This window comes from Styela clava, chromosome 12 (genome assembly GCF_964204865.1).
Source record: "Styela clava chromosome 12, kaStyClav1.hap1.2, whole genome shotgun sequence".
In the NCBI taxonomy this organism is placed as follows: domain Eukaryota; kingdom Metazoa; phylum Chordata; class Ascidiacea; order Stolidobranchia; family Styelidae; genus Styela; species Styela clava.
Genome location: NC_135261.1, coordinates 14971467 through 15043555, shown reverse-complemented (window position 1 = coordinate 15043555; position 72089 = coordinate 14971467). Strand labels below are relative to the sequence as shown.

Sequence of the window (72089 nt, the reverse complement as noted above, 5' to 3'; positions counted from 1 at the left end):
CAACTTCAAATATGATAATCACAGCGTAGAAATTCCAGATTCACAGAGCGAGATCGCCGATTTATTTAATCTGACTTGATCGGAACGTTTTGGGGATGCTTTGACCCAAGGTATTTTATGGTCGGAATTGAATAATAAGCCGACCCCCAAAAAACGAAAATTAATATACCTGCCCAATAAGACGCCCCCCTCCCCCCCAATCAGGTCAAAAATTTAGGTCTAGAAAAGCGAGTTATTCTACGGGAAATACGGTAATTCATTCAAGATATTATTTTATTATGTCCAAGTGCACTATTAAACACCCCCCTATTTTTAAAATCTAAAATTTCTAAAATCCCACTCCGCTTTACAGTCAAATTGGGAAACTCCACAATATGTCATAATATTTAGTGCAGAAACGTTTAAATGATATTTGCACTATGTGTATCATTTATTATTCTTTTTATACGCAACGTTTAGTTTTGAAGATCGGATTTATGCGGAGATGTCGAGCCTTTTCCAAGTATACTTTGAGATATCAGACCATGTACTAAAGAAAAATTATGATGCTGCATTTCGCATGGTAAGATTGATGTATTAGAAGTTGGGCGAGTGCATTTTCAGCAGTGTCATATTTACTAGAATTTTAAATGTTAAAAGACTCTTGAAGAAACAGTTCAATAATTACCCAACTTTCACGTGGCGTAATGCAAAAAGTCGCCATCTTGATTAATTTAACAATGAATTACCCATAAGGTAAAAAACGCTATAAAATGGAATTAACATTAGTGAGATGCTTTATTTTTTTTTCCTATGCAGGCACTTTCGAAAAAAAAACTTGAATTGTTGATTCATGTTTGCAAATTGGTAGATCCGTCAAAAATATTCTGCAACCCATCGCCATATCTACAGCAGTCAGTTATTTTATCGTTAATCCGTCAGCTGTCGTGCGATCTACATCACGATACACTATTAAAGTTCAGGTAAGTTCTTAAAATTCAACAGAATCACGCATCAGGCAATAGGACACTTTTAAATAATAGACTTTTTTGTCGGCATGCAGAAGTTATATGTTTACTACAAAATGCGCATGAATGCCTTAACATTGCCAGTTGCCTGTAACCTACGATAATTTATCCCTTTATCAGATACCTTATCAAAGCTGTTGCGAAGCTAGACTTTTCAAGGGAAGTCACAAAAGAAAGGGGTAAAGTGGTTCTCAAAGAGGTTGCTGAGACATTGAAAATACATATTGCAACCCTGGATATTCGAGCCGATGCCCAAATTTTTATCGAGGCAAGCAAGTTAGCCTCTGCTGTAAAGACAGTCATTTTAGTAACCTCGTTATAATTCTTCACGTTTTCTGTAAATAAACAATTTCTGTTACGTCATGTGATATTTTTTTGTAAATAAACAATTTCTGGTTACATTGTGAGATACTTTATTGTCTGCATCATTATGTTCAAAAATAAAACCAAAAGGTGCGGACAAAGCTAAACCAAAAAGTACATCGAACATAACACTATCACTAATAAGGACGTGTGCACGAATTTCTAGACCCAAATTATTATGGCAAAATTATTTCAAACTGAGGATATGGACTTGAAATGCGCTATGATTCTGTGACCTCATTTTTTCCTCATCAGATAACCATAATTCATCTTCTGCTAAAATTTTGTAAATCGCAACTCTTTGGATGAAGATAAAAACATGATTTGTAAAAGAAGTGTGTTGTAGATAGAAGAAGTGTGTTGCGATCACATGCCTAGATGGAAATTGTGCGTACTTCATAGTCGTAGATAACAGTATTATGGATATTGATACCAATCAGCCATTTGTGTGATTAATCTATCCAAAATCAATAGGCAATGAATGAATGCACATGCAAAATTTGGAGCAGATTCAACCTCGCTTTCGTGAGATATCGCGTGCATCTAACAGAAAGACAAATACCTATCAACTTACTTACCGATCTTAAGATCGATAAGTAATAATTGGGAGATAATGCGAAAATCTCAACAATTTGTTGTTACACCACACTACAACTGCTACGGCAAATAAACTTTTAAATATATTCGTTCAAAAATGTGCCAGGTATTCGAATGTGATCACTTTTTCACGGCCGATTCGCTGTAACTAGTATGAGCCATACGTCACAATAAACGGCGTGGTTCAAATTTATGATTTTGTAATTTAGAGAAAAAGTGAGTATCAAGCGCACTGTTCATTTGAAAATAGCAAAGTCTTTTTAAATTTGGCGCCGAGGAGTCAGATGTGCATAACCGTTTAAAAAGCTCGTTCATACAAATCATCTATATCTAGTTTTGAATCTGCTAATACCCACAGCCTTTTTAAAGGCTAATTCAACCGGCAGCTTTTTTCAAAGCTGAACAAACTTTGTTCTCAAGGGAACTCAATTTACTGTCAAGAAAGAAGTAATGGACTACGAAGCTCATGACAATGAAGTTGGGACGCATGCCAGCGAATGTAGCGGACCACAATGTGTCTACCGGGATGAACAAGGTGAGAATACCGCAAATTTAGAACTTTTTTGCCTATTTTAACAAATGCTATATCCATCAAATTGTTTCAAATTTATTTGTGCTGCTTGCTGTGGGCTCGATTGTATAAAGCTATTGAGTATTTGATTCGAAATCGCCCATGCTTAGTAGTGATTTGCCGCTTTTATGTTAACCATCATCCATAATTTATACTCTGAAAGACGTTTGGAAGACAGTAATTCAACGATGTTTGGTTGTACAAGGTTAATTAAGTAAGCGCGATTTTACTTTTAAACTCGAGGGCGTTTGACGTCGCCGCGAATTGCAAAATCGCGCTGCTTCGGTAGTCTACAGGGGTGTTTAAATACATGTTTACATTTTGAGAGCCTCTTCATAGGTTGTTCCTTTATTACCTATGCGCCGTGACTATGGATAGCAAATTTAGAATAATTCACTATTCTAGAATGGTTAAATCAAATCCAGAATACCGAATCCTATTTTATTTCCTTCTTTTTCAAATAGTGGAAATATTCCACATTGCTGGATTAAGATGTTAAAAAATTGTAAATGTATTACTATAAATGCATTATTTATTTGGAAATATCCTTAACATTGTATTTCATTTGATACTAAACAAGCATTTCCCAGGACAATAAAATCTAAGAATATTACAAGTACAACATTTTTTGCCTTCAATTGTTCCAAATGTATGTAATCTCTAAATACTGATATTCTACATTGAGACGCGCTTTGCACACTTTGACCACATGTGGCCTGCCGCTTCATTATTTATGGCCCGCATCACATTCGGAGAGTAATCAAAATATCGCATTTCGTGTTGTTTCGTCATAAAATTAATCAGAAAAATCTTTTGACGTATTGTCATCACTATTGTCACTGAATTAAGTAGTGTTATGGATAGCTGGGGAAACTAGCAAAGTTGAATGATGTGCTTGGCGGTCTAAATTATATGCAAACAATATAGGCATCATAGAAAACTAAAAATCGAATGCAGATTCTATTAGCCTAGAATGGCTATGCCTGATAACTATGTGTTTGCACAATAAAGGTGTTTGTTTTGTATTGCACTGTTTACCTATTCTTGGCACTATTGGGGCCCGCGAACAATGCAAAAATAATTTTGGGGCTCGCGGAGCCGACAACTTTGGACCACTCAGGTCTAGTGTACTAAAACACACCCGCTGAGAATTAGGAATATGCAGCCGACAGGGATGGCCATTTCCGAATACTAAACTACTCGAATACATTCTAAAATAATGTTTTCGAATCTGGAATTCCAATACATTCTAAAATGGAAAATAACACATATTTGTTTTAGTTTATTAAAACCCAGTAAAATAGGGAATAAACTTCAATAGAAATATCAGAATAAAGCCACAAACCAACAGTATATGTACACAAAGTAATTGATAGTTTATAGCTATCAATAAAAATAATAGCAACTTGTGACACAATCAGTTTATTAAAATTGTACACTTAGTACAAATGATCATATGAAAAGATAGCCAAGGAGTTGTCTGACGCTTTCTATCATTGGTACCATGATATTACGATAATAGTCAAGTCTATTGACAAACATACTACTTGTATTCAGATAATTGTGTATATTTTCTGAGAGTAATAAAATGCATTGGCAATACATGCAACTGAATCAAGCAACAACAATCGAATATCCATTATGCCGTTACAAATTCTAATATTTAAGCCTATAGTATTCTACTACCTACTAGTATATTTGTATAATATTTAATGTGAACCATATTGGTATTATGTATATAGCATATCGTTATGTCTGAAATTAGCAATAAGTTAAGAGGATAGATGACCACCACTGCCAGGCGCGCAGCCAGGATTTTCAAAATCGGAAATTCCCATTGCCGCCTGTAACAGCCAAAACCGTTCGAAAAATCCATAAATCTGCTGTAAAATCTCAGAGTAAAATTTATTTCAGCACAATAAAAATTGATTGGATATTTTTTAGATTAATTATATTATATACATTCTCACAATCCGGTAAAAGTCGCGTTTCAACCCTTGTATAATGTAAACACAAATATTTTCTAAGTGATTCAAGAGTCTTGCTGCACACTAACACAAATATATTTCTGTAACGTTTCGTCAGACTTCTTCAGACCTTGGTCAGACGAAACGTTACAGAAATATATTTGTGTTAGTGTGCAGCAAGACTCTTGAATCACTTAGGATAGTTATCTTTACTCTTGCTACAGCATCCTTACATTATATGCCTACGAATCCGCCGACACAAAAGAATAGAAGAAGGATAAGTAGTTAGTCTCGCAGAAACCAAATCATTAGCACAAATATTTTCGACGGCAATTTAATTAAAGTAATGGATAATCAGGCAAATCACGCTCTCATTTAGTGACGATATGTTTCGCGGACCAAACGTAATGTGTAAATTTTGCGATTTTCACTGCCTAGAAAAGCGTTTTCAAACTGTCGCGGGCTTCAATAAAACATATTTTGTTTACAGTTTTATTTTCAGTATTTTAAATTGCCGCTTTTCAATCAAAAAATTTGCGTTTTCGTTAGAAACTCGCTGCCGATATTTCGTGCGAGTACAAAAATAAAATAATTGTCATCGTTATCGTGGAAAAATTTGTGGAAAATTTGCGTTTTAGAGAAAATAACACAAACGTAAAGGTGTTTACGGCCTAAATAATATCTCCGCTGATAAAGCAATCGCGCGCAAGTTTCTATCGAGAATGTTTTCATTCAACGGAAACGTCTTGAAAGTGGCGTCGAAAATGTGTGACGTCACACGAATATCCGATATTCTTATAAACGCTAATTCCGATATTCGAATGACGAGATATTCAAATACTTTATTTGAATTGTCCATCCCTGTATGCAGGACCAGCGTGTGGCCACTGCAACCTATGCGGCCGGTGTAAAATATTAAATTTAACCATTATCAATTTAAATTTAACATTTTATTCTGTGCGAGCAAGACTTGCAAAGCAAGGTTTCCGTGAACGCGATTTCGTAGTTAGTTATTAGGTAATAACATCTAATCACGAATTCATTTTCTATTTTTATCGTTACATATCATTATCTACCCAGACTTGGCCCTACTTAAACTCAATACGTAACTATATTTTTATGAAGCCGATAGTTAATTATACTTTATATTTCTAACGCGTCTGTGTTATTTTTGCATTGGATAAAATATTCCATCGCCATTGCACGAATCCAAATACTATTCTGGGTTGAAATGCTGATTACACGAATGACAATAATGGCGATTCTACCGGCAAAAATGAAATTTCCCTCCTAAAATTCATCGAAAATTTTATAGAATATCTTATTATCTTGTTTGACTGAAATTTCACTGAAAAACTTGAAGCAGCTATAATAATTTGAAAGTGAAAATTTCTTGATCTTTGTAAAATTGTTTTTAAGTATGTCTTCTCATAAATTAGCTTGAATTTTCTCCCAAAATTGATGACCAATAATACTCAAAATGTTAATAAGACCTTAAATAAATAATTATTTTTCAAATGAGCGGTTGTTCATGCAATTCTAAAGTATTTCATAATCGTCCGCACCGAAATTAAATCAATGGTAATACTCAAAATGTTTGATTTCAACCATGATCTAAGCTTTTTCGCAACTAGTCGTAGTGTAGCAATGTGTTTTTGCGTCGCTATGGGGGCCGAGATTGTGAAACGCATTTGGATTTGTAAAAGATTAAAAATATACAACGAATTTATGCTTGTTTGACAAGGAAAGTAAACGACAAGCTCTGATATATGCATTAATATATCAGGTCTGGCTTGGCATTTGACTCCAGCTATAATCAGCTTGGCGAATTATTTTTTTTTCTATATTAATGACTTCCACTAATTAAAGCTAGTGATGCAAAAGTTTTTTCGTACAAGTAAGTGAATATTCGGATAACAGTTTGATTGCTCGATTACTTCGCGATGCTTGGCGTTGCTAAATTGGCACCGAGGTCTGAATGCTGCTGTGCATCACCTGGAGAAGATCTCAACGACGCATGCTTTTGTTGTGCGTCTTGTGGCCGCCTACAGGGTCGCAACAAGTTCATATCACGGTGGATGTCAAGACGAAGCTCTTGAATATAATACTGTTCTTGACTGTTTTCTGGTTTAGATTTACTGGTTTAGGTTTTCTGGTTTAGATTTCCAGATTTCTGAAACTTGCGAGATTTGACGGAGCGCTTTCGCGATGAAACGGAACCGAATCAGCAAGAAGTGTGATTACTCGGCTCCAAGACGTCGCCGGTCGACTAAACTCCACTTATCAAAAAGTAATATGACGGTGGAAGAGTAATTGCGTAATAAACCAACTTAACATTGTCTTTTCGGCTTCGATAAAGCGATTGAGATGGCAACAAAATGAAATTTCTGGCGCACCGGCAAAAAGCTTCGCGGACCGACAGCGGTTCGTGGACCGGCGGTTGGAAGCCACTGCTCTCACTCTGTTGTGCTCTCTTGGAAAGTATGTGCACCAAGATGTCGCACAACCTGAATCCTAACCGATACACACATACTATGTTCAGGTTGTGCGGCTTGTGCCCCATCTTGGTGCACATACGTCTTTCAATGTCCCTAGATCACCTGTTCATATTTTCAGAATGTTTTGTTTCTTGGCGGAATATATCTGGTGGAAGAAAAAGTCATCATCAAAAGACCAGAAGTGCAACAGGTAAAATAATTTTGACGTTTGTTTTTCATAGTAATAATCTACCTTGAAGTGCTTTGTAGGGCCTCAAAACTCTTAAATCCGCTCGCTTGTACATTCTAACCTTGAAATGCTATACGAAAATATTTTATTCCGCTAACACACCATGACCGAATCACAAGACTTTTCTGAAAAGACAAATATCATTTAAAGGTCCCTAAAAATAGTATTTTTCAGAGATGCAGTTGAGAGAAGTTCATATTGTTCACGATAGACACCCGCTAGCTCAGCGTTTCCCAACCTTTTTTGGTCGCGGACTATGTTCTCACTGGCGAAAAACTTTGCTGACTCAACGTGAGTTTTTTGCAACCGTACTCTGTGTGAAGAAGTAATAAAACCAAACCCAATAGAGTTTTTCCGAATTTCAAAATCGGAAATGCTACGCAATTACGCCTTCATTAAAAGGGCCGACTCCTTTAGTGTATAAATGGTCTTTTCTGTCGTACAATATTCAATCCTTGACAACGACAAGAATTTAAAATGTTTAACTATTTTAATTTAATAGTGTTCATGGTCACTTGCGGTTGGGTTGACTTATGACAAGATGAAAGCATTACTTCTTTTAAATGCCACGGCAATCTGCGAACATAATAATGTGAGAATATATTGCCCGGTTATATTTAGTTTTGATTTAAATTATTTGCGAACTTGCGAGTTTGTTATCGCCGTTAGAAAAATCCTACTATCTGCTATAAATTTCTAGAAAGTACAACTTGATTTAATACCTATTAAAAATATAATTAGTATATTATTGAATAAAAATAAAGAATATTCATCGCCCTGATTTAATATTAACTTTATTGTGATCATTTTACTCTGCGATTCGTATTTTTGTGAATTCGACAAATATGGGCTGTTCGTACAACAGTAAAGCCAGGAGTCGGCAACATTTTGTCGCTCACAGGCCAAAATTAAAGGTTGCAAGTCATGAGTGGGCCGCGTATATTTTTAGAAAGTTTAAAGCCGGGCGTATGGCCAATGAATCACATTTTTTCATACAGATCAGAAATTAAATTTTAAGCAGCGCCCGAAGACTGACCATTTGAAGATTGAATCAATTGCACTTAGCGTTCAACTTTTCTGCGTTTTGTTGCCATTGAATGTCTAATTATAATTGAATTATAGGCTCATTCAACGTGTAATTGTGAATTATATATATACTTGTTAGGTTATGATATAATTTAGTATAAAAGTGCCACAAAATAAATTCTGTCACGTAAAGAATATAATCGCAAGGAACAGCTGTTTTGTCACCACAATTCAGAGAAACGTCGCGGGCCTGATTATATTGCTCCGCTGGCCGTAGGATGCAGAGTGCAGACCCTGCAGTAAAGCAAAGAATTCCGAGAGAAATGCCCCGATACAAATACTACATTAGCACCCGAAATTTTGCAATTTGCAACATGTCTAAAAAAGCGTTTTTAAAAAACTTATGGTGTTTTCAGTTTTATTTTCAGTATTTTGTATTGCCGCTTTTCAATTTAGAAAATTTAGGTTGCCACCATTGATACCTACCAGAAAAATTATTCCTCGAACAACAGAATCCAGAAATTATTGGCTCGATTAATGTTATATGAATAAACTTGCTTTTTAGGTTTTATGTAAATTCTGACGTAAATCGTGGCTGATGGTTAAGTTTCGCAAAAACGTTTGCGACCCGCAGTGAATTTTCGGCTCGTTGCGGACTCATTCAAACGCTCCGTGGACTCATTTGAAACCGCGGACTCGGGTTGGGAAACACTGCGCTAGCTAGATTATATTTGCTCTGTGCACTGGGGTTCGGCAACAATAAAATTTTTAATAGATTGATAATTTATATGATTGTTTTTTGTGTATATATATCACATGGAGAATATTGAACAAGTCAATCAAACATATATCTTATTTAAACAGAGAAGTCTACAGAACTTATGAACTGTAAAGAGAAAACTGGAGACGCATCAATGAAAAATAAAGCTAAGTGTTCTTTATATGTTCCCAGTTGTGAGGAAAACCAGACGTTGGAAAAAAAAACGGGCAATTCAAAGTTCATTTTAAAAATTTCCAAAGCAATAGCTCGATATCTGATTCTACATAGATTAAATGATTTGAATGTCATTTCTGATCAAACTAATTTTTTAACTTCTGCCACATTTTGGTGTAAACTTCAGCTAAACGATAGACTATCCTGCTTATCAAATTTCTTGGACAAAAATCAATCTTGTATTCACGATGAATTACTGCGCTTTTCCGAAAGAAAGCACGAGTGCCCTGTACAGCGGGGGATAGTATTAGAAAAACTTGAGCATTTGCATATGGCTCGTAGTAAAAAAAACATTATTAAGGAGATAAGAAAAATTCAAAATCTCGTGACTAAAAAGCCCGCTACTGATCTTTGCTTTGCTAATCAAGATGAACAGGCCCACAGTGATATATCATTATTAGATAAAACAGAGTCATATAATGTGTCTGAATATAGAGGCCAAAAATTTTGCGAATGCTTGAAAGAATGGACAGGCGATGATATGATGGTTGAGTGTGAAAAATGTAACGAGTGGTTTCATCCTGAATGTGTCATTCAAAAAAATTATTTGGAATATGTAGGCGAAAAAGACTGGCGTGATATATTACTTGTTTGCGCAGAAACAAAGGTTGCATTCCATGATAAAAACTCGCGTGGTTATATTACTGAGGGAAAATGGATAACTAAAACTGGAGATAGAATTTCAAATATTTCCCAATCTTTTCAAAATAAAAACACACAGACAGAAGTTTGTGAAATGCAGAATAAAATCCCTTCAGTAGGTACTTCTGAAAAAATCATTGATTTTGAAATTTTGCCCAACAATGTTTGTTTTGAAAATGTTCAAACAAATAGTTCATCAAGTTCACTAAATTGTGATTTTTCAAGTACTTGTATTGAGAAACCGAAAATACATTCTCAATCCGAACTTATACCTGGAAAACCAGCAAGTCCTTTTAGCACGTATTCAGATGTAAACTTGCACAGTGTTTTTCGTATTCCTTCAGAAATTTGGCATCAAGCCGTGAATGAACGAACGGAGCATCGCTTCAGTTCTAAAGGGTGTTTTCAAATGCGGGCTTTCATCCTTGATAAATTTCAAAGCATTTATAAAAGCTGCGTCCCTTCAGCTCGTTACCATTACCTATATAGCACCGAAATCAGTAGCAAACCAATAGAAGTTGCTCCATTACATTTGGGATATATAAAATTTCAGTGCGCTCATCACGCGTGTTGCGAATGCTTCGTTAATTATTTAGTTGATTTTCATGAAACATTACGCGGGATTGAAGCGTCTATCAAAATTTTTGGGCAGCGAAAACATCTTGTTGGCTGCAAACGCAGCCTTTATATCCGCGGAGATGCTAGAAAAAACTTTAGGGATAAAATGCGTTTCATCCCACCTTCTGTCCAATTCAATGAGTCCTATAATAAACTATCGCGGGAAGAAAGAGATTACGGTTCCCACACAAATGCCCCTTCAGCTGACGTTTTGCGAAAAATTAAAAGCGAAAAAAAAGATTTTAGAGCAACAAGGTATTCATCAATTAATTTGAAAAAAATGATGGAAAATGAGGGTAAAAATAAATATATCAGGTTTATTGGAACAGAGCCACCCAGTGTAACAATTGTCAGTAGAACTCAATTGAAGTATTATACAATGCGATCACAGGAAGACATTGTTTATTTTGATGCAACTGGTAGCATCGTCAAGCGTGATAGCGAAGGCAGAGACTTTCAAATTTATACACTTCTAATTAGGAATCCGTACCGAGGCAACATTTCCCTGCCAGTTGCTACCTATGTAACATCACGCCATAGAGCTATAGATATTAGTTCTTTCCTTGATCAAGTACAAGCTCTCCAAGTCTCTGAATTAGGTCAGTGTAAAAAACCCCGCCAAATAATGATAGATGGCTCTATGGCGATGTGGAATGCTGTTTTAAAGTCATATTGTGGAGAGACGAGAGTAGATTATTATAACAGATGCTTTCGTATTGTGTCTGGCAATCCAATTCTACATGATTTCAAACTGCCTATTATTCAGAATTGCTATAGCCACGCCATGCGCGCTGCACAAATAATGTGTTTAAAGCACTTCCCTGTCAACGTCACAATTGCAATGGCCTGGATGTCAAAATTTTTCAATTGTAAAACACTGGGTGAGCTGGATATGTTAGTTGAAAATTTTTATGTTGTAACCAATCTCCGTAGAAACACCGAATATGTTAGAAATGCGCTTTCAAATTTGCTTGTTGGGGGAAAATGCACTATTGAACACAATGGAATTTTAGACAATGTGGCTACTGAATCTTGTGATGAATTTTTTATTGCAACAAAAGATGTTGACATGAAACAAGAGGAACGATCACCGTTTTATGTCAGATATTTTGCCATGTTGAATGCTTTTCATTCTTCATCAACGTATCTGACTCATAAAAATTGTGACGATATCAGTAAAATAAATCCTTTTTATAACGAAAATTTTTGCCAAGTTGTCATTAAATATGTTTTGAGCCGAGTTCCAGCTACCTCTGCTCTCATGATTGGTGACCTTTCCCGACATAAGAAAAATTCCTCCACTGATACTCAAAATGCTAATTTTATTGAATTTTCAAATACTTACACAGAGCTGAAGAAGCGGCATGTGCAAAACATTACTTTGGACAACCGAACACAAGGCCCTATTGAACAACATTTCGGTTACATGAAAAAAACGTTTTTCAATAACTCTAGAGCTTCTGGCCTTGATGATTTTGTTCATAGATATGTTGACCAGTTAAAAATAATCGAAAAACAGTTTGAAGATTTGGTAAAACACATGGGTTTTAATCATAGAAAACGAAAACAAATTTCAAAAACTACAAGTCCAATGGTTGAATCAAAATATAAAAATCGAGTTAAACGTCGTGGAAAGGGAGCCTATAATGATAATCTTCTGGCAAAAATTTTCAAACGCTATAGTTCCTCAGACAAGTATATATCGAATGAATTGAAAGATAAGCCAGAAACCGAAAAAGAAATCCAATTAGACAACTTTTCAAGTCGACCCTATAATTTAAAGAACTTTACCAAAATAGTGTCCTGTGATGTTGGCGGAATTACTGTTTCAAACCAAAGTCACGAAATTACTTATAAAACTGATGAATACGTCTGGAATTTAAGTTGTTCCAATATGAAAAACGTCATAACATTCTCCGATAATGTGTGGAAAAAAATAATAAATTTGGATATCATGTCAGAGTTAGCTTTTAGCACAAAATTTGGACCACTTTCTTGGACCGATATATGTTCAACTTGCCCACCTAATAACGAAATTATAATATCAGCTCTCAAAAAACAGGCAGTGCATTTGAATTATGAGCCTGGACAGTTAACTGAAAATGTTGTTAGTGCTTATATTTCCTGCACTGTAGCCTACCACAACAATTTGTTTGGAAGTACATTGATCGGATGCACAGACACTATTTTTGTAAGACAAGTTCTCAATGGTCAGCAGTTTAAAAATCCCCAAAAATCTATAAATTCTATTGGGAATATGAATTCAATTGAGATTATACTTTTTCCTTTGCGCTGGGGTACTCATTTCGTTCTTGCTATTTTGGAACTGAAGCAAAAGCGTCTCACTATCATTGATTCTTTGGGTGTCGTGAACAAGGATTTGAAAAAATGTATACATAATCGCTTTATACCATTTTTAGAAAAAAATGTTTGTAATGACGAAAAACTCGAATGCACTGAAAAATGTATGATTCGTCAAAAAGATAGCAGTAGCTGTGGAGTATGTGCTTGTATTGCTGCTGATATATTGTGCTCATTTCAAATTCCACCCACTTTTGATTCGACAGTAGTGTATCAATATAGGCATTGGCTAACATACCGATTGCTTAATACTGTTGGCAGTGAAAATTGCAATATATCACTAACATCACCTGGTATTTCGAATCAGAATGAATACACTGAAATGGTAAATAATTGGAACAATTGTTGGTTTAACTCCGTGCTGCAGGCATTCGCATCAATTGTAGGCAAACTAAATTTAGACGTTGAAGGAAATTCTAGCAAGAACTGGTTCGAAAAACATATCTGTGGTATTTTGGAAATTTTAATTGGACGTGAAAAATTGGAAAAAGATTTCCTGTATTTGGCCTTAGATATTGTGTGCACAGAATTTCAGTTGAAATTAGCAGAACATCAAGATGCAGCGGAGTTTGCTATTTTACTTATACAGCGAGGTATTTTGGAAATGTTTGGAATAACAACAAACTGTATTTATTCATCAGCTTCTAGGTGTGGAGTTTGTGACCATTCTGAGAAATCTGTCAATGACACATTTTTTTTCAAAATTTCAGTTCAGCAGGGAAGTACAATTTCTCTGCAAGAGAGCGTCAATAATCAAATAAAACCCGATAACCATACATGCAAAACATGCAGTAGCACAATACAGTATCAGAGCGATCTTGTATTTACTCCACTACTGCTGACTTTCAATATTATTAGAAATACAGGGTCAAGTAAATCAATGCAACCTATTGTTGTGAATGAACATATTACCCTGTACGATAGTTCATTGGATATCACCTATAAATATGAATTAACTAGTTGCGTTGTTCATCTAGGTCCTAGATTCGATAGTGGTCATTTTGTGACCTACACGTTCACTTCAAAATCTTCTGCTATGTTATTTGATGATTCTAAAATTGATATCATTGCGCGAGATAAGTGCGGCAAATTAATTGAAGACAACTGTGTTCTTTTATTTTACGCCAGGGTTTCATATAGTACCAAGGAACAAACACATTCCCATACACCTGTTCAAATGAAAATTGTCAAACGAAAACGCAATTTAGGAACCCCTTTTTTGGCAAGTTCACCAAAATATAAAGTTGGTAGTAAAGATGAAAGAAAAGAAATCATTCCCAAATATGAGATTGATGAAATTTGGCAGTCTATAGAAAATTCTACATTAGAGTCAATATGTACAAGTTTAAAAAAAATGATGAACCGTTCATTCGCAGAATCAAAACACCTGCACTCTGGATTTCGGCACTCTTTATTTTTAAATAGTTTCAATAGACTATTAGCTTCAATTAATTCGAAAATCAAGATGGAGGTCAATGAGGCAATATTTTTAATAAATTTTGATAAATATTTGCAATCCAAGTTTTGTGAAATGAAAATTACCGCATGGCCGAGTGCAATGAGAACACAGCCTTGTCCCCCCAAAAAATTGGTGTACAAATCAGACTGTTTTGAACCTGGATCAGAAATTCTGCGGCTTTTAGAATCTGGTGAACAACACATACATAATTATATAAAGCAAGTTCTTGTTCACGAAGCACTCATTTATTACCGTAACCTAAAAAACAATGATGGGTATTTGGCAACAAGTAAAAATCTGAACGTTTGTTACACGTTTGATAGTTATTTTAATCATCTTTAATGAAAGCACATTTTCCTTCAAATATTATTCTTGTTCTATCTGTCTCTTCTCTACAATTGCTCTGTCTTTTAATATAGCCACATTTTATTACTGAGCTTTCCTGTCGTCGTTCTCCTGTTGGTCTTTCTTATTTCTAATTAATTTTTTAAGAAGTTACTAGTTTGGGTTGGATATTTCCATCCACTGGGAGTAGAAAAGCATAAATGGGCAAACCTAGAATTACGTTCTCGGTTTAACAGTTCAGGTATCTCACCACGAAGTTGTGGTCAAAGTTGTTTTTCAGCTGCAGCTACAATTGTCCCGCAATTACGAATATAGTTGAAGTAATATATATCAAAGTTCCGGATGCGTAGAAGTGGTTCTGGAGGAGCAACCGTTCACGCTTGACCACCTCTGAGAAATCTTCACAACGATTTCGCAAAAAATTCCCATCGAAAGTAGCCTACATATATATATTTCTACTTTAACAATCACTTGCTCAAAAGTTGACATGTGGTGATGTGATCTGCACTTAGTAGTTTTCTTTTTTAATATTGTTCTTTCCCTAATTCCATATTCTTTCATGTAATTGAACTTACTTCCATCTCTACTCTGTTATTCATACCTGATGTTGTTTGTTTTCAGCGAGGCTAGATTTTTTTGTAAAATTTGGCTATGACATCATTCAATCTTCCTATACTAACACAAAATAGGAATTATATATCCTGTGTAGGGGTGGGCAAAATCGAATATTTTTTCGAATCGAATAATTCGAATATTTTTAACGAATACCGAATAGTCGAATAACGAATATTTTTATACACAACAGGAGGTCCAGGACGTCGGTCGATACCCCCTTTGGCATTGAAAATCGGCTACAAAGCGTTCTTTTACTGGGTTATCCATCGTCATAATCGCAGATTGTTTTTGTCACCGCCACCGTTTTTGCGGCGATATATAATCTATATCCACGCCCTTTCTGTTTTTTGCAAGTATTATCAAATCTTTCGGGTCGGTGGACATCGAAGTTTATATTCCGGGTTTACCCGTTCGTTCACATTGGCAACAGCTGTTAAAACCATTAAGGTTTGATTTCAAAACCCAAATTAATATTATTCTAATCATTTTCATTTGCGTTGGCTTTGATATTACTTATCAACGTTTGTAAATTTACCGTCACAATATTAAGCGAACGGATAATATTATTATCGATACCGGGATGCAGATATTTATTAAAGACAATACCGTAATTAACTTTGCTATACTTTTCTATGGTGTCTATGTTACGTTACAGATAAACCTCGCAAAGCTGCGATTGCGTCAATTCCGAATGTTGATTTAAAATAGTGACTAAATAATTCGGCAATAAAGGCATTTCTGCGTGGCCATATGACGAGATGACGTTGATAAACGGCGCTTCTTGAATAATAATTTACATATGCGACCTAATGCTGGAAAAATTTGCGCTTTTGTACTTTTGTGCCTAATAGATGGCCAGGCGCTAATTATAACTTTCAAGTTCCGGCGTTTTCTTTCAACAAACTCCGCGATCATTAAAGCTAATATCGTTATCGAGTAATTCACAATTTTATTTACGGAATTTGCGAATCCACTTTTACTTCTCTTGACGATTTTGATAATGTCACGCCCTATTTATTAGTACAGAAATGCTCAAATTAGAACGAATGTAATCATTTCCGATGATACAACAATTCGTAAAGGAGACAGTGCGCGTTGTTACATCGAAATTCACGATTGATTTTACGTTATACTCCTGTTCAGGATTTCTACACTCCACCAGCCATGCATGCCCGAGTAAAATGTTTACATTTTCGAAACATTATGTCGAAGGGATCACTAACGATATATTTGAAAGTACATTGTAAGAACTAGGTCATGTCATTTCTTTTCTGGTCAGGGCTTGTTCGTGTTATATTATGTATGGTTTCATGCGAAAATTATTTCAACTTTCAATTTTCGCTAAACAAATTTATGTTTCGTTCATGCATGAAACGACTAATCACGTACTAAGTTTACGTCAATCATACTAAGTTTAAAATCTGGGATATTTATTTTAAATACCTCATCTGATTTGACGTTTCTAAATTTAGGGAACGGTGTCGGTACCTTTTTTCTTGTAAAATAGGGAATTGAAATGAGCGATTGAAACGCAAAGAAAACAAATAACACCACAACGCAAAGACGATTTTTAAATTTGTCGCTTTTGTCTGTTAGCGAGCGTTGTAGGTGAATTCTCGGGCAATTCACGATCGGTTCAGTGACGTTCTGTGTCCAAGTGAAGCGGCGCAGATCACGTGGTACCCGATATTCGAATAGTGAAATGCTATTCGAATAATTTAATATTCGATTCGCTATTCGTTATTCGAATATTTTGCCCAGCCCTAATCCTGTGTAATTGAACAGATAAATAGGTTCAATATTTTGGTGAAAAATTTCATCTCATCCTTTTACCAGTTCAAGTTGATGTATTGAATGCCATAACTAGCATTTTGTAATCTTCAGCACAATGAGACAAATCAGCGTGACTTCTATAGTTAAATATTTTTTTTTATTTTCAAAAAGTCAGCTGGAGATTTGTCTGGAGTTGGATGCACTGTGCAAGCCTATTTACAAATTTTGATGCAATATAAAAAACAATAATCATTGTTTGAGAAAATTTTCTAAAGATTCTGAATGATTGAATTATTCTGACGACTCAAAATTGGACTCAGCTCATTGTCAGCTCAGTTTTTGTATTAGTAGGAAAATACGATAAATACCGATTGGGCACGGCATTTTTTATTTATCCGGAGAGAGGGAAGCCAATAACACGACTTGGTTATATAACGAAATAGCCCATAATATTGGATATGTCGTGTGGGAAAATAGTTTACAGCTTATCCATTTCAGATGCATAGGGGTGATAGCGGAGAACGCCGCTCTCCGAGCACCGGTTTCGTGCTATAATGGCGAGGAGTCCAGCATTCGTTTTATACGGGAATACGCGCTATATAGTACGAATGTCATATTCTTAACTTTTAGCTCGTTTCGTCAACTGTTGAACTGCAATTTAAACGCTAATTTAAATTTATTTAAATTACAAAAATAACTTGCAAAATGATAGCTACGGATCTAATTTTACTTATTTCTGTCGCTGATATTTACGAAGGTTACAAAATTTCTATAGAAAGAACACACATGATCTTAAATCAAGGTTTTTCAAACTCTTTCGAAATATTGAAATTGATACAAAAGGAAGTTGCGAGGCATGCGGTCTCATTATTACCAGCGTATATTTGTTTGTAGAAAAATGATACGTGATTTCTTTTTAAGGGATGAATAATTTTTGATGAAGATGTTGGTCATTTTAATGCAACAGTGATGAAATATCGTCGAATTATATCACCAGTCGCATTATACTAATGTAAGTTGAAGAATTTATTTTTCTAATTTTCTAGTATACATGCGCCACCAATCTTTCGCCAGAATTATAAAAGAGAATTGATGATTATGTAATTAATAAATAAAGTGCAATCACCACTCCATACTGTTTGCCCATTATTTAACGAAAAGCTAGCGGGAAAATAGGCTGTAAACGTGTTCACATGCATACTGTGTACATTATATTGCTCCTGAGTCTAATAAAAATATCAATAAGTTGACAAACCAACCGAGTAATTTTTTTTTCTTTTCAGAAATTATGTGGAGATGAAAGATGAAAGGGGCGTGGCTTTACTGTTGACTATCGGCATCAGTAAAGAATGGAGTCTTAAGGCAGCTCCATCCCTCCACAAGCCTGGGGGCTCACCTTGGGTAAGTGACAGCACCCCCTAAACCTCCCTAACTGGGGTAACAAGTGAAATTTGTCAACAATGTTTCTGCCAAACAACTTTTTGAATTTTTTTCTCATCGCATATTTTTTTTGTCAGTATGTAGCATTACATGAATATACCATTAAATTTGCTGAAAAAACTTGGTCAAATAAAATATTTTTAGATAAATGTAATTGTTTGTTCTATCTAATCATATAATAAGAAGTATATCGCATGGTCATATTAATATATATAGAGTATTTTTTCCTTCAGGAGCTCAGGTATTAATATGATGCGAGTTTTTATGATTTTGTCCACACAAATTTTGATCAAATATAGTATATTAGAAAATAGGTTGAATCTAAATGCAAAATTTCGTATTCTTATGGAGAATAGCGTGTACACTATTTACGCTTACATACAATAAAAGAAAAACTGTGAAAGAAATTTGTGTGTGTATCGGTCGGCTGGCATTATCAGCAATGTACACAAAGCAACAGCTTGTATGATTTGAGTTTATATAAACCTTATTGGAATAAATAATAATTAATACCAGCTTTGAAAGATAAGGTTATGATGAGTATGTATGTATTATAATGATAACTGCAACTCCGCCTTTATATTGGAAATATCTGCAACTTCGTTTTTAAAGAAATAAATTTCAAACTTTCAGAAAATTTTAAAGGGTTTTATCGTTTTGGGGGAATAGGGCATTTTCAGTAACGGATTACACAGGAAAGCAAAATTTTGTTCCCAAAAATTCAACTTGTGGGATGAAGAGTGTATATCTTAATATATTTTTCAATAATAAAATCTCGCCCCTCTTAATCGGAAAGACTTGCTGTTGTAATTTGAAGAACGTGAAATTTTACGTTATTTTGCCTATGCAAATTTCGACGAAATAGGGCATTTTCAGTAACGGAATGCTAATAATTGCAAAATTTTGTTCCCAACAACTCAGTTTGTGGGATGAAGAGTATATATACTAAAATAATTATCAATAATAAAATCTCGCCCCTCTTAATCGGAAAGACTTGCTGTTGTACTTTGAAAAATGTGAAATTTTACGTTATTTCGCCTATGCAAATTTCGACGGAATAGGGAATTTTCAGTAACGGAATGCACATAATTGCAAAATTTTGTTCCCAACAACTCAACTTGTGAGATAAAGAGTGTATACCTTATTATATTTTTCAATAATAAAATCTCGCCCCTCTTAATCGGAAAGACTTGCTGTTGTACTTTGAAAAATGTGAAATCTTACGTTATTTCTCCTATGCAAATTTCGACGGAATAGGGCATTTTCAGTAACGGAATGCACATGATTACAAGATTTTGTTCCCAACAACTCAACTTGTGAGATAAAGAGTGTATACCTTATTATATTTTTCAATAATAAAATCTCGCCCCTCTTAATCGGAAAGACTTGCTGTTGTAATTTGAAAAATGTGAAATTTTACGTTATTTCGCCTATGCAAATTTCGACGGAATAGGGCATATTCAGTAACGGAATGCACATGATTACAAGATTTTGTTCCCAACAACTCAACTTGTGGGATGAAGAGTGTATATCTTAATATATTTTTCAATAATAAAATCTCGCCCCTCTTAATCGGAAAGACTTGCTGTTGTAATTTGAAAAATGTGAAATTTTACGTTATTTCGCCTATTCAAATTTCGACGGAATAGGGCATTTTCAGTAACGGAATGCACATGATTACAAAATTTTGTTCCCAACAACTCAACTTGTGGGATGAAGAGTATATATACTAAAATATTTATCAATAATAAAATCTCGCCCCTCTTAATCGGAAAGACATGCTGTTGTAATTTGAAAAATGTGAAATTTTACGTTATTTCGCCTATACAAATTTCGACGGAATAGGGCATTTTCAGTAACGGAATGCACATAATTGCAAAATTTTGTTCCCAACAACTCAACTTGTGAGATAAAGTGTGTATATCTTATTATATTTTTCAATAATAAAATCTCGCCCCCCTTAATCGGAAAGACATGCTGTTGTAATTTGAAAAATGTGAAATTTTACGTTATTTCGCCTATGCAAATTTCGACGGAATAAGGCATTTTCAGTAACGGAATGCACATGATTACAAATTTTTGTTCCCAACAACTCAACTTGTGGGATGAAGAGTATATATACTAAAATAATTATCAATAATAAAATCTCGCCCCTCTTAATCGGAAAGACTTGCTGTTGTAATTTGAAAAATGTGAAATTTTACGTTATTTCGCCTATGCAAATTTCGACGGAATAGGGCATTTTCAGTAACGGAATGCACATGATTACAAGATTTTGTTCCCAACAACTCAACTTGTGGGATGAAGAGTGTATATCTTAATATATTTTTCAATAATAAAATCTCGCCCCTCTTAATCGGAAAGACTTGCTGTTGTAATTTGAAAAATGTGAAATTTTACGTTATTTCGCCTATGCAAATTTCGACGGAATAGGGCATTTTCAGTAACGGAATGCACATGATTACAAAATTTTGTTCCCAACAACTCAACTTGTGGGATGAAGAGTATATATACTAAAATATTTATCAATAATAAAATCTCGCCCCTCTTAATCGGAAAGACATGCTGTTGTAATTTGAAAAATGTGAAATTTTACGTTATTTCGCCTATACAAATTTCGACGGAATAGGGCATTTTCAGTAACGGAATGCACATAATTGCAAAATTTTGTTCCCAACAACTCAACTTGTGAGATAAAGTGTGTATATCTTATTATATTTTTCAATAATAAAATCTCGCCACTCTTAATCGGAAAGACTTGCTGTTGTAATTTGAAGAACGTGAAATTTTACGTTATTTTGCCTATGCAAATTTCGACGAAATAGGGCATTTTCAGTAACGGAATGCTAATAATTGCAAAATTTTGTTCCCAACAACTCAGTTTGTGGGATGAAGAGTATATATACTAAAATAATTATCAATAATAAAATCTCGCCCCTCTTAATCGGAAAGACTTGCTGTTGTACTTTGAAAAATGTGAAATTTTACGTTATTTCGCCTATGCAAATTTCGACGGAATAGGGAATTTTCAGTAACGGAATGCACATAATTGCAAAATTTTGTTCCCAACAACTCAACTTGTGAGATAAAGAGTGTATACCTTATTATATTTTTCAATAATAAAATCTCGCCCCTCTTAATCGGAAAGACTTGCTGTTGTACTTTGAAAAATGTGAAATCTTACGTTATTTCTCCTATGCAAATTTCGACGGAATAGGGCATTTTCAGTAACGGAATGCACATGATTACAAGATTTTGTTCCCAACAACTCAACTTGTGAGATAAAGAGTGTATACCTTATTATATTTTTCAATAATAAAATCTCGCCCCTCTTAATCGGAAAGACTTGCTGTTGTAATTTGAAAAATGTGAAATTTTACGTTATTTCGCCTATGCAAATTTCGACGGAATAGGGCATATTCAGTAACGGAATGCACATGATTACAAGATTTTGTTCCCAACAACTCAACTTGTGGGATGAAGAGTGTATATCTTAATATATTTTTCAATAATAAAATCTCGCCCCTCTTAATCGGAAAGACTTGCTGTTGTAATTTGAAAAATGTGAAATTTTACGTTATTTCGCCTATTCAAATTTCGACGGAATAGGGCATTTTCAGTAACGGAATGCACATGATTACAAAATTTTGTTCCCAACAACTCAACTTGTGGGATGAAGAGTATATATACTAAAATATTTATCAATAATAAAATCTCGCCCCTCTTAATCGGAAAGACATGCTGTTGTAATTTGAAAAATGTGAAATTTTACGTTATTTCGCCTATACAAATTTCGACGGAATAGGGCATTTTCAGTAACGGAATGCACATAATTGCAAAATTTTGTTCCCAACAACTCAACTTGTGAGATAAAGTGTGTATATCTTATTATATTTTTCAATAATAAAATCTCGCCCCCCTTAATCGGAAAGACAAGCTGTTGTAATTTGAAAAATGTGAAATTTTACGTTATTTCGCCTATGCAAATTTCGACGGAATAAGGCATTTTCAGTAACGGAATGCACATGATTACAAATTTTTGTTCCCAACAACTCAACTTGTGGGATGAAGAGTATATATACTAAAATAATTATCAATAATAAAATCTCGCCCCTCTTAATCGGAAAGACTTGCTGTTGTAATTTGAAAAATGTGAAATTTTACGTTATTTCGCCTATGCAAATTTCGACGGAATAGGGCATTTTCAGTAACGGAATGCACATGATTACAAGATTTTGTTCCCAACAACTCAACTTGTGGGATGAAGAGTGTATATCTTAATATATTTTTCAATAATAAAATCTCGCCCCTCTTAATCGGAAAGACTTGCTGTTGTAATTTGAAAAATGTGAAATTTTACGTTATTTCGCCTATGCAAATTTCGACGGAATAGGGCATTTTCAGTAACGGAATGCACATGATTACAAAATTTTGTTCCCAACAACTCAACTTGTGGGATGAAGAGAATATATACTAAAATATTTATCAATAATAAAATCTCGCCCCTCTTAATCGGAAAGACATGCTGTTGTAATTTGAAAAATGTGAAATTTTACGTTATTTCGCCTATACAAATTTCGACGGAATAGGGCATTTTCAGTAACGGAATGCACATAATTGCAAAATTTTGTTCCCAACAACTCAACTTGTGAGATAAAGTGTGTATATCTTATTATATTTTTCAATAATAAAATCTCGCCCCTCTTCATCGGAAAGACATGCTGTTGTAATTTGAAAAATGTGAAATTTTACGTTATTTCGCCTATGCAAATTTCGACGGAATAGGGCATTTTCAGTAACGGAATGCACATGATTACAAATTTTTGTTCCCAACAATTCAACTTGTGGGATGAAGAGTATATATACTAAAATAATTATCAATAATAAAATCTCGCCCTTCTTAATCGGAAAGACTTGCTGTTGTAATTTGAAAAATGTGAAATTTTACGTTATTTCGCCTATGCAAATTTCGACGGAATAGGGCATTTTCAGTAACGGAATGCACATGATTACAAAATTTTGTTCCCAACAACTCAACTTGTGGGATGAAGAGTATATATACTAAAATATTTATCAATAATAAAATCTCGCCCCTCTTAATCGGAAAGACATGCTGTTGTAATTTGAAAAATGTGAAATTTTACGTTATTTCGCCTATGCAAATTTCGACGGAATAGGGCATTTTCAGTAACGGAATGCACATGATTACAAAATTTTGTTCCCAACAACTCAACTTGTGGGATGAAGAGTATATATACTAAAATAATTATCAAGAATAAAATCTCGCCCCTCTTAATCGGAAAGACTTGCTGTTGTACTTTGAAAAATGTGAAATTTTACGTTATTTCGCCTATGCAAATTTCGACGAAATAGGGCATTTTCAGTAACGGAATGCACATAATTGCAAAATTTTGTTCCCAACAACTCAACTTGTGGGATGAAGAGTGTATATTTTATTATATTTTTCAATAATAAAATCTCGCCCCTCTTTATCGGAAAGACTTGCTGTTGTAATTTGAAGAACGTGAAATTTTACGTTATTTCGCCTATGCAAATTTCGACGGAATAGGGCATGTTCAGTAACGGAATGCACATAATTGCAAAATTTTGTTCCCAACAACTCAACTTGTGAGATAAAGAGTGTATACCTTATTATATTTTTCAATAATAAAATCTCGCCCCTCTTAATCGGAAAGACTTGCTGTTGTAATTTGAAAAATGTGAAATTTTACGTTATTTCGCCTATGAAAATTTCGACGGAATAGGGCATTTTCAGTAACGGAATGCACATGATTACAAGATTTTGTTCTCAACAACTCAACTTGTGGGATGAAGAGTGTATATCTTAATACATTTTTCAATAATAAAATCTCGCCCCTCTTAATCGGAAAGACTTGCTGTTGTACTTTGAAAAATGTGAAATTTTACGTTATTTCGCCTATGCAAATTTCGACGGAATAGGGCATTTTCAGTAACAGAATGCACATAATTGCAAAATTTTGTTCCCAACAACTCAACTTGTGGGATGAAGAGTGTATATCTTATTATATTTTTCAATAATAAAATTTCGCCCCTCTTAATCGGAAAGACTTGCTGTTGTACTTCGAAAAATGTGAAATTTTACGTTATTTCGCCTATGCAAATTTCGACGGAATAGGGCATTTTCAGTAACGGAATGCACATGATTACAAATTTTTGTTCCCAACAACTCAACTTGTGGGATGAAGAGTATATATACTAAAATAATTATCAATAATAAAATCTCGCCCCTCTTAATCGGAAAGACTTGCTGTTGTACTTTGAAAAATGTGAAATTTTACGTTATTTCGCCTATGCAAATTTCGACGAAATAGGGCATTTTCAGTAACGGAATGCACATAATTGCAAAATTTTGTTCCCAACAACTCAACTTGTGGGATGAAGAGTGTATATTTTATTATATTTTTCAATAATAAAATCTCGCCCCTCTTTATCGGAAAGACTTGCTGTTGTAATTTGAAGAACGTGAAATTTTACGTTATTTCGCCTATGCAAATTTCGACGGAATAGGGCATGTTCAGTAACGGAATGCACATAATTGCAAAATTTTGTTCCCAACAACTCAACTTGTGAGATAAAGAGTGTATACCTTATTATATTTTTCAATAATAAAATCTCGCCCCTCTTAATCGGAAAGACTTGCTGTTGTAATTTGAAAAATGTGAAATTTTACGTTATTTCGCCTATGAAAATTTCGACGGAATAGGGCATTTTCAGTAACGGAATGCACATGATTACAAGATTTTGTTCTCAACAACTCAACTTGTGGGATGAAGAGTGTATATCTTAATATATTTTTCAATAATAAAATCTCGCCCCTCTTAATCGGAAAGACTTGCTGTTGTACTTTGAAAAATGTGAAATTTTACGTTATTTCGCCTATGCAAATTTCGACGGAATAGGGCATTTTCAGTAACAGAATGCACATAATTGCAAAATTTTGTTCCCAACAACTCAACTTGTGGGATGAAGAGTGTATATCTTATTATATTTTTCAATAATAAAATTTCGCCCCTCTTAATCGGAAAGACTTGCTGTTGTACTTCGAAAAATGTGAAATTTTACGTTATTTCGCCTATGCAAATTTCGACGGAATAGGGCATTTTCAGTAACGGAATGCACATGATTACAAATTTTTGTTCCCAACAACTCAACTTGTGGGATGAAGAGTATATATACTAAAATAATTATCAATAATAAAATCTCGCCCCTCTTAATCGGAAAGACTTGCTGTTGTAATTTGAAAAATGTGAAATTTTACGTTATTTCGCCTATGCAAATTTCGACGGAATAGGGCATTTTCAGTAACGGAATGCACATGATTACAAAATTTTGTTCCCAACAACTCAACTTGTGGGATGAAGAGTATATATACTAAAATATTTATCAATAATAAAATCTCGCCCCTCTTAATCGGAAAGACATGCTGTTGTAATTTGAAAAATGTGAAATTTTACGTTATTTCGCCTATGCAAATTTCGACGGAATAGGGCATTTTCAGTAACGGAATGCACATGATTACAAAATTTTGTTCCCAACAACTCAACTTGTGGGATGAAGAGTATATATACTAAAATAATTATCAAGAATAAAATCTCGCCCCTCTTAATCGGAAAGACATGCTGTTGTAATTTGAAAAATGTGAAATTTTACGTTATTTCGCCTATGCAAATTTCGACGGAATAGGGCATTTTCAGTAACGGAATGCACATGATTACAAGATTTTGTTCCCAACAACTCAACTTGTGGGATGAAGAGTGTATATCTTAATATATTTTTCAATAATAAAATCTCGCCCCTCTTAATCGGAAAGACTTGCTGTTGTACTTTGAAAAATGTGAAATTTTACGTTATTTCGCCTATGCAAATTTCGACGGAATAGGGCATTTTCAGTAACAGAATGCACATAATTGCAAAATTTTGTTCCCAACAACTCAACTTGTGGGATGAAGAGTGTATATCTTATTATATTTTTCAATAATAAAATCTCGCCCCTCTTAATCGGAAAGACTTGCTGTTGTAATTTGAAAAATGTGAAATTTTACGTTATTTCGCCTATGCAAATTTCGACGGAATAGGGCATTTTCAGTAACGGAATGCACATGATTACAAAATTTTGTTCCCAACAACTCAACTTGTGGGATGAAGAGTATATATACTAAAATAATTATCAATAATAAAATCTCGCCCCTCTTAATCGGAAAGACTTGCTGTTGTAATTTGAAAAATGTGAAATTTTACGCTATTTCGCCTATGCAAATTTCGACGGAATAGGGCATTTTCAGTAACGGAATGCACATAATTGCAAAATTTTGTTCCCAACAACTCAACTTGTGAGATAAAGAGTGTATACCTTATTATATTTTTCAATAATAAAATCTCGCCCCTCTTAATCGGAAAGACTTGCTGTTGTAATTTGAAAAATGTGAAATTTTACGTTATTTCGCCTATGCAAATTTCGACGAAATAGGGCATTTTCAGTACCGGAATGCACATAATTGCAAAATTTTGTTCCCAACAACTCAACTTGTGGGATGAAGAGTGTATATCTTATTATATTTTTCAATAATAAAATCTTGCCCCTCTTAATCGGAAAGACTTGCTGTTGTAATTTGAAAAATGTGAAATTTTACGTTATTTCGCCTATGAAAATTTCGACGAAATAGGGCATTTTCAGTACCGGAATGCACATAATTGCAAAATTTGGTTCCTAACAACTCAACTTGTGGGATGAAGAGTGTATATCTTAATATATTTTTCAATAATAAAAGCTCGCCCCTTTTAATCGGAAAGACTTGCTGTTGTACTATGAAAAATGTGAAATTTCACGTTTATTCCCTTATGTCGATTTTGACGAATTAGTTTTCAGTAACTCTGGCTGGCGAGATGCAGACTGAATATAATAAAATTATTATTAATAATGAAATTCCCAGTTTTTGCTTACAACAACTCTCAAATACCCATGTAATGTTGTTGTTAATTCCATTTGCGTATTTGTTTGGTGTAGCGAATTTGGCTCCGCCCATAATTCTGCCTCCATATTTGAACTTTTCGCCTGGTCGCATACAAAGGTCACCGTGCTACTAGCTTCACAGTGGTGTACGGTACCTACGAAACTACACGAGGCCCGAGACCCGTTTAAAGCAATGTCTTACGGTATTGAACCTTCACAATGAAGTATAATAAGTATATTTCGACTCCATAATCAGCAAAAGACGATAAAAAAATAGATAAAAACAAAAGTAACTGATTATAGAATCGGGAAAGCGAACAAAACCTAGAGTAAGGTTTGAAACGTACCGGTACAGATTTTAGATGGAAAGGTATTGATAAAAGAAGTAGTACGTGTTCGCTCACCCAAGACGAAATTATTGGAAAAGTTGTATTTCCCATTCCCCCTGATTCAGTGATTCGAACAGATTACAAGATATTTAGTCGACTAAGGAGTACAATATTTATCATCTTAAGTTTGAAATCTCTTTTTCTGCCAACTTATCAAATAAGTTTTCAACTATTGCTAATAATATTTTGAATAGAATCATTTTATATGACATAACGTCATGGTCATCTTGGGGGCAGGAGGCTTTCATTTTTAAAAGAACTGAAAAAGTAAATTATATTATTATTCTGTCTTAGATGTGAATCAAAGGTACCGTAAAAGCGCCTAACTTCGGACAAAATTACTATATTTTCGTCTATAACTCGGCCATTTATTGTCCAAACGGTGCCAAAATTGCTCGGTAAAACATTCGTGCGGTAATTTACATTCCCTGCAAATTTCGGTTCAATTGGACTATTTTTACTATTGAAATAATCGATATTTCTTGCCATCTGACCGTTATCCTTCACTGCCCTAACTTCGGACAGTCATTTTCTTCACTGCGTAACCGCGACGCACAGAGAGAAAGAGGCTTCCGATGCGGATGACGTAATCACGTCGTTGCGTGAAGATAAGACGCTCGATCGTCGTCGTAACGTAACATTGACGTCACGACGAAAATGCATTATTTGAAACTTCCGTCGTCCTATGTTTACATCTTTCGTTCGTTATTTTCAATACTTCAGATGAGTATAATAACACGTTAGTCATTTTAATCAGGAAATGCATACGTAAATATATCTGATGCAAACCGTTTCAATCCACAATGAAGTATTTTAACGGGCTTCTATCGAAGTCTTTGAAGTATTAATATTCTCGGCGGATAGCTTTTTTTTATTCTGTGCAGTTATCTTTATAAATGATAATTTATATCAAACACACGGTAAATCCGATTGTAAAGTTTAATTTAAAATTCAACTTAATCTTGTAAACATGTAGGTCCCGTTTATTTGTTGGAGATTAAATTTATTTTTAATTTCGAGTGAATAAAATCCACCCAGGCCGTATTCAATAACTGTCATTTCGACTACTAATCATAAAATAATGGTTAAGTCAGTGCACTGTGCCATATGGACGTTGGAATTATCATAGTTTTATATATTCGATTTTTAACGTCATCGATTAAGTGTGACATGTATTTTCATTAATGTAATTTTGGCATATATTCATACATGACCGAACAAAATACAAAAATATTACATTGGAACGCCGTCTTTATCTTAACGGAAATTGTCATATTGGCTCCGTTGTGTCTGGCGTCAAAATTCATTTCCGCGACGCAGTGTGACGTCGTGTCGGAAGTGAGCGAAAAATAATCTACGTGAGGTTGACGTATTTTTGACGCTGCGTGAAATCTTAATATTCTTACGAAATTTATAATTCAGAATTTTAGGTTTTATTTAAATCTCGTACGACATCTTGCGATCACTCAAATAAATTATATACATTGTTGTCGCCCTCTACCGAATGATGGTATTTTGACGATGATAGCTTCAGTAGGAGCGACGCTCTGCGCCGTTGAATGCCGGGCAGTCAATTTTCGGCAAAATTTCTGTTTTTTTACCAAAAAAATAATTATGCAACATTAAAAAAGATGAGAATAGATGTAGATATAACAGCGCATCCTATAATAATTAAAATTAGCAATATACGGCGCGTTTTAGCCAAGATATGGCCGTTCAAAAATTTTGTCCGAAGTTAGGAACTGTCCGAAGTTAGGCGCTTTTACGGTACGGTAAATGAAAACCATATAAAAATTTGTAACACATTATAAAATTATGTCATTTCAATGTAATTGTGACAAAGCAGTTGCTCTGAGCACACTTCGATCTGAAATATTGGATTTAAGAAAGGAGAATGCAATTTTGAAACAAAAACTAAGTTTGTTTGAATGTAATATGCCAGAAACTATTTATCATCCCGAATTTGTTGACGCAAGCTGTCAAACTGAATGTGATTATGAGGAACTCAAAAATCACTTGTACGAAAATACATCCAATGTTGCAGAGACACTCACAGCTGAAAGCATTGCCCAAACTGCTCGTTCATATATGAACACGGCTGGGTGGGTTTATGATGAACAAAGGGGTATCTACTTTGATTACAACACTAGTCTATATTACTATCCCAACACAAAGCTATATTACAATTATAAAAATGGGTGCTATTATAAATATAATCAGGACTCACAAGAATACGAGTTTCAGCATCAACTTATGAGCTTCAATGACACGTCAAATACGAATATTGATAGAGATGATATTATTGGAAAGCAAATAGGTGATAAAATTTTTTTTTCGTCTCTGAAAAAAGCGGTATTTAAATATGGAAAATCTCAGAAGAGTCATCTCAAAGCAATCCAGGTGAACGAACTTTGCTCCCACTTTACGAATAGCCAATCTGAAGTTGAAGGGATGGCAGAAAACAATAAAAATTGTATATCAATATGCAAAACTGAAATCGGGCGATCACCATATCATGATTACAGTTTGTCTGATTCAGAGATTGAATGCATTAAATCAACAAGGAAAAATTATCTTGTATGTAGGAAATGTTCTAACATAACGGAAACCTGTTGTTGCCAGAATGAAAAATGCTTAAATATGAATATCAATGGCAAATCAGTATGTAACAGAATGACAAGAAAAGATGAAAAAATATCAGAATTAGACAGTTGCTCTGATACTGAACTAGAGACATTGTCAACACATCCTTTTAAATTTTTGAAATGTCCAAAATGTTTGTCTTTTGTTAATTCTGTTTGTTGTGAAGGTATAACAGAGTCGAGAAAACGACGGAAAGCTTCGGATTTAGCTGAAGATTCAAATAAACGCCATTGCTTAGAAAACTTTAAGTTAGTGTGTGATGATTCTTCCAAATTTTCAAAAGAAAAAGTCATTTATTCAATGGATTGTTTGGATGAAAATGATACAGACTTGGATTTAGAAACTAATGTGATTCCATGCATTCGAGCTATGGTCACTTCATCTAAAAGTCTAACATCTGGTACGTTATTTTTAATTACTCGTTATGGTGCAATTTTTGGTTCAAGTGAAAACTGTGAAATTCAAATACAAGAAGCTGATGTAAGTCCAAAACATGCAGCAGTGTTTTATAACCAACAACAAAGAAATTACTTTGTCACTGATTATGGGAGTGAGAATGGAACAACTCTAAATTCTATCACCGAACATAATCCTGGTATAACAACTGTGCTAGCCAGCCCTATTACACATAAAAGTGTGCTAATAATAGGAAACACTGTGTTTGTGTTACATCTGCATATTGGTTATGATACATGCGATGACTGTGAACCTGGTCAAATCCAAGCCATGATTGATACAAATAAGACCAATAATTCAGTTGAAATTTTGACAAAAAATGAAAAGGAAAAACAAAGGCGATCTGAGTTGAAGAATATTAGGAGAAAATATAATTTACATAATGATAAATATAAGCAATCGGAATTCGGTATTGAACCGCAGTATGTGGATAGAGCTTCTGAAAGAAGGCGATTGTTAGGCAGTGATAATCCATATGAAAAAGATGAGATGCCAACTTCAATGCAAACAGAGTTGGCCGATCACAACAAAGGCCACCAAATGCTAAAGAAAATGGGTTGGAATAAGGGACAGAGTCTAGGAAAATATCAAACAGGGATTACAGAACCTATTGCACCTGAAGGAAGTGGAAAAGGGAAATTCGGACTTGGTTACGGGAAAAATAGATAACGTTTGCTATAATTTACCTTTGCTATTGATGTTCTTGTATTGAACTATCTGGTGTCATAAATGCAAATTGTACAAACATTTTTCACGATACTCATTTTAATATTTTTCAAACATGAATTGGTGTCAAACACAGTTGTATAAACACATTGTATGGATAACAAATTTGAAAACATAATTCAAGACCTAAGTGGTCTGTCTAATTAATCTTGCTACCCAACTTCTGCCTCAACATCGTCTATGACAGAACACAGAACCATTCTTGAACTTATTTTTTGATGCAAAATTGTGTACGTACGTACCACTTGAAAATATGCTTCTGCTGTATAAAAAACAAATTCTGGAGTTATTAATGAAGAGAAATTTGTCACTATCACACCTTGTCCGTACTTTGTTACCCACAAAAACTATTCGCCAGAGTGCATGGATGCTGAAAATACCACGGTAAATCCTTTACTGAATTTAATTATTTGTTTGTGCAATATTTTCTTTTGTTTTTACAGGAGTTACGGTATCTTATAATAAGTTATATTTAGTGACAGAAACAATATGTCTCGTAAAAGCTCATCTGTGCAGCGTGCACCAACGACGGCTACACAAAGACTTAAACAGGACTATCTTAGGTTAAAGAAAGATCCAATTCCATATGTCACTGCAGAACCCCTGCCATCTAATATTCTTGAATGGCATTACTTGGTGTTAGGACCCAATGACACACCCTATTTTGGTGGTATATATCATGGAAAATTAGTCTTTCCGAGGGAATTCCCATTCCGCCCACCTTCTATATACATGATCACCCCATCAGGAAGATTCAAATGCAACACAAGATTGTGCTTATCGATAAGTGATTTTCATCCAGATACTTGGAATCCTGCCTGGTCTGTAGGAACTATTTTAACTGGGTTGTTAAGTTTCATGGTCGAAGATTCTGCCACATTAGGTTCTATTGAAACATCACACTATACAAAACGTCAACTCGCACTTCAGAGTGGACCATTCAACTTGAAAGATTCAGTTTTCTGTGAACTATTTCCAGGAGTTGCCAAGGAAATTAGAGCAAGTATGAATGCTCAAACAACATCTCAGACAACAAATGCTAATGTAAAAAATGAACAACAATCAAACGCTGCAAATGAAAGGGAGAGAGACAACCAATCTAATCTTGTAAATTTAGTTATTGTTGCCGGAGTTGCTCTATTTGCTCTTGCAGTTAATAGCGTTATTCAAAGTTTATGAATATTATATTTGTGAAAAGTTTATATCGCAAATTTAACTTGATAGAAACGATATAGATCTTACGAAGTATCGTACTTATTACAGCCGTAAGCCCGTAATAAGCCAACTCGTGCTAAAAAAAATTTTGCTTAGATGGCCTAAATCACTGCACCTCTGTGCTTGTTTATGTGAATTAATTTGCAATGCTCATTTACTTGTCAAAGGATACTTCTGTAATGCCTGCTTACATTATTGCTGAATATTAGATGTATATTAATTACGCTCCATCGATAAGGTACAATGTGAAACTGGAATACAGATAACAAATAATTACTATGGTATGATGAATCGTTAATATCGTTTTTAATTTATATGGTATTCTGAAATTTTGAACCTTAAAATAGTCAACCCAATACTTATATTGTCAACACCAATTGGATAGGACTCCTCTGTTTCATATGACTAACACTATTTGGAGGAAACTTAGAAATGTCACTCAATAAATTCCATCAGGAATACAAAAAATCATCAATGTTGCATATTGGAATTGTTTATCTTTGAAGGAGTAATTTCAAATCATTTATTGTTCAATTGTAAGTTTATTTTTTCGATGTCCTGATGAAATCATGGCAATTTGTATAATTCGGTCATTATTCAACTGAGTATTCAACACTCATATTTTTTGCTTTGCGACAATATTTATCGAGTGTATTGTATTTTTCATTGGCAATCCATAAAAGGAGTATAAATATTATGTTGTGGAAAGTTGAGATTATAACCCTGTTACTTGAGATAACATGTAGGTATTTTAATGGCCATACCCATGGGTTAATTCATTACATACGACAACAAGGCTCACAATTATTAGTCAGCATTGGTGATATTCTAGTCAATTCAGAAAAAATTAAGGATTCGATATATTTAATAATGAATCATATGTATTTCACTGGTCAACTTTATCTAACTTCCGTTTACCGTTTGACAATGTCGTTAAATTATTTAGATTACTTAACATACATTGAATTTCCATACATGCTAACTTTTTTGTACACCTGAATCGAGTGTTTTTTCTATTGACTTCTATGTTATGTTTTAAATAAATTAGCAGTTCTAGGAGTGTGTAAGAGTAGCATATGTAATGTAATAGTAACAGTCTGTTTTGCTCCACTGTGAATCAGTTTGCTATGTTGTATATAGAATATACGTGTAAATATCGTTTTACTTTGTTGAAATGAGTTCCAATTGGGCACCGTGAGTGAATACATTATATAGAGGAAATATTTTTTTGATTGGAAAATATTTTTGTCGTCACCTTAATGGCAATGTTGGTTATGCCTCTTATGTGTATTTATTTCTACATATTTTGATGTTTTTGATTTTCAATTCGGACAATGTATCTGAAAACCGAACTAAAAATTGCTTTGGGATTTTGGGATGTGGTACTTTTGTAGGTATACTTTTGAATCTGAAAGGGAGGGAACGTTTTTTGCCAGTTTATTATAAGAGTTTGTTTCTGTGTTTGTGAAGTGCAAAAAACAAAAAGGGAAAATTTTGTTGAATTTTCAATCTAGTGACCATTGATTGCAGGTTTTGTGATTTTCTTGTATGTCCACACCACATGATTTGTCTTGTATGTCCACATTTGTTTTTTTCAAACCTTCAAATTCTGTGCGAATCTTTTATTTCATTATCTTATATTTTGCGTTTGTATCATATTATGTCATTATGTAAAACATTAGTCTTCAAATTTTGTCATCTATTCAAATCCATGGACTGAGCTCTTCAACTTGAATATTAACATCCAAAGATTCACTATGAATGAGAATCTTGGATTCTGTGAGTATGACATTGTTACCTTTTGACTAGTACACATATCGCTATTTCAAAATAAAATATTTTCTCGATACAATGAATTATCCTAATGATGCATATTTCATATTTAGTACATGGCATGGAGGAGCTGATTTAAATTAAATTGCAATGGCTCCAACCCCAGCTCAAGCTTTATTCTTTACCTTGGAGCTAGGCTCAGGCTCTGCAGTCATTGAGGTTTTTAACATCACCACTAACATAAGCCCAAATGCAGTTTCGAAAGGTTTACTCAAAACTATGATATACGACTTACCGTACATATTTTTTCACTAAACTTTAAAATTCATCTGGAAATTTTCAAATTAATATTAGAAATTAACGGTGATTTGTTCGAAATATTAAAAAAATTATTAATGGTAAAAAATTAAATAGAATTAAAATCGCAACTTCCGATGAAGCGAGTAATATCAAAAGCAATCTCTATTTATTAAATACATGAATTTTTCAGCCTCATCATTATTAACAATAATCTTTTGTTTTTACAGATAAACGCACAATATCGAAATGTCTTCTCGTGATGTATTTTACAACATATGTTGCTGTCAACACATTACTTCATGAATATAAAAATTTCTTTGTTTACGATATATCAAAGATTTTAAATAAATTTGAGGTATGCATGAATGTGATGATTATAAATAAAGCGCCCTCTTTGTATCTAACATACCTTTTGTATTAATGTGTTCACAAATTTTTTTTTTAGCTTTGGAGGCTTCTGACAGGAAAATTTATATTTTTAACTCCTCATGAGTTCTTTTTTGGAAGTATTTTATTGTACGGGTTTTCAGATTTTGAAAGAAGATTCGGTTCATATAAGTTCATGGTAGGTGAATTTTTTTGTACTATTTTTAGCGAAATATCTCTACAGAGGAAAAAGTTGAGTGCCTTTGAACTGAATAAAGGCATTAAAGAAGTAGCTAATAGTATGTAAGGAATTAACTAATCTTAAAAAGTCATTACCTAATGACTTTTTAGTATTCCCTCCCATGAATGGGAGTTGAATCTGAAATTTTTAACTTGTGATGTTACGAAGTCCCAAGGCTCTCGCCACTCAGGGCAGGGATAGGATTTACATATTTATCCTTGAGGGAGAGGGAAGCCGATAAGACGACTTAATCATATGGCAAACCACAGCTTTTCGTCCGGTTACCAGTTCATGTTGGGTATGGAATTAGTTGGCCAGTTATTTGTTGGAAGCATGAACTTGATGGTGGAGAAAGTTGTAGCTGACCAGCGGTTATGTGAACCACCCTACAGCGTCGATGAGTCCAGCAATCTTCTCGCACATAACTAACCCCGCATGGGATTCGCACCTGCAAACCAATGCAGTGTAATCAGAGGTGCGGTGGTGAGCGTATTCCTAACATGTTGCACCATTTTTTAGCTTATACTGGATTTTTCTTTTTTCAGTCTTTCATTCTATGCAATTGGCTGTTGACATCATTACTTGAAGTTGCATTTACCACTTATTTCAAAGAGATCAAGATATTGCCATCAGGAATGCAAGTTTGTTATCTGTATACTTATTATTTATACAGTTCAATGTCGTAGTTAAATAAGCATTTGACAGCTAGGCGTCTCTATTACTGACTGATATTCAAGATAAGTTGAAGAGTTTGTGTAGGAGAATAAAACCCAGTATGGTTATTTGAAATTATGTCCGGTTGTATTTGTAAAGATGACTAAATTCGTGAACCTATTCTTTGATCATGTTTTAGGTACTGGCTCATCTATGCTCTCTTGGTGTTTTATTATCATGATATACCTGGAATTGAACAGGCTCGATTTGGCCCAATTAGGATTACTCAAAAAATACTTCATTATGGTCTGGTGGTCCAGATTATTGCTACTGATGAAACAAGATATCCTGTTTGTGGACTCGGTTTGGTAAGTATATAGTGAACTGTAATGGGTTAATGCATAATACTGTACGAATCAACCAAATGTATGATATAAATAGAGTGATTATTACTCTTGCAGATGAAATTGTTTCCGAGTGGGGTGGGATAAAATAAATTTTGTATATTTTCACTGGAGTCTGAACCTGAATTGTATTTTTAAACTCCTTGATGTCGTGTCGAGAGTTTAGGTAAAATTCTGAATTATCTGGAGACTGAGCCAGATTGCAGGCTTATAATGTCCAAACTTCCTACTAAAACTAATAGTTTAACTAAGCGCTCTTACCAGACAATTAAAAAAGGCTTGCATATGCTGAAGTTTTTGTTATCAAAATTTGATTTTCTCTAAGAGTTTTTTACAACCTGGAGTAGATTGTAAATTTTCTCCTGCTTCACAGCCCTGGAGGGAAGGTGCAGGACCATTTCTATCCTATTTGTTGCTATGTAAATTCGTCTTCAACCAAATTTCCTTTCAAGCACAGCTTGTTTATGAACCATGCCTTGTTTTGCTGTTGATTATCAGATCTAACCTTGACTTGCACTGCTGTTTGCGTGCTTCCAAAATCCTTAATTAAATAATTTTTTATTTTGTCATAAATTTATAAAAAAGTATATAAATGTATATAGTGAAAGTTTGTTTTACATTCAGATTTCTGGACTCATTTACTATTATAATATTTTGTATGTTGGAAGTTTTTTATCATTACCAGATACATTTCGAAAAACCACAGAAAACTATTTAGAAATGTTGGTAAGTAGAATCAGGGTTTATTAAAATCTAGATGCACATAGCCCAAGATTGTATCAAATCTATCTACCTTGTAGACAAGCACCTTGATCCACCATATATATTATAATGATCTGTAAAATTTGTTCAATCATATTAGTTTTTGCCGGAGAGTCTGTAGATAGAAATGTTTGGTATGACACATAACTGGCTTATAGAATGACTACGCTATCCTAGGTTGAAAATATTTTAATTCCGATTCTGTCTCTAAGACAGCGAGATTTTTTTGACCAAATTTCCACTTTTTAGAGTTATGAAATACAGCCTCCTAATCCGCAGAGCTCGAACTTTTCAATCCGCTGAATATATGATCCTGTTGTTAAATATCTTTCCCATATTTTAGTTGGGTTCTACAAAGCCAACATACGGATTAATTGGTGCGACTTTGTCTGTACAAAGACAAATGCGACTTGATGAAATTGAACGTACAATTATACAAAATCGAATGCAAGCAAGACATCGCCAAGTATGTATTTCTGCTGATAACAAACTAAACCTGACGTAGATCTGTTAATGTTGATCGTGTCTATAAATTGTTGCTGAAGCAAAAACTTCAGTTTTCCCTTTAATTGCTGAACTAACATGGAATAAAATTGTGGCCCAACACTAACCTGGTAGCTGGTACACATTACGTTCCAGTGTCTGCATCTTGGTTCACATACTATGGGAGTACTGGTACCGTTTTTTACGGTATATATATTTGTGTGTTATAAATATCTGAATATAATTGTCAGGTGGGAACAAATATTCCTGCTTTGTTCCGTCGAATTGGTATTGCAAATCAACCAAATCACAATGTTCAACCCCAAGCAGTACTTAGCGAAGAATCTATTGGGCAACTTATCGACATGGGATTTCATAGAGAAGAGGCTGTAAATGCGTTGAGAATGTCGGGCAATGATGTGGGTAATGCGGCAGCCATGTTGTTACGATAATGTTGGGTAGAATTTGGCCAATTTGCATTGTTTGTGTTGTCAAATTCATTGTGAGTTTGCCTGGTGACACAGCCATTGATTCATATATTTTGGTGTCAATGTGGGCTGTAGCTTTGTTTAGTTATAAAGAACCAATCGCTTTTTCATGAATAATTGGATATTCTTTATATGAATCATGTTATGAAGGACTTGGTGTTATATTTTACTTCAAACACGCCGTTTACTTTGATGTTAAATGAAATCCCGATGTGGTATTATTCTTATTTGTCGAAATAGCATATTAATGTATTTTTAGTTCGTTTCTCTCATATTGTCATTTGTTTATTAAAAATTAAATATTTATTTTATGCTGACAGCATTGTGTTTTTCTTTTTTGAATATAAGTCGTTGCAAAATGTCATTTTCGGTTCTGAGGAATTATCTGGAGTTCATTTTATCGTACTTTGGGGGGTCTGGGTATCTCTAATACTATTGCGACATGCTAGAATGTGTTTTATATACTATGGTGTTCTGATGATAATGAGTTTTTCCACATTTTGCTCCAAGTTGGCTATAAATCACATCGACCTAGTCTACAAACATTTGACGCTCTAGGTGCCTCGAAATTTTTTACAAGATAAGATACGGTATTTGCTTTCATACAGCAACTGGCAAATTTACCGGTATCTATGTTTCCGTTTCGCAACTTGTAAGAAAAGCAAAACGAGGTGTAAAGATGTGAAAACTAGAAAGCAATGCTCAAACACATCCCCCCAAAGTAGTACGGGCACCGCCGTACCTGTACCGATCCAATCGTTTACAGTAGACAACTGACGTGGGGGAGATGAGTTTTCCTTACCCCAGTTATATTAAACATGCTTTAACGGAGTATAACCCCAATCTGAAATCCTTTCAGAGGTTGCTAAGATTATGTTTTGCAAATCCTAAATAAAACATGAGGCGACCAAAACGTCGCTTTGCAGTTTGAATATATATGTGCTGATGTCTGGATCATGAAGAATTTAAGAACATTTTCTCTTCGGATCTTCTGTACAAAACCCCTGCTACTAATGCAATGCAAAAATGTGAGATTCGGTAAAACAAAAACGCCACGTCCTAAAATAAAGAATTAAAAACTATCCTTAGGGTTCGCGTTAGAAATGATTTAAAAAATTGACTTTCCAGCGCAATCTGCATTCCTAACCCTCACCCAAATCCTAATTAGCTGATTACTATTTTTCTTATTTTGAGAGTTGGCGAAGGCTTCGTATAAAAGATTCTCCTCTTCTGACAATATTCTTTTTCGCTTTAGAGACATGGAGCAATGTTTTCATCAATGTTCAACAACTTTCATACGGTTTATGGTACCGGTAGTCATTTTCCATTCGCAATTAAAAGTAAGAAGAGTTGGTAGCATAAAAGTCATATTAGAGAGGCAAAATACACTCGATGCATGTCATTATCAGCGAAAATCAGTACCCTTGAAGCTGTCTTGTTAGATATCAACAAGATTTTGCCATATGCCCAGTCTATTGCCAAGCTCAACACGGGCGACAAAAATGCTGACAACTAGGCTACAATAGATCCGTACAATATATATACTACAAATCCGGCTTGTTCCGATATTCAGTATTCATCTACTGATTGCGCTGCGCAATATGCTCATTTAAAAGTGATATCATGTAGCCTACACTATGAATAAAATGAATTTTGTTTTCGGAGCTTCGAGATGAAAATGTTATCTTAACTCAATGTGCATATACAGCAACTTATTAAGTGATGTATAGATAAGAATCAATGTCATATGCATATACAGCCAACTCAATACACCTATGCAGCCATGCAAATAATGTACACACACAGCCAATACCTTATATATATATATACCGCCAACACTATAGATATACAGCCGTTCGAATAATGCACATACAAAAATCTATGACGCCGTGTGTATATACAAACAACTAATTATACTGTCATTTAGTTATACAGTCATTTAACTGATGTACATACAAAATTATATTACATATGCGTATACAGCCAACTAAATATACATATACAGCTAATCAGGTGATAGCAGTGGCGTATCTAGGGTGTGGCAGCCATGACTCGTACTATGGGCGGCGTTTGAACAGGGGCGTAAAAACAGCAAAAAGTAATAATTATAAAAAGTTTCCATAAAATAATTTGAAATTGGGAATGACTGAAACTCGTATTTTCACTCACATAATAACGTGCAAGTACTTCAATTCAATAATAGTCATTATAAATTGTCAAACAACTATCAAGGGGGACATTTTTAGACTTTGCCATGGCCGCCATTTTACGTAGATACACCACTGGGTGATACACATGCAATATTCAATGTCCTATGCATATAGAGTCTATAAACAACTCAATATACCAGACTGGATTCCATGGCAGGTGCACGCCCGAGGGCGCTAGCGCTCCGCAAAAATGCACGCGAGCGAAATCAATTTTGCACGCCGAAAATTTGCAATTGCTCACCAATGTAAATCGGTTTAAATGGTTTTAAAATCAATAATCCAGTAATATAAAGATGCCAAAATATTATAACTCCACAATTGTCGACAAATACCAGCCTGCAAGATTTGGTCTGATCGAAATATTGCGAAGCAAAAAGACCATGGACCTTTCCCCAACCTTTGACCCGCGAAAAATTCCTCTCATTGTTACGTCTTTTTTGCATCTTGCTGATTGGCCAATGTCACGAAGTAAACAAGGAAGTCGATGCTCGGGGAAAGGTCCATATCGTGTTGAATGATAGGAAATAGGAATCCCGTGAGAATAGTTATGGACGAAAAGATCGCCTCCGCACCAATGGTAAAGTACGGCTCTGATTCAGCGTATTTTTCATACAATAATTTTACACGAATGTACTGAACAGTACCGGTATCTAAAGTTGCTCAAACACTCCCAAAATTAGTGACAAAGTATGAAAATAATGTTTGGGGTCAAAGGTCAAACGTCCATTTTTTCTCTGATTCAACGTATTTTTTATCCGATACCGGTAATTTTACGCGGATGTATTGAGAGGTATCTGATGTCAAAGTCAGTTGCACGCGAGTGCAGTTGTTTTGCACGTCGTGAGCTATAATTGCACGCCAGGAATTCTTATTTGCACGCGGGAATTTCTGATTGCACGCCCGATTTCTCGTTCAAAAAGGCCATGAAATCCAGACTGGTCAATATACATTTACAGTCATTCAAGTAATGCACATCCAATCTGAGACCAAGCCACAGGCCGACTCTTTTGGTAATGCTACATGGCGGCGATGCAGCAGCAGAATTGATTGAGATGTTAATGGTGGTGCCCAATGCAGAGTATCCAGTAGTGGGATTCAGCCAGTTCGCACCGGTTCTATATAATCGTTTCACGGAATTTTATGAGATCAGCGAATCGGTTAGCATTACACGACTTTTTGTAACAGAACCGCCTGAAAATTCGACATTTGTATGATGGAACCGGCTGACAAAAAAATTGAATCACATTAACTGAATAACAGTTAAGCCGAGTTTCTTTTGTCATCAGTAAAAAAATCAATCATATACAATATTGGAGAAAAATAAGAGAGCAATGCTCAAATATATATACACAAACGCCAAAACAATTTTTTTTTATAAATATTTTTCCGAAAATCAAATCCTGAACGAAGCCGGCTCTGTGGAGCAGCTACGGTAACTTACCAGTACATGTACCAGAACCACGGTATCGGTACCGTACCCGGACTATCTTTGCTTATCCAGGTGATGATGATTCATGCTTCCAGTCTTAACGTGAAAACCAAATGATCTGAGTCACGTCATCACGATGTCACCACGCATGACGTCGAAGTGAAAAACGAATCCCACAGAGCCCACAATTTTTTTTAAATAAATAAAAGTTACAGCCCGCTAGCGACAACGACAATCTTTACCCACCGAAAATTTGGTTCTGTAGTTTAAAAGGGAAGTGATTTTTGACAACAACAACATGAAGAATACTAATAACAACAAAGCGATCCATAGGTTCATTTCGTGTCCAAAAAATAGAATAGAATCACAGTTTTAATGAGGAACGGAAGCCGCGGGGAGCCGATGATGGTTATGGAGCAGCGACACCTAAGGTTCAAATATCTGATTGAAAAAATTATTTACTGTTGCCGTAGGGCGTGGGTCCGTGGTTCTCAACCTTTTACAGACCGCGTACCACTTTACTGTTTTTTACTACATCCTTTGTGACCTAATTCGTAAGACGGACAAAAACATGCCCATCTTGGTTCGTTCGTGGACAATAGCAGGCGAGGACGATAAATGGCCTACTGTACTGGTCCATATGACGTTTCTCCGACCCTTGGCCCCAGAAAAATTCTTTCTATACTTTACTATTGCAAAAAAATTCGTAAGACTAATTCGTAAGACGGACGAAAACATGCCCATCTTGGTTCGTTCGTGGACAATAGCAGGCGAGGACGATAAATAGCCTACTGTACTGGTCCATATGACGTTTCTCCGACCCTTGGCCCCAGAAAAATTCTTTCTATACTTTACTATTGCAAAAAAATGTGGTTGAGAGTGTTTTAATGGGTTTGCGCTTATAAGGTGGTTTAGGTGTTTGACACCCTCATTTGTATTAAAATTAATCAACCATGTGCCACTTAAAGGCACTGATGGCTTAGTTTAGACTAGTCTATTGCAGCATTTGCGAGGCTCATTCTTGATTGCCGCAACTAAATTAATGCTGCTTTGAAGACATAATGACCATTGAGATATTTAATTTACAACTATTTTTTTCGAAACACAGCTGAAAACTGACAAATAACCCGCAAAACTGCATAACTACAAAAACGAGGCAATGTTTACTTTACAACCATACTTGAATATCTGTCTGAGCCACAGAATTGTCTGAGCTAGGCTTACCATACGTCCCGGTTTAGCCGGGACAGTCCCGGTTTTAGCATGTTTTTTCTGCTGTCCCGGCGATAGACTTAAATATCCCGGTTTTGCAGTATGGCGGTCATAAACAATTTTTCTATTTGATACCATTACAAAATTGTTTTTATTTTTGACGGAGGCAGCCGATTTACCACTGATTTGCATTTCACTTCACTAGTTCAGATAGAGAGAAAAATTGTTATGTCATAGTTATGATATGAAGTATGAACCATGCTTTAATTTAACACCACCTGTACTGTCGTTGAATCACCAAAATGCTGGAAACAAAGTGCAAGTTCTGAAAGTTCTAATGAGTTGATCAATTTCCATTATTTGAAGCAAAAACCAATAGAGAATATTTTATTGGGATTTAGAGCTAGTTTTGATGCCCGTAATCACCCATAATAGTATGGAAAATGTTTAAACTATTATTACCCCTGGAATCGAACCAAGGTTGGCCTGTCCAATCCGCGCCGTCCCGGTTTTCTGCTTCAGAAATATGGCAAGCCTAGTCTGAGCGGCTGCAGAAATTGCAATTGTTACAGCTTTGTTGACTTTTTGCTGATTGGTTATGGTTACGGAAATAAATAAGGAAATTGATGTCAGGGAAACATTCATAAATATGTTCAGCGAATACAAACAGTATGTAAGATAAATCGTTGTCGGCATATTTTAGCCAACTCAAAAGTTAATTGTTGCAAAAATTCAATGCTGCTCGCTTACCACTTGAACATCTTCCACGCGTACGACTAGTGGAAATATGTTAGGGGAATTTTGAAGGTGACCTGGCCCTTGGAGTTCACAGTACACGAAATAAGGACTCTGTGAATGTTTCGTGTAAATATTGAACTTGGTACTCTTATCAATTTCGATAGTGCATACCGTTACAGTGTTGCTTAACTGTCTTCCGCTGCCGTTCCCATGGCTACTCGCTTAACGGTGCTGGGAGTCATTATTCATTTTTTCTTTGCATCGGGGGGTCTTCTGGATGTCCAGGTCGCTTCCACGTACTTTAACTTTTTTTTAATAATCGTTCTTTGATTTTTTATGCTGTTATCTATTACTGTTAGGCTTAATCATGGGTGTCGTTGCTCGATAACCAGTATTCACTCTGAAATGCCACTTTTACTTCTTTTTGCGGTGTATTTTATATATGCTGAAAAAATAAACTAATGTACATATTATCACTGATTACTGGCCACAAGCGTGGTTACAATGTGAAGTGGTAACGATGTACAGTGATAGAGAAAAATCATATATATACAATAAATCAAGTAGAATTAGGTTGACACAGTACATCATTTACAGTATATATGTATACTAAAAATAGGGACATTTGATCGGTATTTGTACAGATGGAGGTTATATCAAATATTGTTACATATAAAAGCGATGTAGCAGGTGTGAATTGAGAATAAATTCACATTAAGCTGATTGGCGCCTAAGCAGGCGCACAGCATATATGTCATCATTCAAGAAATAATTGACGTTTCAAGTGCGCACATAGGCAGAAGATAAATATGTATAATTATAGTAGCAAATATGAATGACAATTGTGGCGGAGTAGTATAAAGTTGAAATACAGTAATGTAAGAGGACCAGCAAGAAATACGAATTCTGAATGAGTCCAATGCAACTGTACAATGCTATAACCCGGTTGTCGGCAGGCAACCTTTTGTGATGGACCGGTAAAGCCTTACCAAAATGTTGGACCAATTTTATACAAACAAACTAAGGTGATGCTATTTAATCTATTAAAGATCTATTAATACAGATCTGCATTTGTTTTCTGACCCATAACTGTTCCTGGTTTGGAGCTATGGTCAAACGTGACGTGTTTCTTAGGTTCATCCTACAGTCAGTCAGTAGTTTATTTTTACACATGTCGAGAATACACATTGTACAAATAGGATAAAGTAAAAAAAGAAAAAAATGAATTTTAGTGTGAAGGTAGACGCGATAAACCAGTAATGGTATTTCGTCATTGACAAAACAATCTCATCGTTCGAAGAAGTTTCGAAGGGCTTCATTGCCTTCTTTAGAAGCTTAGTATGACAAAGGACGCAAACTGGGCAAATTTTGTTGCTGTCACTTACGGCTACAAATTCATTTTGCAAATACAATTCTTGCTTTTGAATTTTTTTTCTTCTCGCGGATGATGTCGCCCGGTATATATTACACTCACAGTGAGATATTGAGGCGCAGTCGTTCAAGAATTGCATTATTGATGTTAGTTCAGCCATAAATAATTTTATTACAAGATGTGTGCTAGCTTTATGATTATCATAATAGAGTATGGGCTAAACACAGTCTAAATAGCTGACTAGGTACGGAACTGTAGCTGCGAGCCAGCAGTCACATTGTTAGCAAGAATCATTTTGTTTGCGAGATCTTATTCGGACTTATGTGAAATTTTCTCACACAGACTCAGAGGAGGCAATTGACGCGGCATTATTGCAACATATTGTCGTGAAAATTGTTTGTGAAATCAGACATGCTGCTCGGATGTGTTGTATTTGTTTAGTTTGCTATTGGGTGCTGTTTTTTAGTCGGCGGGTTTGTGATTTTTAGATTGTAGAGGTGTTATTTGGGCCTTGTTCGTTTTTGTGTCACCCTTCTGCGGACCGACAGTGACCTTTCCGCGGACCGGCATGGGGCCGCGGCGCGGTGGTTGCCGACCACTGCGTATAACCCGTAAATTAGTACCAATGTTAACACAAAAGTTAATAATTTGCCCCAATAATGAAATTTGAAAAGGTAATTAGAGCCGGTAGGTGATTACAAAAATCTCATTCGAAGACATATATTTTGAGAAAAGACTTTTTTTCCTAACTCTGCTTCGAATAGCTGACGAGGCATGCTTTTCAACTCACTTGGTATATTGTTCCACATTTTCACTCGCTATATCTTAAGCAATTTAGAGTTTTGAAATGGGACAAACAAGATAGCCTAAATAGAAAGAGTGCATGCTGGCTGATTTTGTGTTGTGTAAGTGGATATTATGTATACTTTGTTTGATAAAATAACCATCAAATGCAATGGGTAAACAATTATTGTGCCACATTTAACGGCGAATTTACTGAATTTTCAAAAGTGTACGTTCGTGTTCGATTTTTGAATTATGATTATCTTCTTATCACGTATGTAGCCAGAGAATTTGCAAATATCATTGGGATTTGTTTGTATTATATATCGGGGCACGAAACGTCTTCAGGTCAATTGACACTGATTTGTTCTGAATCAAGCATGTACATAGATACAGATGGGATTGGTTATGTCTGAGTAGTGCAGTAGATCGGAGAGGTTTTGGGACAGTGCAAAATTGTTTATTTTAGAACTCGATAAGTGACAGATTATACGCATAGTTTAATGATTAAAATGTTAGTACTTAACAACGGAAGTAAAAGCACACAGCCGAATTTGTTAATTGCATTTTGGAGTAGTTATTCACAAAGCAAAGTTTAGACAGTGGAGATATTTTATTCTCTGACTTTGTTTTTTCAATGCATTTATTAAAACGATAAAGTCGGTCTTTGAAGTACTGAATTGGAAACTAACTTACATCAATTCTCAAAAGGCTCAGCGGTTGAAATAGACGAACATAAAGATAGCTATCGCTCAACAATCTCAACATATTCTTCGAAAAAGTATTTTAAGTTAAAAATAGAATGATTTTATATTTACGAAGACTGTTTTATTTAGGGCGTAGCGCATTCGAATAAAATTTATTATATTAAAGTCGTCGACTAAGCACTGACAAGTTGCTATTTGATTTTCTAATTATTACAAAAAGTAAGTATCATTGTTTTCATGGCAACAAAAGAAAATTAATCAAAAGGTTTTGTTGAAAGAAAATATTTCCTGTGCAAATACTATCCACAAATCCAATAAAAACAATCATCATTGCTTTCAAATATCATGTAAGGTAAATATAAAATGCATGCCAGTAAATATAGTATATAACCGGACAAGTGATTTCGAATTACAATGAACTGCGATTCATTTGAATGACAAGCCAAAGTAATATCGCTGGGTAAGGTTGGACAGGCAGTGTGGTCCGCATCGCATTCGCTGCGACCCTAAATTTCACGCCGTATTGCAATGGTAAAGACCTGTTATGTAACGACTCTAAAACTTGGTATGAAATTGTCCTCGGATTGAAAGAGTCTATCAAGTAACTTGTCGCTCTGCTCGGCCAATATTTTACAAAAAAATGCGAACTACTTTGAATGTTTGAAAGTATTTTTAATTAGCAATTTGGCATTGCATGTAACCCATGTAAAAAAAACTTCCAATTTTGTATTCAGGGCGGTGGTAAACACTGTAAATGTGTTCGGTACCACATTGCTAAAATATGGATTTACTTATGTTCTGTCGACAGAATTCTCATTTGTTAATTTTCAATTCAATGGCCGTTCATAAAAACACTGCCATGTAATTTTGATCGAATCATTGGCACTGTTATTTGATCGGTAACTTACTCTGAACTTTGTATTGACATATTTTTATTACTGGTAGTCACAGTTTATGGGTTTGTTGCATAACTTGGCTCAAGTCATTGGTGATAATATGAATTAGGAGATTTATTGTACATTGAAAAATTCAGTGCTACCTTGGATGTGAGTTAACGGTCTAAATGGGTAACCATCTGAAAGCGGTCAACCAATTAACCGATTTAATAATTTTTCCCCGAGTCCCATCGTTTTTTATTAAGCATTTTTAAATGGATATTTGTAGATGATCGATAACATATGAAAATAAACATTCTTCCAAGTGTGGCAAATCAAAGCTTTTTCAAAATAGAAATCAAACTATTTTTCTGAAGTTTGATGAGACTAACATCCATTGGGGATTTGCAAACCCAAATTTGGCGGCAATACTAACAAGTCGCTGTCGGAAACTATAATACCCGATTTTATCGGTACATGCATACCTACATGTGTGCATAAGATTAACCATGAGTATGAAATCTTTCCAAATATAATGTAGATAAAATAAAAGTGTTTGCTAATTGTAGACGAGGAGTTGCGTAAATGTTTGCACATTTCACTAATGAATTCATTCACGTTAGAAGTTTTCTCTTCAATAAAAGCATCGAAATAACTAGAGCAGTGTTTCTAGCGTGTGGGTAGCGACGCAAAGTTGAGTCGCCTGAAGATTTCCTTGAGTTGCTTGTTTTTTTAATAAAAACATAAAAGTTATTGATTTTATTTTTGGTAAATTTTAGTCTTCATTTTGTATTTAATATCGAACTGTTACTTGATACTTCTATACGCGAGAAGCATCACAGCGTAAAAACTTCTAGCTTCTATTTTTTGCTGTGTTTATGACGTTGCAGTTACTCATTTAATCTCCGTTTTTATGAAAAGTTTTTATAAAATTAAAAACCAATCTTGCTTAATTTTAAAGAGAAAGAAAACAGCTCCTAAATCTGCTATAAAACTGGCATATATATATGATACAGCTTTTCTGAAACTCGATCTTATGGCATTGCATTAATTGTTATGTAAAACTGTTTAGTTTATTTATCAGTAATTTAACTTTTATCAGTAATTTAAGCTGACATCCCCAACAGCACTACATGCCGTGTGCATTTGAGAATATTTTTCGATCGCGATATTTGAACCGATTAATTAATGGAAGGTTTGCAATAACTGAGTTCGACGAAGTACGAGGAAAATAGGCTGAACACAAACCTATGAAGTCATGAACCAGGCCAAAATAATTACATAGGCGTGAAATTGAAGTCTACAAATATATATAAAATAATGGATGAATCATTTGATATTACTTTCATCACTGATAAAATTTTTCTTCCACGCGGAGAGATTTTTTTCCGCTGAACAAAAGATAAACGTATTGGTTGCATATTGGAGGCATGATTTAGATGAGATTGACAATTAATTAAATTAAACTTAAGATATTGTTATGTATATTCTAATGAACAATTTAGACATTGTAGTAAATATTTCACCAAAATGGATTTGGATCAACTCATTGAGGAAAAACTCGGTGGAATCAGTATGTATCAAGTGGGGCTTGTTCTAGTCGTCAGCTTGTTGCCATTCGGTACAGGATTTATGTCTCAGACATCTGTATTTTTCAGCGCTGTTCCAGAATACAGGTAAAATTTATATATATATACCAGTGTGAGCTACTCTATTGAGCAGTAATCTTCAAGTATTGGTTTCATAATATATTAAAATCGTTGCTAAATAAAATACCAGAATTTGATAATTGAGAATATAACGTATTCATATCACAAGTTACAGCACTAAAGTTCGTGTAGAAATTTGCTTCTGATAAAGTTATTGATATTCAGGTGTACTGTACCCCCGCTTGACGATCCAAATATCTATCCAGATATGTCAGAAGAAAATATTACGGAATTGTTGATCCCGGTGAGTTACAATTGTATCATTAAAAATCTCTAATTTATTTGATGTAGGAAGATAGCATAAAACGTTACAGTTTGCTCGATAAATTGGATAGGCATAATAATTTTGCCAGATATATAGCTAGATTTAGTAGATATTAGGAAGGATTTATTTTTATTCTGAGCCATATTTTTTAATCTAGCCTGGAGAACCGTGTTACAGATATGATTACAATTTATCAAGATGCAATGGTGATGGGGATTTGTCATGTTTAGATAATCCTGAACCTGGAACAATGGAATGCGATCAGGGATACACATACGACAACACATATTACAAAGAAACTACTGTTTCTGAGGTTCTTTTTTAGGCTGTCATTGTTTTGATAAACGAAGTTTTATCGCAAAATTTTGTTCCTCACAACGCAAGTTTTATCTGTAGTCCATAGTCCCACCAAGTATATATTATAGCCTCATTTGTTGCCAAAATTCTTGCTTCATCGTTCTTATTATGCAATGGAAGGTAATAACTGAAGTTACATAACATGCAGTTCCGGAGTTGCTTTTAACACGAGTATAGGAAAGTGAATAATTATCTCATTGTACATCGACTAAATCCACAGTTAAGTTGATTTTGACACTTAAACGCAGTATTAGTGCAGAGCAATGCTGTTACCTGTCATAATATTGGAAACGTATCGTGTATCACGCGGTAATGTAAACAGGATATTTTTGTTATGTATATAGTGGGATCTTATATGTGGTAGAACAACACTCGATTCCCTGGCAAACTCAATGTATTTCGTCGGTGTTTTTGTTGGTTCTTTCCTCGTTGGTCCAATGATGGATTGGTGAGTGGATTTATATTCATTAATTACTGCCATGTCTTAATGTTAATATTCAATAGCAATTATCTTTTTAACTTGAAATCATTTGTCTTTTTTACAACGTGAACATCACAATAAGGTAAGTGCCATGATTTTCTCAATTTAATTATAAAGCGTTTACCGCGCCTGAAATAAGAATCCTGCTTATATACTGGCATATATTTATTTATATTTTATTATCATACAGCGGTATTTAATATGATGGATAAATTTTGAGGAACACGTTCATTTTTGGACAATTTGACTTTGATAAATATAATTAGTAGAGAATTCGGCTCACCTGTAGTTCAATTTGCCATTTTGAACGATTTTGTATTTTTATTAGGTTTGGAAGAAAATTGAGCATGTTGATATTGTGCATTGCGTTGATAATAACTGGATTAGGTGTCGCATTTTCTCCGACGTATGAAGTGTACATTGCAATGAGAGTGTTAACAGCTATGTCTGGAATTCCGTGCTTCGTGGCGTATTATACCTATGGTAATATTTCAATTCATTTTTGTTTCTTTGTGTGGTAAATTAAATTCCCATTTTACGACTTTAGGCAATTTTCCCTGAAGTTCATAAGAAAAAGTCAACTTGAGTATCGAATACTTATATCACTTATAGACTTGATACAAAGCTAGCTAGCTGGTTGAATCACGACTGAGCTGAGCCAGATAGCCAGATTATACAGCAGTTGAAATCGGCTAAAACTATCTGGAGTAAATTGCATACTTTATACATCCATCTCTATAAACTAATTGTTCTTAACTTTATTTTTAGTGAGTGAAATCTCCGATAAGAAATCGAGATCAATAGTAGGAATGTATGCTCAAATGGCAACTGCGTTTTCGCATACCGTTCTTCCAGGACTCGCATACTTTTTGCGGGACTGGAGAAACCTGTGCATATGCGTCTCCCTGCTGAATTTACCTTATGTTTTGATATTTTTTTTTATACCAAGATCTCCTAGGTAAGAATGTATTTTTATGCTCATAACTTTAACATGAGTGGCACAATTTACCTTTCACCGATTGAATAATCTTCGGCATTGAATATTTCAGATGGCTTCTAACCAATGGTCATGATGATGAGGCAAAGAAAACAATATCACGCTACGCAAAAAGTAAGAAAGTGGAATTGAACGATGACGATTGGGATCTTGTTGTGAAAACCGAAATGGAAAATATTAGGGTCAGTTTCTGGAAAGATATATCAAGCGAACTGAAAACATATTTTTTAGTAAATATATTATATAATTGAAGGATAAATCTTATTCAGGCATCGGCAGGAGAAAAGAAATATTTCCTCACTGATTTGTATCGGCCACCGCTAATGAGAATTGTATCGCTCAATGTAATTTACATCTGGTTTGTTGTGAGCATGGTGTTTTATGGATTGACATTAAACGTTGGGACACTCGTAGGTGAGAAAACACATTTTGAAATGGTTTTCACTGTTCACGTATCATTTAATCATGTTGCACGAAAAAAAAAATTACAACATAAGTAAAAACAAATAATATGTAACTCCATAAAATTCCCATTTCACTATTTATGTATCTGAAAAAAGGCATATGGTATTATGGTTGCAAACCTATATTTTTTACACAGGCGATCCATATGTGAATGCTGCAATAAACGGATTTGTGGAAATCATTGGATACCTTTTATTTCTCGCAAGCGCAAGATTTTTAGGAATGAGATTGACATCGAGTTTATCTTATTTTCTTGGTGGTGTATGTTGTCTCACAACTATGCTGTTGGTTGAGTTTTCTGGTGGTGACGCAGGTGGGGATGCATATATTTACATATAAATATTCAAACTTTTCTGCAAATTAGCTCTGTTTAATTTTCCTAGATTTATTCTGAAATACTTTGCAGCGTTATTAGAAAAATATTTTATCGCAGGTATAGTAAAGAGACTCGAATATTACCTGTCGGAATCAAAATCGAGAATGTACATTTGTTCTCAAACTGTAAATAAAGACTCTCACTTTAGAACGAACAACTGTATCCTAGAGGGGTGATTAATATCACTGAGTCCTAAATATTAATCAATCAATTATTGAATATGTTTTATTCGTTTCACCTCATTGGCTCATTGTGAAATACACGTACCCGAAGAAGTCTGACCTAGGTCAGATGGAACGCTACAGAGATACTTTTGTATTATAGTGTGTAGCAAGAATCTTGAATCACATAGGGTGAATACAGTAGGATATTCGTACCTTTGTTCGCAACAACAAGAAACATCCAAAAAGTTTATTATTAATTTTTCAGCAATGCTTGAGGCAAGTCGATGGGTAGCAATAATGGGAAAGCTTTTTGCAAGCATGTCATTTGCTGTTGTGTATCAATATACTGCTGAACTGTATCCAACTGTTACGAGGTGAGGCTATACGCTTTTACAAAATAGACGTCCTTCTCATGATCTTGTTATGTCGAAATTTAACACTGAATCTCTACAAAACGTTTTGATACAGCTCAGTATCACCGTGATTTTAAGTTAAAATGAAGAATGCTGATAATTTTGATGACACAAAATAATTAAACAATGAGTGCAGTATTATATACATGCCATGTCATTTTTTGAATGAGTAGCCCGTGTTTTTGAATTTACATTTAGTACATATAACGCAAACATAGACGTTTTATTCATATTTCGATTTATCCATATTTATTTCCCTGACTATTATGAATAATTGCAATTTTTGCATACTAATTCTTCCTCAGATAGCTTGGTATATAAAAATGACAAGGTAACAAACACTCAAAGAATGAGTTGCTAGAATTTGTCTTCACATATGTAGGCCTATACATAATCTTATTGAATTTGATCTTGTGTGCATGGTAAATATTTAATTAAGTCTTTTCTTGTATACTTTACTCATTTATCAGAGGTACCGCAATGTCAATGGGATCTATGTCAGCCAGGATAGGCTCAATCATTATGCCGTTCACACTGCAAATTCAACAAGAAATACCTTGGCTTACACAGGTAAAACAATGTACCTAAAAGAAACGTGTGGATTGTAGACATATTGGTTCATAATGCAACTAATGCGATTGGTGACACTGCACGCCGAACCAGATTAAGAAGTAAAATCGCGAATGCGATGTTGTTCAAATTCACGGGAGTTTTAGCGAGCCTCATTACAAATTTCTTCTTTTATATTTTGCTTGCAAAACATTTGCTTTGGTCTCAAATTGTTAGAATCAGATATTTTTTTATAATATTAAAATTAAATCGTTGCCTTTCAGACTATTTTTGGTACTCTTGCTATCATTGCCGGGGCTACTTCATTGATGCTTCCCGAAACATCAAAGGCAGATATGATGACTTCAGTTGATCAAGCTGAAAATTTCTACAGGGAAAACATGAAAACCATTGCAAAACTATGGGGAAAAACCGATATTTACCATAGGTATCGTTAAACAAATTTATAATTGAAACGACACGAGTTTTATTTGGCGTTTAAGTCGGATATGCAGCAAAGTACATGTTATATATATATATACTAAATATTTGAAATCTGACTATTGCTGGAGGTATTGGAATCTGTCTGAGTCAGAATACGCTTGGCCAAAGATACATTATCCTAAATATTTGGGAGGGAATGATCCCATCATAATTTTAAAGACCAGGCCAGCTTTACCTTCAAGAGCAGTTGACTTTGTCACTTTGAGATAATATCATATGTGACGGGTTTGATAGACTTCGAGCCGGGTTTTGAGCTTCAAGTTGTAACAAGAGCAAACCTTTTAAGTCAGAGAATTTCTTAGTAAAAAATGTCCAAGAATTTTCAATGAATTTTGTAGATGGATAAAATTGATGAGAAAAATCCTAAGATGTATTAGAAAACTTAGTCAGTATGTCATATTGTATTATTGTTTGATTTCACTTAAAACTGCAACTAAAAATTCAGTTGTCTTCAGCTACGCAGCTCTTGTGTTGCCTTAAGTAGTTATGTGTAAATTACACAATGATTTCTAAGTTCTAATCACCCTATAAATACAAATTTTATATGTTCTAGTAAACACGACGACGAAGAAAAGGAGAAAAAATCTGATGAACTCACTGCATATGAGCTCGATTATAACGAAGGGGAAGTGTACCAGCATACATCTAAATTGTGATGACCGAACTTGATTTAAGATGTAGATTTTAATTGAAATAAGGTTGTGATTGTGTATAAAAAGGGTTGTAAAATGTTCAATACTTTGATTTATAACTTTCTATTCGCTCACAGCATCCGAAGGGGTTACGGTATTCGTAATATGTTTCCAAGTTTTGAATTTGATTAAATATCAACTCTATTGGAACTTGTATAATTATTTAAAAAGTTGATTTGTTGTCTAAAGTCTGTTTGAAGTCTGATTTGTTGTGAGATTACTTTGTCACTTTGTCTACTGCGAAACGTTTAGATTGAGCGATAATCAGCGATAGAAATGCAGACAGGATTCCGAGTAGGCTGCGAAAACAAGTAAAGGAAGGATAGGAAGCACGGGAAAGGATAGGAAGCATGGGAAAAATTATAGAAAATGATATTGAAGATGTACAAATTTGTTAAAATATGGCAAGTTAATTTTCAAGCTTGACAATCGTGAGATTCCGTTTCAAATGTAAGCTAAAATATATTGTTGAACTATTAGGCAAAGAAGTCAGTCCATTTACATCGATATCAAGAGAATCGCATTATATTGGCAGCAAAAGTTACGATTCCTACACATTTCATTTTGGAACGCTAGTAAAAAATGCTGCTCGTTATTTCCTTGCACGTTAGTTTGCACTATCTTTCTACAATCGCATTTCCGTCCAATCACACACATGTAAACTGTTCCAATTACTTATTAATTTTGACCGAGCATATTTGGATGCTGCTATTTCACATGGACACAATCGTATAATGTGGACGAATGCAGTGATTAACAAAGAGTTTGCTACAGAATTTATCGAAATGTTTTAGTTCTATCTTTCTTGCATTTCGCGTCATTGACAAGCGCTTCAGTGTATCTATCTGCTTGGAGCATACCGCAACGTTATCACTCATTGGAACCAGTTATTTCTTTGATTGTTCATACTCGTTGGCAGTTTGCTGGACCTGGCAAGTCCTTCGACTGATGAATGACACTTAACCCAGCATAATAAACGCATACAAATATTTTATTGCCAGCTGAAATCGAAATTAACCCTACGAGTATCAAAATTATATGTAGTAAAATCACACGATGCAAAATAATATAATATATATATATTAGTTTTTTTTCCTAATATGTTTATACGGCTATTTACAAAAGGTTATTGAATTGGGAAGAATCGACATCACATCAGATTATCGAATAGACATTTCTTTAAAATAATTTAATTTATAATAAATTACAAGGGTTATCGAAGATGTAAGTGTCAGCAAAACAGAAAAAGCTACAATGATCTCAATTATGCCTGAAAAGTTTCAAAACCTCTATTGATTAAAATTTTGATGAAATATAAATTTTTTCGTCATTGCCAGCAATAATGTTATAGACTGATCGAACGCCACCTTACAGATGTAATACCGCTGTATGGTTGATAAGGAGATTAAGATGCTGAAAAAACATCAATATTGTGCACCTGAAATTTTATTATATGGTATATCATTGTCTTCAACAAAAAGGCGACAGTAAATATAGTATATTTACTGAGATGGCTTCATAACTTCGATGTATATAAATACATATCTTCATCATCGCATTTAAATACATATCCTTCTTTGAGTTCGCCAGATGTCGATGGTTTTTTATCGTCGTTTGATTCACTGAAGAGGAAGGAATAGACACGAATAAAACTATGCTCATGTGGTTAACGGCCACATTTTGTCTTTAGTTTGCAATGTATACTGTTTTTAATTCCGGATTTGAATCATTTATGTGTAACTCATTTCTAAATGTATGCAAAATTTTAAGGTACCTTTGATATACTTCAGTTTTTCGGAACAGTTTCGCAATAATTCTCATGTTTCTTCGGTAAAAATTTTCAGCTTGATCGATTGATGTCATCAAGTCCTCTTTTGAAGTTTCTGGGAGCATCAATGTTGTTGCTCCGGCTATCAATCCGAGTGTGCCAAATATGGTCTGTTGAATTAAACATTCAATTACAATAGACACACGTAACGAAAAAAAAACTCTTAAAAAGATAAAATTAGATCAATAACATCGTACTATACCTGAGTCAGCCAAGGAATTGCTTGCTGTAGTTGCAGAGTAAATGGCATGATTATTGGCCCAATTCTAGCAGACATAGATCCCATTGACATTGCTGTCCCCCTGAAATGTGATGAAACGTACTTTGGTGAAATCATTTAATAAAACAGAAGGAGTTATAAAAATTAGCCTTATAGCCAGAAGAGAGTATTACTAACGAAATTCAAGATAAAAACTGTTCTTATCGCTACAAAAAATTATACCTTGCGACAGTTGGATATAGCTCCACGGTATATTGGTAGACAACAGTGAACGACATGCTCGCAAATAATTTTCCTAATATTGCTATCCACCGACTTGCCTCTATCATTGCTGAAAACAACATATTTTGGATAAATTTCACGATTATAAAAGTAGATACTAAAAATAATTGGATAGAATTCGATGTAACATTGTATATTTTCCCAAAACAGGTTTGCTTGTGCAACTTACCTTCATTACCATCTGCAAACTGTGCTAGAAACATTGTTGTTAAACAACATATTCCACCAAGAAAATATGAAATACTCGAAGTAATTCTCATTCCTGCAGGTTTTGCACAAACAATGAACAAAAGGTATCCGATAATTTCAACGAAAGCATTCAATGTTGCATTGACGTAAGGGTCACCTGTATCATAAAGAAGTATCAACTTTACATGGTTTCTGAAAGACGGCGTACAAAAAGGTTTTATATCAAGGGAGTAACGAAACGCATTTTCAATGACTTTTTTGTGATAAATATTGAACCAAATGGTGAATTACCTGCGAGCGTTCCAACGTTGAGAGTCAGTCCATAAAACACCAAGCTCACAACGAACCATAAGTAGATTATGTTACAAGAAACAATTCGCATCATTGGAGGCCGATAAAGATCTGGGATAACGTATTTTTTCTGTTTAGAGATGGCCTGTGAATTCACAACAATTTTAAAGAATGTAATCGTATTATACTTTATTAAAATTAACATTCTTTATTTGAAAGTCTATTTTATCCATTACAATGTTGGAAAGTAAGTCGTATACAAGGGTTTTTCCGATATTATATTACGACGAGACTGATTTAACAGCATGTAAGATCACGGCAGTTCGCTTGTATAAATGTATTAATTCGTCCGTTGAACGAGAATTAAATGTGATGTAAATAATGTGTGTGTATGTGGATTTACACAAAAAATACCTCGATGTATTCTCTTTCCGTTTTAACAACCAGATTCCAATCATTATCCAAAAGTTCAACTTTGTTACTTTTTGCAATCTTTTCGATAGTTTTCTTTGCTTCATCTTCCAATCCTTTTGACAACAACCATCTGAATTATACAGCTTTAAAATGTGATTTAACGCGAAATTTGGTATCACAAGAAATAACAAATGAATACCACGAATGATTTTCCATTATTAATGAGACATTCAGACATGGACATAAATTAATTATCTTAAAATTGGACTCAGTGTATTATCAATAGCATACTTCAATTCGTTATTTATGCCAACATTTAGAAATAATTGACATGTTGATGGGTATTTTGAGATTTGCAATAAGTAACAATAAACCATTTTGTTTTTAAACTGTCAACCGTAAAACAATACCTTGGACATCGCGGGATAAAAAAATGAACAAAAAAGTACGGAATGCAGCATAGTGCACAACATAGACATAGTTCTCTCCAATCTCTCAGGAAGTACGCTACGCCTGGTAATAATGTGTGACCAATGGCAGATACCAATAAAGCAAGTGTAGAAACCACGGTCCTCCAGGAGTTATCGACGATTTCACAAACTGAATACAACCGAAATATTGTCGTTTTTGATTTGCTATATGTTTTGATATATGCTACACAGTGTTCAATCATAACTTCAAAACAGCTAAAAGCTCAATTGGTAAGAAAGAAGTGAACAATATAACTTTTGAGAACTTTTTAATGAAATAAATTGGGTCAAAAAGAGATAGATATACAATTTGTTGTATAATGGGTTGGTATATTATTTTCAATTTTGGTAACTTAATTATGAGTGGGTTTGCGCAAGACCAATTTCCTATTGTTCCCCTGGGTGTATATGGTATAGTTACCATACTATAGTAGATCCGTATGGATATTACGCAAGATGATGCTGTATCAGAAATAAATGAGACTGTACTATGTAGTCAAACAATCCTGTTGCACTTTAACACGATTGTGTTTTCAAAAAAAAAGCATTTGCTTCTAGACCATCTAACTAAACAATGTTACAGTTTAAATTTTTCTCATTTGAAAATAAGTTTAACCATGAGCAGATTTAAAATATTGTACCGTATGTATAATATGCCAAATAACACGAGGTTGATCCTATTGCAAGGAGAGTTCTCAGACCAATGTAAACTTCATACGAAGGAACGAAGGCGAGAATAATTCCAATGATGGTTGAATACACACTTAGAATTAAAATACTCATCTTACGTCCGAACCTGTTCAAAATGTGTAAAAGGGCGATAGTTAGAGATTGAAGAACAAGTATATAGATGTTTATATGTATCTCGCGATATTAATTTTTTAGGAAAAGGAGAGGAAAAACATGGAATTGAAAATTTAACACAAAAGTCATATTTAATATTTGTACTCAAATTTGATTAAAAAAAAATGAAATGAATAACTTCACACTAATAAAAAGGATATAAAGTAGCTGTATTTAATTGCTCGTTACCAATCCATCATTGGGCCAACTATGAATGAGCCGATAAATACACCAACAAAATACATTGAATTTGCCAATGAATCAAGTGTAGTTCGTCCACAAATGAGATCCCACTGCAAATAAAAAGGAAGAGTATTACCTATTCACAACGTCAAAGTTGATTTTGATGCTATCCCTTATAAAGATTTCACTCTCGTCAGCTTGTTACCATTTGAATTAATTTGAGTATGTACTCTACAATAATTATTCCCAAAGTACGTTGTAATTGTATATGAAATTGTATTATCAATGTCTCTTGCCTACCTCAGAAACAGTAGTTTCTTCGAAATATGTATCATCGTATATGTAACCTGCATCGCATTCCATTGTTCCTGGGTCAGAATTACTCAAACAGGACAAATCCCCATTGCCATTGCACTTCGATAAATTGTAATCATATCTATAGCACGACTCTCCCGGCTAAAATAGGAAAACGTGAATTAAATGAAACATATAGATCAACGTTCAAAACATAAAACTAACGATTTGATAATTTAAATATCATTTGATATTTAACTATAATTTGGAAATGTAACTATAATTTGGAAATTTGTGTTCATAGATAAAATTAAAATCACGCCAAAATAACTTTAAAGCATTATCTGTCTTACTGGAATCATGAGCGTTGTGATGTTTTCTTCCGTGAGTTCTGGATAAATGTTCGGATCATCTAAAGGTGGCACTGAACACCTGAAAATATCAGAAAATCTGCGGACAAGTTGTGTATAAATATCCAATGGACAGATAAAGCCACTTTGAGTACGAGTACGAGTATTTGTATCTATGTATAAAATGTCGAAGCAATCAATCGAACACAAAATAGATATACTATAGTATTCAACGCAAATGCATTTGTCGCCAGTTGAAACGAATATTCGGAAGACATAGCTCACGTGAAAATAAATGACTTTGCTTGATTTTGTTAACAAAGCAGTTAAACATTGTTTTATATTCTTATTCTTGTATTATATTCTTAGAATATGTTATGATGTATGGCTGTTTCAAATAGGAATGTAAGTTTCAAATAATTTTTTTTTAATCGAATTTCGAATCGCAATGCTCCTATTCGAATATTTCCGAATCTGATTCTATTTAGTATATTATCGTTATCTTTCTTTATATCCGAGAGTAATATATATATACATATAGTATAAATTTCAATAATTACAACAATAGTTATGAGCTTAAAGAATGAATTAAGTTACTAGAAAAACACATTCCATGGCTGTGTCAACTACCAAATATTTTACGACTGAGATTTGTTTCTTGTTACATAGACGTATACTCAGTTACATATTTACTTACATACAATTATGTTTGCAAACAATACCGGGTGTATAGCGATTGTTTCTCCTAAAATTGCCCTTCAAAATTCACCCAACTGATAAAGGCTAGTTAGTACCGTTTACGCCATTATTTTAAAAGAAGCAATGATAACGAAGGAAGCATCGCAGACTTTTTTAATAGGGTGTAAAGCAATGATATTTCATTATAATAAAATTATGAAGATAATTTAAAAGTTTATATATATATTAGAATATTTGCGAACCTTCGTAAGATTTTAAATAGTCGGACAAAGTTTGAGAAAAACAATTGTTCCCTCTAAAGCTGCTCCCAACATGAAATATAACACCTCTTGGATGGTAACGACTTTGGAAAGTTTTAAACGTAAGAGAAATGGACACTTTTGGTCAATATAGAGACAACGACGCTGTGTCGTGCAATTGCTTCGCGTTATCTGTATAATTTTTTTTAAATAGAATCAAGCCATCTTTCCTTATGCTGCTTCGAATTGATGTTAATTCGAATTGTCCCGATTCGAAATTCTGAAACTTACATCCCTAGTTTCAACGAACGCGATTATTGGTTAATCAAATAAAGTAGTGCCATGCAGAGGACAAGCTTATATGGTAAGCAAACAACAAATCACGACTAGATATAATATGTCAAGAATGTTTTAAAATAGATTGCAACACTGCGGAGTTATTGGTATCCAATAAACGAAAAACAAAAAACAGTTTCGCTTAGCTAAACAGCAAAATAGGCTGCTTCATAACCTATATATACATCTAATTAAAATTCTATATTTTGTGTTGAATCCTTACCTGTAATCTGGGACAGCGCTGAAAAACACATTTGTTTGACCCATGAATGAACTTCCCAATGGTTGCAAACTCAAAGCAAAAATGATCAGCCATTGATATCTACTTATTCCCCCTAATTTTTCTTGTAAAAGTTGATCTAAATCCATTCCAGTTATCAAACCTAATAGTTCTTTCCTCTTTCAAATAAACAAAGCATTTATTAGCATTCACACTCATCTTATCTTATTGGAAAACTTTCTAACATTCAAAAGTTTGGACCTATAGATTTTGTCTATTAGTCTAAAATACATGCCGATTTTCCTAAGAATATATATAAATTCGGAACTTCAATCTTTAAACATGTCACATCGATGAAAAAATGACTTAAATGAGGACGTACTACCAAATCTAATAGTTTGCAAATATTTGTTATCATTTGGCAAACACGATGTCCGTGCAGCAGAATGAGGATTATCCCGGCAATGCGTCATGCAAAAAACCTTGTTTACTGGCAATAATGGCGCAATCATCAATATCTTCTCTCATCAAACTAGAGCTATCAAGCGTTACACGTTCGTTATTTACAGTCTTTTTTTAATATTATTTACAGAATTTGCAGCATAGCGAATATTGGTTTAAAACATCCAGTGCCACTGACACATATATATAATGATTCAACTTACTAAGCATGCACAAATCGTAAATGCACCCTGTATCAGGAATAATTTGTACTCAGCAGACAGACGAGAGCGTGCTGCGCCACACCTGGTTTCACTTTACGGATTGATAAATTTGATAACACAGATTACATAGTTTATATTTTGGCGGGATACTACGTTTGATTGTAGATGATGCATTATTGTCGAATATATCAATATCAAACACAAACTGTTTTATTACAACTAGTCCATATTTATTCTCTATAGTTTCGTCACATTATTCGATGAATTGAATAGGCTGAAAAATCTGTAACTGGCGAGATGAGGCAAAAGAGCACTTCTCCAATATTATTTTACATGTGCGACCTAATGCCCAAAAAATTGTGAAAAACAACCATGAATTTAAGCTTCAATTATAACTTTTTATTTTTGTTATTCTCCAACAAAATATCACTACCAATATTATAGCTAAAATCGTTACAGAGAAATTTACAACTGTTTTTACGGAATTTGCAAATTGAAAAATTCACATGACGATTTTGATGATGTAACGCGAGAACGCTATTAACACTTCCAGTACCGGAAATTAACAACTAAGACACATATGGCCGCACCGACTGGAAATGGGTTTACGCGGTTAGTTTTCAAATTTTCTCCATTGAGTACCGTAAGTACCACGGTGAAACGGGATTGCATCTCTTCTATTCATTTTCTCTCGTATTCCTTTTTTAATGCTATCGCAGTAGAGGCGAACCTGGTGTTGCCACCAGTTTCGGTCACTAGGAAACATCAACTGTTAGTGAATTACCTAATACTATCCACCTTTCCAGTCAAATATAACTGTCGAAGATGAACAAACAAAAGTACCACGTGTTCTTGGCGATATCGTTTGATGGATCGCGACTTTTAACTGAGAGATATCTAACACAATTTGATGATAACCCGACTCCATCTGTTATTTTGATCCATTTCACCAGTGTTATGAACGATGTTCTTAATTCGCTAGCAGTGGCAGAAATTAAGGGAGAACTAAATGAACGTCAAGACTTGTAAGGATAAACACTGTAAACCAAAATTGTTAAACGAAACAAAACAAAAAAATATCTATTGTTCATGTCATGGGGTAATAATTTTTTCAAGGACTATAGATGCAAAATGTGGTGTCGCAGGAGATCAGCAGAAATGGAATTTTTGACTTTGCTCTTATGAACATTTGCATATATATGAATTTTTGCACACGTAAACATGTACATCCATGGAGAAGTTGTAATGACATCCTGATGTAATGAATAAGTATGAAGACAAACTCACTGGAAACCTACTCGCGATTAATTTGGATTTCCGTCCATTAACTCCGATCGAGCGAAACCTCGGAACAGTCGAAAAACAACATGCATTGTACACCATTATGATGCAGAAATCAATACAAAGTAAGGACAAATGTCAAAAGCAAATTTGCTCCATATAAATCCTGCTTTCGCCATGCCGAGATCGTTTCTCTCTCTCTCTTTTTCTATTATTCTTTTCGAAGCACGTCTCTCTTGTCTTGTACAATTGGTTTAACACTGACATGATGAATTTATCTGTGACCATTTTTGATTGCCTTGGTCTATGTATTAACCGAACAAATATATATTTATACTAAGTAATTGAAGTTTGTCTGAAACACGATTATTTGCGATTGGCCATGACTGTGGGTGAACATATCCACGGGTAAAGATGTTAACGAAGAAAATGCGTACACGAGAAAATGTCATGGGCGGAAATGACCGTGGATACAAATGCACATGTATACAAATACACGTGGGTGCAAATGTGTATGGGTGCAAATGTCTATGGGTGCAAAAGGACATGGGTGCAAATATACGCGGGTGCAAATATCCGCAGGTGCATATGTACGTAGGTGCAGATTTCCATGGGTGCAAATGTCAGTTAGTGCAAATGTACGTGGGTGCAAATGTACATGGGAGCAAAATTCATGGGTGCAAATATTCATGGGTGCAAATGTCCGCAGGTGCCATTTATATGCAAATGTGGGTGGGTGCAAATGTGCTGTCACCACGTATTTTGATTTGTGGTGATGAGAATGAAGAATCGTTGAACTCCGTAATATGCGTAAGGATTACGAGCACATAACAATGTCTCTTAAAAACATAATAATGTCTCTTCAAATCATAATAAACATATACAAATATTTTTATGGCCAGATGAAATCGAAATTAACTCTACAACTGTCAAAATTATATGTAGTAAAATTACGGTATGCAAAATAATATAATAAATATAATAATTTTCTTTTATAATATGTTTACTACAGCCATTTACAAAAGGTTATTGAATTAAGAAGATTCGACATCATCAGATTCTCGAATAGACATTTCTTTAGAATAATTTAATTTATAATAAATTACAAGGGTTAATCAAAGATGTATGTGTCAGCAAAACAGAAAAAGCTACAATGATCTTAATTATCCAGGAAAACCTCTATTTGTTAAAATGTTGTTGAAATATAAATTTTGTCGTCTTTGTCAGCAATGATTCTATGAACTGATCGAACGCCACTTTACAGGTGTAATACCGCTGGATGGTTGATGCTGAAAAACATCAATATTGTGCCATGAAATTTTACTATGGTATTTCATTGTCTTCAACAAAAAGGCGACAGTCAACATAGTATATTTACCAAGATGGCTTCATAACTTTGATGTATATAAATACATATCTTCTTCGTCGCATTTAAATACATATCCTTCTTTAAGTTCGCCGGATGTCGATGGTTTCTTATTGTCGTTTGATTCGCTGAAAAGGAAGGAAAAGACACGGATAAAACTACGCTAATGTGGTAAATGGCCACATTTTGTCTTTAGCTTGCAATGTACGAGTATACTGTTTTTGATTCCGGATTTGAATCATTTATGTGTAACTCATTTCTAAATGTATGCAAAATTGTAAGGTACCTTTGATATACTCCAGTTTTTCGAAACAGTTTGACAATAATTCTCATGTTTCTTCGGTAAAAGTTTTCAGCTTGATCGATTGATGTCATCAAGTCCACTTTTGAAGTTTCTGGAAGCATCAAATTGTTGCTCCGGCTATTATTCCAAATGTTCCAAAAATAGTCTGATAAATTCAACATTCAATTTCAATGGTTTCCCTTAACGAAAAAAAAAACTCTTAAAGAGATAAAATTAGAACAATAACATCGCACTGTACCTCAGTCAGCCAAGGAATTGTTTGCTGTAGTTGCAGAGTAAATGGCATAATTATTGGCCCAATTCTAGCAAACATAGATCCCATTGACATAGCTGTTCCCCTGAAATGTGAGAAAACGTACTTTGGTGAAATCATTGAATAAAACAGAAGGAGTTATATAAAATAAACCTTATAGCCAGAAGAGAGTATTACTAACGAAATGCAAGAAAAAAACTGTTCTTATCGCTACAAAAATTATACCTTGCGACAGTTGGATATAGCTCCAAGGTATATTGGTAGACAACAGTGAACGACATGCTCGCAAATAATTTACCTAATATTGCTATCCACCGACTTGCTTCTATCATGGCTGAAAACAACATATTTTGGATAAATTTTACGATTATAAAAGTAGATACTACAGATAATTGGATATAATTCGATGTAACATTGTAAACTTTTCCAAAATAGGTTTGCTCGTGCAACTTACCTTCATTACCATCTGCAAACTGTGCTAGAAACATTGCTGTTAAACAGAATATTCCACCAAGAAAATATGAAACACTCGAAGTAATTCTCATTCCTGCAGGTTTTGCACAAACAATAAACAAAAAGTATCCGATAATTTCAACAAAAGCATTCAATGTTGCATTGACGTACGGGTCACCTGAAAATCATCAAAACCTTCAACTTTACATGGTTTTTGAGAGACGGCGTTTCAGAAAGGTTTTAAATCAAGGGAATTACGAAACGCATTTTAATTACTTTTTTTGTGATAAATATTGAAACAAATTGTGAATTACCTGCGAGTGTTCCAACGTTAAGAGTAAGTCCATAAAACACCAAGCTCACAACGAACCATAAGTAAATTATGTTACAAGAAACAATTCGCATCATTGGAGGCCGATAAAGATCTGGGATAACGTATTTTTTCTGTTTAGAGATGGCCTGTGAATTCACAACAATTTTAAAGAATGTAATCGGATTATACTTTATTAAAATTATAATTCTTTTTTTGAAAGTCTATTTTATCCATTACAATGTTGGGAAGTAAGTCGTATACAAGGGTTTTTCCGATATTATATTACGACGAGACTGATTTAGCAGCATGTAAGATCACGGCAGATCGCTTGTACAAATGTATTCATGCGTCCGCTGAACGAAAATTGAATGTGATGTAAATAATGTGTGTGTATGTGGATTTACATAAAAAATACCTCGATGTATTCTCTTTCTGTTTTAACAACCAGATTCCAATCATTATCCAAAAGTTCAACTTTGTTACTTTTTGCAATCTTCTCGATGGTTTTCTTTGCTTCATCTTCCAATCCTTTTGACAACAACCATCGGAATTATACAGCTTTGAAATGTGATTAAACGCGAAATTTAGTATAACAAAAATTATCAAATGAATACCACGAATCATTTTCCATTATCAATGATTAAGACATCCAGACATGGACATAGATTAATTATCATAAAATTAAACTCAGTGTATTATCAATAGCATACTTCAGTTCGTTATTTATGCCAACATTTAGAATTAATTGACATGTTGATGGGTATTTTGAGATTTGCAATAAGTAACAATAAACCATCTCAATTTTAAACTGTTAACTGTTAAAACAATACCTTGGACATCGCGGGATGAAAAAATGAACAAAAAAGTACGGAATGCAGCATAGTGCACAACATAGACATAGTTCTCTCCAATCTCGTAGGAAGTATGCTACGCCTGGTAATATTGTGTGACCAATGGCAGATACCAATAAAGCAAGTGTAGAAACCACGGTCCTCCAGGAGTTATCGACGATTTCACAAACTGAATACAAACGAAATATTGTCGCTTTCGATTTGCTACAAAGTTGTCAGTCTGGCGTACATAATTTTCCGTGGCGGATTTTCGAAGAGTTAGATTACAACTTAATCAAAAGCAGCCAAAATAAGCTTTATTGGTAAAAAGTAAAAAATGTAATTTTAAGACCCTTTCGAAGATCTATAACGATTAGAAATAAATTGATTCAAAATAGAAAAATACTATTTGACATATATACAGTTCTTACACTATTTTTAATTTTGTTTAATTTTTATTGTCTTTATGTATTATGTTTCGGATCTCACAAAAAAGGGTACTATTTAGTGCAGGGTCGCCACATGAAGCCCGCAGAACGGTTTCGAGTGGCCCGCGCTGTATTTTTCGGAATGAAATAAAAAAAATTGAGTAAAACAATTTTTTAACTGATGTAATATACAAAGATTTGTTTATCGAGATATCGATACATAAAGGTGACATAGACGCCCACACACTTGGTCTCTTACTACTCTCTATGACGTTATCTGATCTGTGAGACACTATCTTCAATTTTATCACGTGGTCCTTTGTTCAAATGTAGCACTAACCAAATATTACTTGACCAAACCTGTAGGGATCATAAAAAATATTTGCCAATGCTGTGTGTTTAGACTTACATCGTACACAAATAAAAACTTTGATGTTTTGGCGATAAGACAAGATAGAGTGGAAAAATTATCAAAATGTCTCCTAGAAACTTTTTATGCACCAGGAGTCAGCTGGGAAAGTGAGCTACTTGGTGGCAAAAATAATCGCAAAACAATCAAAGCCATTCTCATAAGAAGGCATTTGTAAAGATAGGCTTGTCGAGACAGACTATAACTCGTCGTGTTGAAGATTTTGGTAATTCTATAGAGGAAACTTTAATTGCAAAAGCGGGAAAGTTTCCATCGTATTCCTTGGCGCTTGACAAAAGCACTGGACATCAATTCCCCCCAATTTTTCTTGTAAAAGTTGATCTAAATCCATTTATGTTATTTTAAGCATAACAGTTCTTTCCTCCTTCAAAAAACAAAGCATTCAATAGCCTTCGCACTCATCACTCATTTATAAAAGAGAATTCTGACTTACGAGAGTTTAGATCTAAAGATTTTGTCTGCTAGTCTAAAATTCATACCGATTTTCGTAAGAACACGAGGCAAACAAATTTTTTTGACTAATATCGACTAAAAACATTTGAATTAATATATTTGGAACTTTGGAATCTAAAAACAGGTTCTATTACATTTGAACCCGTAATTTGAACCCACGACAATTGAACCTGCATACTATTGCACCTATGGAATTTTTTAGTTTTACTGATATTTGAATCCATACTAACCCATGGATTTTATCACCCTCATATAGATTGAACCCGCGGATATACGGGTGCAAACGTATGGGTTCAAATGTACGTGGGTTCAAATGTACGGTCACCTAAAAACATGTCACCCCGATAAAAAAGGGACTGACATGAGAACGTACTATCGACGCTAAATCGTTTGCAAATATTTGTTATTATTTAGCAAACACGATATCGGTGCAGCAGAATGAAGATTCTCCCGTTAATGCGTCATGCAATAAAAGCTTATTTACTAAAATTAATGTCGCAATCACCATTATCATGTTTCTAACTGAATACTCAAAACAAAACCACTCCCTGAACACTCCATCAGCTACCTAAAGCAAGCAAATTTTGCAAAGACATGTTGGCAGTGGCGGCGCGTTAATAGTTTTTTCGGTATAATAAAAAATATTCGAAAAATACCTCAATATCGGTTGCACAGACTGTCTACACTAGCCATATTCTCCCGATATGGTTCATTTTTCGCTCGCAAAGCCTTCGCCGAACGTCGACGGGGCGACGCCGATTTTGCCCCGGTTGCTCATTGTATATCGTATTCTCTCTTTTATCTTCCACTCGCCGCGTTTGTTTTCTGTTTCATTTACTAAATCATCGGGGCCGATCGGGGCTAGCCCCAAAATTATGACGACACAATGCCGACGTTTCTTACAACAACGTGTTGACATATTCACGCATTCCTTCTCGTTCGTTGGTTGCTTGAAGAGTTGATAGTTTCCTCGCCTTCGTTTTTGTCGCTTGTTTCGCTATTTGAATCAGTTAGAGACCTTTAGTCCATTTGCTTTCGATTTTCCACATTCCTTTTGAGCTCCTCACTTCTTTCCGGCTTCGCATTTCTTAGCCTTAGACCTCATAATGAATAAGGTTGATGCACTACTTCGCACTCCGTTTTCGCAGCTGCCGCTGGAACAAAAATTAGAGGTACAACGTCTTGGGCCTTATCAACCAAAAAATTGTTCACTGGAACAATCCCATGACGGAGGAAAGCGTCGGCGTACATTCTGCTCAGAAACTTGGTATAAAAAACACGAATGGTTGTGTTACAGCGAGGACAAAAATGCACTTTTTTGTTTTTATTGCCTACTTGTTGCTACCGCCCGTGACTCACGTTGTTGTAAATTTGGTTTTAGAGATCTTAAACATCTTTCCGAGCGTGTCAGGAATCATCAATCTTCTATGGAGCATCTGGACAATGCAGTAAAATACCGAACATTCGGAAATGTTAATATTGCAGCACAGTTGGATCAAGGACGCGCGGTTTCTATTCGTCGGCACAACCAAAACGTCGAGAAAAACCGCCATGATTTCATTGGTTGTCACGAGCTGTTCCTCCGTGGGCACGATGAACGGGCTGGCTCTTCTAATAGAGGGGTATTTTTGGATATGGTGGAATACACCGCATCCCTAGATACAGTATTGAGAGATCATCTTGATGCCGCAACTGTTTCGAAAGGGACATCTAAGGATATCCAAAATGATTTGCTCGACTCAATGTATAAACTTATTTACAACATTTGGCTCTGGAAATTGAGAATTGCCAGTTCCTTTCGATTCAGTCTGACGAGACAACTGACATCACGTGCGTTTCCCAACTGGCTGTGATTTTTCGGTTTGTGAAAGATGGTAAACCTACCGAGAGATTTCACAGCTTTGTACCAATCGTTGATCGCACGGCTTGCGGGATATCGGCTGTACTGAAAGAAGTGTTACAGCCTTAAAACGCGAAGTCAAAATTGATAGCTCAAACTTATGACAGCGCGGCAGTCATGAGTGGGTCGAAACATGGTGTTCAAGTTTATATAAAAGAAGATTTTCCTCATGCGCATTTTTTACATTGTTATGCACACCAATTTAACCTCGTTATTGAAAGTATGTGTCTTGATACCCCTCTCGTCCGTATATTTTTTGCAAATATTTCGGGGTTTTCTTCATTTTTTTTCGTTTCGCCGAAGCGCTCTGACCTCCTTCGCCAGATATGTAGCCGCCGTCTCCCAGCTTGTGCACCAACACGTTGGAACTTCCAATCACGCGTGGTGCAGGGCGTGTCCGAAATTAGGTCTGAGCTCATTGAGTGTTTCAATGGCATTCAGAGCTCTCCGGTTTGGGACGAACGCTCTGTGAGGGAGGCGGCAGGTCTAAGCGTCTGATACAACTTCTGCGATGCTGTATATCGTATCCGGGAAACAATAAAATACGACGACACATGGAGTGCTTCTTTACGCCGCGGGCAAACAACGCAGCGTTTGATTTTGTCTGCAAAGGAATGCTGTGACATTCTGGTGAATCTAATAGGCGATCGTCTGCGCACTGAACACCTTGCCGCGTTCTCTTTGATGAACCCCAAAAATTTTTCAAAATTTGCACGTCAATTTCCCATCCATTTGTTGGCTACTGTCTCCAAATTTTACCCCATGATAAACGTGGGTAAATTGGAAAATGAATTGCGATGTATATACACCAATCAAACTTTTTTGAACATCACATCAACTTGCGCGCTCTATGGGTTCCTCATAGATAACACTCTAGTAACTACCTTTGCGGCGTCTGCTAAATTTCTGGACATCATTTTGACGACGCCTATTTCTTCCGCCGACGCAGAGCGAACATTCAGCACGCTGAAGTGTATTAAAACGTATCTCAGAAACACAATAAAGCAAGATAGATCAAATTCCTTGGCTGTTTTATCCATTCACAGAAACGTTATTTCTGGGATGCATGACTTTAATCAGCGCGTTATTGAGCATTTTGCTTCCAAGAAACCGCGGCGTGTTGCATATATGTTCAAGCAGTAGAAGTCTAGCAGCATATATATCTATGAGTGAGCGACGCATGTCCTTATCTTGGTGACCGTACATTTGAACCCATGTCTATATCCGAGGGTTCGATCAATATGCGGGTGCTGAACCCATGGGTTAGGGTTAGTATGGGTTCAACTATCCGTACAACAAAAATTTTTCTATAGGTGCAATAGTATGCATGTGCAATTGTCATGGGTTCAAATGAACGTGGGTTCAAATGTAATGAAACCCCTTATTTTGCATTAGCTTTCCTTTCTTCATAGTAACGTTTTAAACCTTATTTTAGGTTTTGTCTGCTTTCCCGAAGTTTCTGTTAATATGTCATTGTATTTATCTGGGTAAATATTGCCTTTCCTTTTGAAAGAGGTTTCAAAATAAACTATGTCTATATTTATTAATCCCTTGACTTGGACCGGTTTTAAAGACACTTTCTTATCGTTAAAAATTGTCGCTTTTGCCGATTGGTTGTTACCGATGGAATGGTTTTTATACTCATAAAATGATGGGAGAACTTACAGCGCTCATCCTGTCCCCGTAGATGGGGGTGACTTGGTTTCGCAGTAGCTTGCCCCGGTTGTCAAAATGGCCACGCGCCGCCACTGGGTGCAATAGTATGCAGGTGCGATTGCCGTGGGTTCAGATGTACGTGGTTCAAATGTACGTGGGTTCAAATGTAATGGAACCGTTTATCTCAGATCTCAAATTTTTGCA

The 72089-nt window shown here is 34.8% G+C and overlaps 6 protein-coding genes across 6 annotated transcripts; 4 read left to right on the top strand and 2 right to left on the bottom strand.

The window, feature by feature from the left end:
* Positions 1–27775: 27775 nt before the first annotated feature.
* LOC120329411 (uncharacterized) lies at positions 27776–32154 on the top strand. The gene has a single exon (XM_039396018.2). The coding sequence runs from the start codon at positions 29702–29704 to the stop codon at positions 31652–31654; it is 1953 nt and encodes a 650-aa protein (XP_039251952.2). The 5' UTR covers positions 27776–29701; the 3' UTR covers positions 31655–32154.
* A 20-nt stretch (positions 32155–32174) lies between these two features.
* On the top strand, positions 32175–34608 carry LOC120329413 (ubiquitin-conjugating enzyme E2 J2-like). Its single transcript, XM_039396020.2, has one exon. The coding sequence runs from the start codon at positions 32201–32203 to the stop codon at positions 32888–32890; it is 690 nt and encodes a 229-aa protein (XP_039251954.2). The 5' UTR covers positions 32175–32200; the 3' UTR covers positions 32891–34608.
* LOC120329412 (ubiquitin-associated domain-containing protein 2-like) lies at positions 34565–38761 on the top strand. The gene is made up of 8 exons (XM_039396019.2): positions 34565–34705; positions 35227–35354; positions 35445–35564; positions 36152–36243; positions 36460–36628; positions 37289–37390; positions 37770–37892; positions 38161–38761. The coding sequence occupies exons 1-8, from the start codon at positions 34684–34686 to the stop codon at positions 38359–38361; spliced, it is 957 nt and encodes a 318-aa protein (XP_039251953.2). The 5' UTR covers positions 34565–34683; the 3' UTR covers positions 38362–38761.
* Positions 38762–49219: 10458 nt separating this feature from the next.
* LOC120329992 (organic cation transporter protein-like) lies at positions 49220–54781 on the top strand. The gene is made up of 13 exons (XM_039396802.2): positions 49220–49399; positions 49598–49676; positions 49855–50010; positions 50399–50502; positions 50864–51018; positions 51304–51493; positions 51585–51714; positions 51802–51946; positions 52134–52310; positions 52803–52911; positions 53421–53520; positions 53784–53947; positions 54557–54781. The coding sequence occupies exons 1-13, from the start codon at positions 49254–49256 to the stop codon at positions 54657–54659; spliced, it is 1758 nt and encodes a 585-aa protein (XP_039252736.2). The 5' UTR covers positions 49220–49253; the 3' UTR covers positions 54660–54781.
* Positions 54782–55665: 884 nt separating this feature from the next.
* Positions 55666–61702, bottom strand: LOC120329990 (organic cation transporter protein-like). The gene is made up of 13 exons (XM_078118620.1): positions 61557–61702; positions 60063–60141; positions 59716–59871; positions 59422–59525; positions 59031–59185; positions 58330–58519; positions 57920–58049; positions 57506–57650; positions 57195–57371; positions 56966–57074; positions 56726–56825; positions 56470–56633; positions 55666–56317 (listed from the first exon to the last, which is right to left on the bottom strand). Exons 1-13 carry the CDS (start codon positions 61700–61702, stop codon positions 56212–56214), a joined length of 1761 nt encoding a protein of 586 aa, XP_077974746.1. The 3' UTR covers positions 55666–56211.
* A 3666-nt stretch (positions 61703–65368) lies between these two features.
* On the bottom strand, positions 65369–66758 carry LOC144430609 (solute carrier family 22 member 15-like). Its single transcript, XM_078118619.1, has 5 exons — positions 66604–66758; positions 66190–66334; positions 65877–66053; positions 65648–65756; positions 65369–65507 (listed from the first exon to the last, which is right to left on the bottom strand). The coding sequence occupies exons 2-5, from the start codon at positions 66281–66283 to the stop codon at positions 65369–65371; spliced, it is 519 nt and encodes a 172-aa protein (XP_077974745.1). The 5' UTR covers positions 66284–66334; positions 66604–66758.
* Positions 66759–72089: the final 5331 nt, after the last annotated feature.

Coding starts and splice junctions, on each gene's coding strand:
- LOC120329411 (XM_039396018.2), top strand. CDS start 29,702: ATGTCATTTCAATGTAATTGTGACAAAGCAGTTGCTCTGAGCACACTT.
- LOC120329413 (XM_039396020.2), top strand. CDS start 32,201: ATGTCTCGTAAAAGCTCATCTGTGCAGCGTGCACCAACGACGGCTACA.
- LOC120329412 (XM_039396019.2), top strand. CDS start 34,684: ATGAATGAGAATCTTGGATTCT. Junction 35,355..35,444: donor AGATTTTAAATAAATTTGAG/GTATGCATGAAT, acceptor TTTTTTTTTTAG/CTTTGGAGGCTTCTGACAGG. Junction 37,391..37,769: donor AAAACTATTTAGAAATGTTG/GTAAGTAGAATC, acceptor CCCATATTTTAG/TTGGGTTCTACAAAGCCAAC.
- LOC120329992 (XM_039396802.2), top strand. CDS start 49,254: ATGGATTTGGATCAACTCATTGAGGAAAAACTCGGTGGAATCAGTATG. Junction 49,677..49,854: donor TTACGGAATTGTTGATCCCG/GTGAGTTACAAT, acceptor TTTTTAATCTAG/CCTGGAGAACCGTGTTACAG. Junction 51,947..52,133: donor AAACGTTGGGACACTCGTAG/GTGAGAAAACAC, acceptor TTTTTTACACAG/GCGATCCATATGTGAATGCT.
- LOC120329990 (XM_078118620.1), bottom strand. CDS start 61,702: ATGGATTTAGATCAACTTTTACAAGAAAAATTAGGGGGAATAAGTAGA. Junction 60,142..61,556: donor AGCGCTGTCCCAGATTACAG/GTAAGGATTCAA, acceptor TGATATTTTCAG/GTGTTCAGTGCCACCTTTAG. Junction 58,520..59,030: donor TTTGGCATATTATACATACG/GTACAATATTTT, acceptor GGTTGTATTCAG/TTTGTGAAATCGTCGATAAC.
- LOC144430609 (XM_078118619.1), bottom strand. CDS start 66,283: ATGATGCGAATTGTTTCTTGTAACATAATTTACTTATGGTTCGTTGTG. Junction 66,054..66,189: donor TAACGTTGGAACACTCGCAG/GTAATTCACAAT, acceptor GATGATTTTCAG/GTGACCCGTACGTCAATGCA. Junction 65,757..65,876: donor GTTTGCAGATGGTAATGAAG/GTAAGTTGCACG, acceptor TGTTGTTTTCAG/CCATGATAGAAGCAAGTCGG.